Here is a 72089-nt window from a genome sequence, read left to right as displayed (position 1 = left end):
TCGAGTCTTTAGCCTTAGACTGCTCGTATCCACGCTACTAGGATAGCTGGTCTATAGGTTGACTTACAACCAAACACCATAAGGGTCGTTGGAACGATACATAGCGGTCGCTAGAATAGCGAACGTTGCATATCGGGCCAACTTCTCACACCCAAGAGATAAGAATCAACAATGGTTTAAGACAGGGATGTGTTTTGGCTTCATTATTATTTTCTATCTTTCTTGCTGACTTACCGAAATTATTATTAACTGAAAGAGGAGCAAGCCCAAAGGTAGAGGTAAAGCATCTGTCTTGCCTATTATATGCAGACGACTTAGTTATCTTAGACCAAACAGAATTAGAGTTGCAAAGAAAGCTAAATGTTTTTGAGACTTGTTGCCTATCCAAACACTTAATACTAAATATGGAAAAAACTAAAATATTGGGTTTTTGAAAGATAAAACATGAATATAGCTGGTTTGTGGGCCACACAAAATTGGGAGTTGTTAAAAAATACAAATATTTAGGTCTATGGTTTGATAGAGACTGGAATATGCACCTTCAGGCCCGAAAACAAAAGGTTTAGCTGGCATTTGTGGGTTGAAAAAATTCAATAGCATCTATGGAGACATATCTCATAGACCAGTGTCGAAAGCATTGAAGGCTATGATTCCCCCGCAAATGCAGTATGGGGCGGAAATCCTGTGCTTGGGGGGGAAATGTGCCTGGGAGAAGGAGGAAGGAAAATGTTTAAAATCTCTTCTCTCCTTGCCTAGCTCTTCAATGGTACAGGCTATTAGGCTAGAATAAGACTGGCCAGCATTGAACATACAAGTTCAGGTGAATCTGTGCAGATTTCGGAAAAGGTTGGGATCTTGAGAAGAGGAGAAAGTGTCATGTTTGTGTAGGAGGGATATACAACAGAGTGAATTGAAGTGGGCAATAGCTACCAGAAATAAACTGTACTCTATTTGTGAAACCCTAAAAGCAACAATTGACCCAGATTTATTGTGTATTCAAGAATGGAAGAGTGCCCTAAAAACCTTGGGAAATGAAAAATCCAGACAGATCGACATGGATTACTTGAAGCAAAAAAAGTCTGTGCAATTTATTATAAAAACCTGGAGTAACGATAATTCGTATCCATATTTAGATACTGTACCAAATCATAGGATGAGATTGGAATTATTAAAAGTGAGAATAGGTATCAATCCCGCCCGTGCAAATGAGAAAGTAAAAAACATACTAATGGATGACTATGGTAAATGTACATGTGGGCTAGATTTAAAATGTACTAGCGTTCATTTTGTAATGGATTGCCCAAAACTGATATCAGTACGGCGGATGATTTTAAGGCCACTCTTTTTAAAATATGGAATAAGCACAAGGTTGCAAGCAATTGAGCTACTTACGGACATGCAGTTCTTAGAGAGTCCAATCGCCTTGGCGAAGTTTAAACAAGTAGCCAAAAAATTTCTTATGGAACAATGAAATGGAATAGGGTGGTCTAAGGCGTGATAAATTGATGGAAATAGAAGGTCTGTATTTATTTTATGTATTGAAATTTTTAGGTATTTTGCCTTGACTTATAGTGTGTTATTACAAAAACATGTTTTTATGAGAACATAATGAAATTGGTTTTTAGGCTTTTTATGAATTTTAATAATTGTATTTTTATTCTGTGACATGATGGAATATGTAGTTTAAAGGCCAAATGATCATAATAAACGTATCTTTTGATTGATTGATTGACTCTGGCCTCTCCGCTACCTTTTGGGGTGGGGTCGCCTGGCTGTGGTTGTCCTGGTCCCCTTGTGAGATGCTTGTACTCTGTACTGGGGTTGCCTTGAAGGGGTGTTGTTTCCTGTTTGTCTTGGAGTGGGGCTCCTATCCTTGTTCTTTGTCTTTGGTCTCCTCCTGTTTTAGGTTGTCATAACATTTGGCATGTGTTTCTTGTCCCAAGGGGGTGCTGTCTACATTCTGGCAGGGTGGCGGTTCAGGGCTGCGCTCTGTCCCCTATTCCCTATTATTTATTCTTTATTCTTTCCCTGATTTGGATACTGCAGTGTCCAGCACTGCTTTGTATAGTGTTGTTCCTCACCATTCCTTCTTCCTAGTGTTCTGCTATTCGCACACTCTTCCCATGTTTCCACAGTTTGTCTTGTGGCTCCGCGTTGTGGCGTGGAAAAGTTCTCCGAAGAATACTGACGTAGGAGTGCTGGGGTGGGACTTATGTGACCTCGCTGACATCATGTGCGCAGACAACGTATGGGCGGAGTCGTGTGATGCCATCTCCTGGCGCGCAGGGATGTTGTGGCAAACGTTTTCTGGATCCAGTCTCACGCCTGGGGATAATTCTATGTTAAGGAATCTGCGGCTAGAATATTCTCTGCCAGATACATTGTTACCGAAGGTAAGTAACTCCTACGTCAGCTATTGAGAGGGAGGCCTTTGTTGTGGTCTGGGCCTTGTAGAAGTCGAGACCACACCTGTTTGATGCTAACCTCATTGTTCAGACAGACCATAAGCCCCTCTTATGGCTTATACACATAGACCTTGTCCCTCGCAAAACCGATCACAAAATGCATGTTACTCAACTTCAGATCAGCAATTAAACAGGCCACAGACATTGCCAAAACTATTCTACACCATGACTTGGACATTTTATTTCCTGACAGAAACCTGGCTAAATCAATGGTCTACACCCATGCTTGACTTACTCGATCCTCCAAACTATACCATCCAACACCTCGACCAACAGCATCAACCTGGAGGAGGGATTGTAATCATTCATGAGAACTCCCTTCTAGTCAAAACCTTCTCTGTAGACAATCTCACATCCTGTGAATACATGGGTGCAGAAATCTCCACAGCAGAGAAATCACTAGCCAAAGAACTCCTCTTTTATCACCTTCCAGGAGACTACCAGTAGTTCACTGAACATATAATGAAAACAATCACAATAACATTCCGTGCTACACCCCAATGCAATTTTTCTTCGTGACTTTGACCTTCACTGGAATGATGACGGCGATACACAGGTTTCTAATCTAAAACAATTCCTCGACTAACAAAACTTATCCCAATCTTGCACAAGCCCATCACACACAAAGGCTCAACACTCGACCTAATTGTAGGAAGGTGGATATCTGACTACATGGTTACCCCAACTTTTTGCCTACTGTTTAGCTGGTTTTCGACTTAGTTGGCATGGGATCCTGCTAATCAGGGCCCCAGGCTATCTGCTCCCACTGCATAATGGACTTTGGGAATTAGGTCACCTTTGTGAGCCCCTGTATAGTGTACCTTAGGTACCCAGGGCATAGGTGCATCCAAGGCCTACCAGGGGCTGCAGCATATATTATGCCACCCTTGGCTGGCCATCCAAACTGACACCACTGGCTGATCACTCAGCTGGGTAATCACCGTTTGCTTTAGATATAGTATATCTATATCTAACCTTATTTATAGACACATATACACCTATAAGTCACTCCTATGGCAGGCCTTAACAATCCTGAAGGCAGTGTGCTTGGTTTTATGTGAGATGGTGCTCTAGCATGAGCTGAGCCTGTCTGCAGCTTTCAGAACCGTGTCCTTATAGCTATTCTCTTAAGTGCATTATAATCCTCGCGGTTAATGTTAACTTTGGTTTGGCTTTATCGAAACATGTCGTGTAAGGTATCAAACACTTTGGAATACTACCCCCTCGCCAGTTCTGGTGACGGGGGTAGCATTTCACCCTTCTAGAGGGAGAAGACATGTAATAACTAGTAACCCCGTTAAAGTTGAACAGAGGCTCAGCATCACAAAATGGATGCTGCTGCCACAGACACAAGTCTGACCTCCTGCTTCTGGTAGTCCTTCCAGCGAGGGAGGCTTGGACAATAGGTTTCCTACCTTGGGAGGTGCTAGCACCACCCCAGACAGGCCATAGTGTATTGGGGCGGGGAGGGCTGAATGAAATGGGACACTGCCTGGGGCACACAAGGTGCTCCATGCGTAGCCCGGTTCAAACCAGTTGCTGGGGCACTCCAGCCCCAGCTCTGGCACAAAACTGGACAAAGGGAAAGGGGTGTAACCACCCCCTTCCCTGGTCCCACCCATAGGAGGGACCTAGCAGGTAATCCAGCCCCTTTAATTAGTATAAAGGTAGGAGATGAGTCTAGAGACTTTAGATTATCCTGAACTGAAACTTGAAACTTGAAACGAAACTCTGGACCTTCGACATTCTACTGCAACTAGAAGACTGAAGAATCTCCCTTGTGGTCAAGGAGTGACCACCCTATGCAAACAGGCACCACCAGTAATTTTCTTTGTCGACGCTTCCGCTGGAACCCGAGCACAGAGCTAGACAGGACCTGGACTTCCAGACTTCTCTGACCCCGAGCCACATCCACAGCAAAGCTGAGACCCATGGCGGTGACGAGAGACGTGGGACCGGACTCCCTGGAAAACCTGCTTATTGCTAAATGTGCAGCTTCTGAGGCACCCTCGAAGTTGTGCATTGGGGATTGAGAAGCCCCAGCCCCGAGCACCATTTTCACCGAGGTACAGCCCTCCACACTCACCGAGTGCCGCGTGGGGCCTGCTGTTGCTTTTGAGCTCGACGCGCCTTTCCGGTTACTAGCCTGTTGACTAGTTGCCCCTTTGAAGGTGAACCTTTGAATCTACACTGCTTGACTGGTTGCTCCAGGCTTACTCCTGCTTCCCTGAAAAGGAGAAGCTCCACAGACCTTGCTGGTCTGACCCGAGGCCAATCTTCGATTCCTGCGTGGGTTGCATTTGCCAAGGCTTGTTGGGTCCAATCCGGATCCCGACGCCGCAGACATCTAGATCCATCGCGGGACAGCTCGATTCCAGCGCCTGGTTATCATCGAGGCCTCCTGGACCTCGTGTCTGCAGAGACAAGCTTCACAACATCACCTGTTTGCTTCACGACATCGCCTGGTTCCTTCCTGGTTCCTTCCTGGTCACTGGCTAGTGACCCAGACTCTGTCCCCTCTGCTTTCACGTACTCTTCATCCTCGATCCACCCTTGGATCCAACCGGACATCTTCCTCCTGGTCGCCTGCAGCATCTTTTTGCAGGTGTCCATAGGATTCAGCGACGAAACCCGACACCAAAAGACACCTATGCACCCGGCTTCCCTGGGTGAGGTAACGTGGGTACTCCGGTGCTCCTGTGGGTAATAACTTTTCAAGTGTCCTAGTTTTAAGTGGCTTTCTCATAGTCCATCCGGAAGTGTCCTAAATCAACTAGTTTCTAACTTTTACGTTCCCATTGTATCCCTATGTTGACTCACGTGTGTGTTTAGACACTGCGCATGCTTCCTGTGGGCCTCCTGTTTCCTAACCTTTTGGTAGTTCACTGTAGCCCCAGCGATTTCATAGGCCCTAGGCCTACTCCCTGTTCATGACGTGGTTCTTATACCACTATTTTAGTATATGGTTTGCAACGCCCCTAGGGCTTGACTGTATTTTGTGCAACTTATTGTATGATAATTAAGTAACTTATCTGAAAGAGACACGTTAGTGATAGATTCCTTACCTTAGAATAACCCCAGGCGTCAGACTGGATCCGGAAAGTTTTGCGTAGCAGTACCCTTGCGCGTCGGTAGGCGTCGTCTGCGGCTCCGCGTCCGTCGTCGGTGTCGTGGGTGCCGTGATGACGTCGTCGGAGTACTTAGACGCCGTCTCCGCGTGCTGACGTCAGTTCTTCTTTTTTCCGCGCCAGCCAGCGCAGATCTGGAAAGAGCAGTTCCCTAGTCACTTTTTGACTAAACTTTTGTGATCTTTTTGATCCCTTTTCAAAGTCTTTACGACTCCGACGGTGCCGTTAGGGATGCCCGGCTTCAAGCATTGCGACGAGTGCGACCGTACCATGTCGGTCACGGATCCCCACCGCTTGTGCCTGATGTGTTTGGGCGTCGACCATGACGACGAGGCCTGCTCCGACTGTCGGGCCCTGTCGAGGAAGGCCAGGCGGGAGCGGTCACGCAGGCGACTCGAGATCCGCCAGTCGGCCCCGCGCCGTGTGAGGTCCCGGTCCCACGGGAGGTCGAGGGACAGGTCGCGGGGACGGAGCCGTCACAGCTCCGGGAGTCGGCGCCACTCCTCCGGGTCCAAATCATCAGGTAAGAAACACAAGAAGTCGAAGAGGCATCATCGCTCTTCTGACTCCCCCCGACGCTCGCGCGATGCGGCCGGGGGTTCGGGTGACACTGCCCACGCGGCTCCTCGGGAGTCGCGGGCGCCGCGTTCGGCCCCATACCCCCCGGTCCCTGGGCTGAACGCGACGCCGGAGGAGATTGAGCGTTTCCTCAAGGCCATGAGGTCCCTTTCTCCTCCGACGGGTTCCGCGGTGCCTTCGGGCCACGTGAACCCGTCTGGGGGCCCTAGTGTGTTGGGGGCTACGACCCCGACGCCGCCGGGTGCTTCGGCCTCAACGCCGCCGGTAGCCTTCGGGCCCAGCGCCGCAGGGCTCCAAGATCCCGACACCGCCGGTGCCCTCGGGCCCGGCGCCGCAGGGTACAGCGGCCCCGGCGTCGTCGGCGCCTTCGGGCCCGGCGCCGCTGGACCCTCCTCGGGCGATGGATCGTCACCGGTAGACCTTACGACCCCCCCGGCATCGGTCCGTGTGGTGTCCCCTCCGGCGTCGTCCTCGGACGGCGCCGTCCCCGATGCCTCCTCTCAATCGGTTCCGACGTCGGGACGACGCCGATCTCGACGCCGTTTGGAGATTTTTGTTTCTATGAACCGACCCCATTCACTTACGACCCTGAGTATCAGGAGATGGGGAAGGGGAGAATTGGGAGGGGTCTGAAGACCCTCTGACCAGGGAATGTCAGTCTAGCATGGACTGGACAGGAGACCTTGGGGAGGCCAGTGGCCTGGACACCTCTCCAGACACTGGATTTGTCTCTCCTCCTACCGTGGCTTCGGAGGAGGGTGCTACTTATGGTGTGGTGTTGATGAGGGCTGCTAAGGCCTTGGGCCTTGAGCTCCCCGTCGCGGCCGTGAGGACTAACCTCCTCACTGAGGTCCTTAAGCCGCAGTCATGCTCCATGGAGCCTCTGCTGCCGTTTAATGAGGCCTTGACGGACGTTCTTTTGGGCACTTGGTCCAGGCCCGCTACGGGTTTGCCTGTAGATAGGAACGTGGCCAGACGCCACCGCCCGGCCCCGGGCGACCCATGTTTCCTGTCCACCCACCCCACCCCAGAGAGTCTGGTTATCCAGGCCTCTAACTCCCAGACCGCATTCCCGACGGCTCCCCCCGATCGGGAATCCAAGAGGTACGAGGCCTATGGCAAGAAGGTATTCTCGTCCCTTAGCTTGGGACTGCGGTCTTCCAACACCGCATGCCTCTTGGGCCGTTACACCCACTCTCTGTGGGAAACGGTGGCGGAAGTGCTGCCAGAGTGTCCGTTGGAGGTACGGGCCAAACTCGGCCAAGCCCCAGTGGAGGGCCGGGACGCAGCAAAGTATTCAATCAGGTGCGGACTGGATACTACTGACTCGCTGGGCAGAGCGATGGCTACGACGGTGGCGATACGACGCCACGCCTGGCTGAGATCCGCCAACTTCTCGGCAGACGTCCAGAATACACTCATGGACATGCCATTCGATGGGCGTCGCCTCTTTGGCGACAAGGCAGACCACGCGCTTGAGCGCTTTAAGGACTCCAGGGCTACGGCCAAGTCCTTGGGCCTCTCGGCCCCGCGCCAGCAAATGGGTGCCTTTCGCTCCTTTCGTGGCCAAGGAAGGGGCGCCCCCACACGTGACACCAGCCACTCGCCGCAAACTGTCGTCCAGCGCGGCGGCGGCCGTGGAAACTGCCGTGGAGGCGGTCGGGGAAACAGGCGGAGCCAGTCCACACCTGCCCCCGCAGCATCCGCCTCTAAACCCTCCTAGTCCGTGCTTTTCGGCCCATGTGACGCCAGTGGGAGGCAGGGTTCGCCATCACCACTCTCACTGGCGCACAGTCACTTCGGACAGGTGGGTGCTGCAGATCGTCCAGAGGGGCTACTCCCTCCCCTTCGAGACGACCCCTCAAGCCATGCCACCGCAACACCACCGCATATCGGGGGATCACTTGCGGCTCCTGCAGGAGGAAGTTTCGGCCCTCTTGGCCAAGGGGACCATCGAGCGTGTTCCTGGGCCAGAAGTAGGTCGTGGTTGCTACTCCCACTACTTCCTGGTACCCAAGAAGGGCAAAGGGGGCCTACGCCCTATCTTGGATCTGAGGAACGTCAACGGCTTCCTCCGGAAGGAGAAGTTCAAAATGCTGACACTGGCTCAGGTCTTGGCTGCCCTAGACCCAGGAGACTGGATGGTAGCGTTGGACTTGCAGGATGCGTATTTCCACATCCCCGTCCTGCCGGCCCACCGGCGTTACCTGCGGTTCACGGTAGGCCTCGAGCACTTTCATTTTACCGTGCTCCCCTTCGGCCTTACCAGCGCCCCACGGGTGTTCACGAAGGTGATGGCGGTGGTTGCAGCTCACCTGCACAGGTTAGGGGTGTCAGTCTTCCCCTACCTAGACGACTGGTTGTTGAAGGCGGGCTCGCCCCAGACAGTCGTCAGCCACCTCCAGACTACGGCGGATCTCCTGCACCTGCTGGGATTTTCCATCAATGTGCCGAAGTCACACCTGTGCCCCTCTCAGAAGCTCCTTTTCATTGGAGCGGTTCTCGACTCGGCGCAGTTTCGGGTTTACCCGCCCGAACAGCGGGTCCGGGATATACAGGCTCTGATTCCGGTCTTCCGGCCGTTATCCCGGGTTTCGGTCAGGTTGACGCTGCGGCTTCTGGGGCTGATGGCCTCCTGCATCCTTCTGGTGCATCACGCACGGTGGCGGATGCGGGCTCTGCAGTGGGAGCTGAAGTTTCAGTGGGCCCAGCACCGGGGCAACCTGTCCAACCATGTCCTGATCTCGGAGGGCACTGCGAGACAGCTGCAGTGGTGGCTCACGGACCGCGATTGGGTCAACGGCAGATCCCTCTCCCTTCCCCAACCGGAGCACGTAGTTGTGACGGACGCGTCCCTCCAGGGCTGGGGAGGCCACTTGGGAGAGGCGGAGATCAGAGGTCTCTGGTCTCCGGCAGAGTCCCGGCTCCATATCAATCTGTTGGAGCTGCGGGCGATTCGTCTGGCACTGAAAGCATTCCTCCCGTCTGTCCGAGGGAGTGCAGTGCAGGTGTTCACGGACAACACCACCGCCATGTGGTACTGCAACAAACAGGGCGGAGTGGGGTCGTGGACCCTTTGCCAGGAGGCTCTGCGTCTCTGGCAATGGCTGGAACATCAGGGCGTGACTCTGGTGGTTCAACACCTGGCAGGTTCTCTGAACGCCAGGGCGGACGAACTCAGCCGTCGGTGCTCGATGGATCACGAATGGCGTCTGAACTCGGACGTGGCGCAAGGCCTCTTTCTGCGATGGGGAGAGCCTTGGTTAGATCTATTCGCCACCGAAGAGAACGCGCAATGTCATCAGTTCTGCGCGTTGAAATTTCCAAGGCGGCACTCGCTCGGAGACGCTTTTCGTCGCGAGTGGATCTGCGTTCTGTTGTACGCCTTTCCGCCTATTCCTCTTCTGCCCAGAGTGCTGAAGAAGATCAAGCGCGACCGGGCACAAGTCATCCTTGTGGCTCCGGACTGGGCACAAAGGTACTGGTATCCCGAGCTACTCAGTATGTCAGTCGATCCCCCGGTTCGTCTGCCTCTTCAGGAGGACCTTCTGTCGCAGCAGCAGGGGACGGTCCTCCACCCGAACCTGTCCAGTCTCCACCTCCATGCTTGGAGATTGAGCGGCGACAGTTGAGGCCATTTGACTTGCCTCCTGAGGTTTGCAACATCATTCTGGCAGCCAGGCGTCCCTCCACGAAAACGGTATACGCCTGCAGGTGGAACAGATTTGTGGCATGGTGCACAGCAAAGGCTGTGGATCCCCTCAATGCCCCTCTCTCTGAGGTTCTTCTCTTCCTTCTTTCTCTTGCCCAGCAGGGCTCTGCTCTGGGCACTATCAAGGGCTATCTTTCGGCTCTTTCAGCCTTTCTGAGGCTGCCTGACCAACCTTCTTTGTTCAAGTCCCCTATTGTAAACAGATTCCTGAAGGGCATCACTCATACCTTTCCTCCTGTTCCCTTTGTGATGCCTCGGTGGGACTTGAACCTGGTTCTAACTTTTCTGATGTGCGCTCCCTTTTAGCCACTTCATAACTGTCCACTTCGCCTTCTTTCTTTGAAGACTGCCTTCCTGATAGCCATCACCTCTGCCAGGAGAGTGAGTGAGCTCCAGGCTCTCTCTTGTAAGCCTCCTTTCCTTTCAGTCCATCCGGACAAGGTTGTTTTGAGGACTAGGCCCTCCTTCTTGCCTAAGGTGGTCACGGCCTTCCACATTGGGCAGTCCATCACTTTGCCCACCCTCGAGAGAGGAGGAGAGGCTCCACCGTCTGGACCCAAAACGTGCGCTCTCGTTCTATCTGGATCGCACATGCCAGTTCCGGGTGGATGATCAACTCTTTGTTGGGTACGCGGGCGCTAAGAAAGGTAAAGCGGTGCACAAGAGGACCATTTCTCGATGGATTATCATGTGCATCCAGGCGTGTTACTCCTTGGCTAAGAAGGAACCCCCTGTTGGGCTGAGGGCTCATTCCACTCGAGCCACGGCCACTACAACTGCCTTGGGTCGAGGTGTGCCCTTGCAGGACATTTGCCAGGCAGCTACGTGGGCCTCGTTGCACACGTTTGCTAGGCACTACTGCCTGGACAGTCAAGTCCGGAGGGACGGATACTTTGGCCGTTCCGTTCTCCAGGACTTTCTGGTGTAAATATTGGTTCGCAGACCCACCACCACGGGCATGGTATTGCTGGGGTATCTATTCTAAGGTAAGGAATCTATCACTAACGTGTCTCTTTCAGATGCACAAGTTACTACTTGTGTAACGATATATCTGTAAGAGACATTAGTTAGTGATAGATTCCTTACCGACCCACCCATCCTCCCCGTTCTGCGAACCGATATCAGGGCCCTAGTTTCTTGGCACCAGTGTCGGTTTTTGTCATGGCTCTGTGCTTCTGGCGCGGAAAAGCTGTGGCTAAGAACTGACGTCAGCACGCGGAGGCGGCGTCTAAGTACTCCGACGACGTCATCATGGCGCCCACGACGCCGACGACGGACGCGGAGCCGCAGACGACGCCTACTGACGCGCAAGGGTACTGCTACGCAAAACTTTCCGGATCCAGTCTGACGCCTGGGGTTATTCTAAGGTAAGGAATCTATCACTAACTAATGTCTCTTACAGATATATCGTTACACAAGTAGTAACTTGTGCGTTATGTGCTTTGGCCGCTGGCCTCATAAAGAGTTCAGAGGGGTTGTGTTAGTAATAAATACATATATATTTTATGTATAACCTGTGTGGTGTCCTTTCATTTGGTATTCAAGGGGTTACATATGGTAAAACAGCTTGCTTCACATGCCCTCTTAAGTTTTAGCCTAAGACTGCTTTGTCCATGCTCCCACTAGGATAGCTGGTCTATAAGGTTGACTTTACAACCATCACCATAAGGGTTTTTTGGACTGATACAGGGTGCCCGCTAGAATAGTGGACATCACATATCAGGCCAACTTCTCACACTAATCATATCCTCAGAAGGTATATTGACAATAGGAGTGAGTTCAAAACACTAACTGAGGAAGAGGTCCAGAAGATCTTACTATCTATGAAACCGACTTCACATTTCAACAACCCCATCTCCTCCGCTATTCTAAAGGAACTCAGTCACCTTTTCTCACCTATACTAAAGAAGATTGTAAACTCATTGCTGAAACAAGGCGGTATCCCAGATTGCATGAAGACTCGGCTAGTGATGCCCTACAATCCAGAACAACTTTTGTTTGGTGTCAAATATACCCTTTCTAGAAAAATTACAGGAAAATGTGTGCACAACCCACTTAACCGGCACATTGACCAATTCAACCTACTCAACAAATTTCTATCAGGATTTAGAACACAGTACTGAATCAGCCATTGTTCACATAATGAACGACACCCTTACTAGACAGCAATGACTCTTGCCTACTTATCCTCCTAGACCTCTCATCAGTGTTTGACACATACTATCACAACATCCTACTAAAAGTACTAGAAAACAGAATGGGGTTGTCTGGGAAAGTGCTCTCATGGTTTTCATCCTTCCTGCAGAATCACTGACAATGCATCAAACTAGGCAACTCATTATCTGACTCCTCTTCAGTGAGATGAGTCCCTCAAGGATCAACAATTTCCCCCACACTCTTTCACCTATATATGGACCCACTAACGGGAATCCTCAAACAGACCAGAGGTAAAGCTGCGACGACTGCGTTAGCACGAGAAGTTCCTGTCCTGGATATCTGCCAGACAGCAACGTGGGATTCCTTGCACACTTTCACAAAATATTACTGCCTGCACAGTCAGGTCCGTCAAGATGGGCACTTTGCCCGTTCGGTCCTGCAGGATATCCTCTTATGAAAGTGGTCCGCAGACGCATCTCCAGGGAGGTATTGCATGGGTATCTATTCAAATGGTAAGGAATCTTCAGCTAGAAGTCTCTAACAGATGAACAAGCTACTTACCTTTGGTATCGCCTTAACCGGTAGTGACTCTATCTAGCCACAGATTCCTTATCGACCCACCCATCCTCCCAGCTCTGCAAACAAATTTCTAGGGTCAGGGATGTTCTCTTGTCCGAACCCCTGGTGTGGAAAGTTGCAAAAAGAAACTGAAATCTGAAAGACACTGTAGTTATTAGATTCCTTACCTTAAAATTACCCACAGGCGTCAGACTGGATCCGGAAATCCCAGCGACCACGACGCCGACGACCGACGAGGAGTGGACCAATGCCACCTACCGATGCGCAGGGGTACTGTTACGAAAGAATTCTCCAGATCCAGTCTGGCGTCTGGGGATAATTCTAAAGTAATGAATCCATAACTACATATGTCTCTTACAGATACATTGTTACCGAAGGTAAGTAACTTGTTCATCAGCACACCGTGGTGGCACCTATGTAGGCACCTTGCAGGTCACTTCTGGGGCAGACGATACCAAAGACGCGACTCAGAGCCAAATGACACCACCTACTGGCACGCAGTGGTACTGCTTGAGAAAAATTTCCAGATCAAGTCTGACAGCTGTAGATAATTCAAAAGGTAAGGTATCTGCGGCTAGATAGTCTTTAACAGATAATGCATTACCAAAGGTAAGTAACTTGTTCTTTAAGTGTATAGGCTGGACATTTATAAACTCGTTATAGAAAAGATGAATTCATCCAGTTTTCCTTTTTTGTTTCAAGGATGAATACATTCCCACAATGCCAGATGATATCCTTTTTGAACTAACCAAATGGCAAAAAAAGTATTCCACTGAAAAAGTGTGGCGTAAGTATTTTTATTATTAACATTTCCTTTGTTTGCATCATATTTTAATGTTTTTCTTTTCGTTTTCAGAAAGCAGAAGTATACATTCTGTTTGTGCCTCTTGCTAACCCACTATACGCATATTCATTCTATTTATGAAGTGTTTAACCAGGATTAAATTGTTTTTTGGCCATTGAGACCAAAACAAATGTTTTCACAAACGTTCTGCGGGATGATCTAGCAACATCTAAGCCTTTACTTTCCTTTATTGGCACCCTCACAGGCACCCTGATGGCTTCTTGGTAAAAAACATGTTATTTCTTGTGTGTGAACCTGAAGATGGCCCGACGTCGTAGATCAGGATATGTAACCTATATTTTCTCACCAGGCACCCCACTACAGAGAACCTTATTTTACAATCGTTGACCAGTAAAGAGGATCCAAATTAATTTCCAACCAGATAGAGAATCCAAGAGGAATATTTTTGGCAAATGCAAGTTTTTTTGCACCAGTGTGGCACTGCAATATGTGAACACAGTCCGCTTACTGGGCTGCTAAACACAAGCCCTTTTGGAAATGCCAGTAAGATCTGCAGGTAGTCCCAGATGATCTTAGGCCCGATGATATATGATGGGCAGGACACAGCCGAGTAGGTTATCCCCGCAGGCCTGAATTCACAGATTGTCTGGGCAGGACGTTTGATACCTGTGTTGTCCTTGGTAAACATGCCTGATGATGTCAACTGGATTCTACTTGATTCTCGAGTGATGTACCAGGCCTCCCTAATGGACATGTCCTTTGATGGGTTCTGCTCGTTGGACTGCACTTTGGAATACATTAAAGATAGCAGAGGTATATCATGTTTTCTGTTGATCCTTTCCAAATGGTTTCCTCATTATTTATGGAAGTTCAGAGACTATCCAGAGGGCTTGTATATAGACAGAAAAAGCTTTCCCAGTCATTGTTGCAGCAGACAACTCAGTCCTTTCGAGATCATAGACGTGGGTCTTGAAAGCAACGTATGGGTCAGCAGGGGCATCCGTCTTCTGAACCATTCATTGAGGTAATCCTGAAAACTGTGAAGTTCACAGATTTTCATCCACTGCAATGAGTCCAGGACATTGCACCCTTGATGCTAATGTTCCAAGCTTCGGCCTGGACCATGATGAGAGTGATCTGCTATGCTAGGTGGCACATACATACTCTACAATGGAACTTTAAGTTGCAGTTGGCCCGGCATTAAGGCATCCTTTTTGACATCCAGAGGAGGCAGCTCAAGAAGGAGTGGTGGCTGATCATAAGCAATTGGTCCAGCAAAAGGTATTTCTCCCTTCCCCGCCTACAGCTGGTGGATTATCTAGGGGCGTGTCAGATCCATACTTGTCTCCTAAAGCTCGTGACAAGGTCCTCTAAAAAGTTCAAATACAACATGACACACACTTGTGTGCCATGTCCCCTAACACTGCATATGGTATTTACTGCCAGTACAAGTGATTAGGGAAGGCATTATAAAAACATGTCCTGGTGGCCAAAAACGAGTTCCCCAGCTATATGATTGTTTCACTGAAACTGGAGATGTTTAGTATCAAACATCTCGTATTAATAAACCCACACTGATTCCAGCTATGGATTTATTAATACATGCACCCAGAGGGCAACTTAGAGGTTCCCCTGATAACCTACCAACTACTAGTGTGCTGACTGACTGATCCTAGCCAGCCTGCCACAACAGATGTGTTTCTGACCCCCAGGGGTGAGGGCCTTTGCTCTCTGGAGGTCAGAAACAAAGCCTCCTCGGGCAGAGGATGTTTACACCCCATCCCACAGGTTGACCTGTGAATTAGCATTACAAGGCTTATTATTAGGCTTCAAAGAGTCCACTCCCTTTGGTATGCAAACCTGGATTCCCTCACCGGAGATTATGCCGATACCCCCCTGTCAAGGGCCCATTTGGCCCCTGGACAGAAGGGAAAATTAGTTGTCAGAGAGGCGTGGTAACCTTCAGGCTAGTTTCCACCATATGGTGGGCTTCCTGAAGTGAATGCAAAATTTTAGAGTCTGCCATATTTCTGATTGCAGCATTTGGAACTCTGGGACAGGGTTATGCCCACTTCCCACAGGAAGTGGGCATATATGGGGCGTAGCGACCCCAGGGGTCATCAGCCCATTGGCTACTACCCTACACTCCCCTAACACCCCTACATCTAGTATTTAGAGGAGCCTCTGGCACCATGAAATCAGATCCTACCAACCTAAAAGAAGAAGAAGGACTAAAGAGCCTTGTAAAGCTAGAGCTGTGGAAGCAGCAACAGACTAGGCACCAACCCTGCTGACCTGTCCGCTGTTCCCGACAATTGTGCCAAAGTCAACTCAACCTGTTAGCTGCTGTGCCTCCAAATGTCTGGGAGGACCGCCAGCACTTCTGCCAAGACTAAGGACCTCCCATGGAGCAGCAGAACTGCTTTCCTGCACCCTGCAGGTACCAAAGAAAGCCCAAGTAGAAGTGGGCCAATTGTGCCAGCGTGCTCCCCCAACCCTCCAGAGAATAAGTCGACTGTGGGTTTACCAGGAGGGGACTCCTTGACGCCTCCTGCAGCCTATTGGTGCAGCACTCCACCCGACCACAAGTGACTCGTCTATGAAAAACTCAACACCTCAAGACACTTCCGCACCCGTCTTCCCTGGGTTGAGTGGAAGTGGACTCCAAGGTGTCACCACGTCCCTGAACATTGTGAGACATGAGCCCCCTGTTGGGTTACCCTGCCTGGTTTCCCAGTCCAAGTCTGCAACCTGTTTTTGACTGAACCGATCCCCAAAGGATAACATTGGGCACCCGATGCTGAAAGCACCTCTGCACCCGGCTGCCCAGGTTCCGCCTGAGGTGACCTGTTGGTGTTGCCTTGGACCTTGCCTCTTACTTACCTTGATTGGTCCCATAAGTCGCTGTGAAGTGCCCAAATACAGTACATGTTTTTCCCCCCATAGGATAACATTGGGAATCCGATGCTGAAAACCACCCCTGCACCCTGCCGCCCCAGTGCCTCCCGAGTGACCTGTTGGTGTTGCCTTGGACCATGTTCCATACTTATCAAAGTCCAGGAGATTAGTCCCGTAATTCATTGTGAAGTACCTGTATGTAGTGTATGTCTTTCCTCCAAAGGATAACATTTCCTCTTCAGAAACTAAAACTGTAAAAATTCATAACTTGAAACGTACTTACCTGATTTTGTGATCTTGGGGCCTTAAGTTATAAAAAGATGCATATTATTTTTATACATTGGTTTGGATCTCCTTATTGAGTGTGATGCATCATTTATTGACTATATGTGTATTTTCTAACACTCCTCTTAAATAAGTCTATGGCTGCTCAACCACTGCTACCCCCTAGAAGATCACCTTGAGACTGCTAGGGCAAGCCCCTATCCACTTGTAAGAGATACCTTGATTATTTGCACACTATACCTCTTTTTGGTATATTATATAAAGAGCCAGCTTTCTACAACATAGTTCTTGAACATCTATCCTTCTCTCACTGAACATCGTCTCGCCAATGGCTCAATCCCCCCTCAATATCGCTGACAGCAAGTTGAAGGCTGTCAACACAACACGCAGACCCCTTTATGATTTCTAATTATTATCTTCCTGCTTTATTGGTCACGCTGATGTAGTTTACTTCTCCCATGACAATGGAATTCAGACATAAATAATATTAACTGAACTACTTAAAATGAGCAGCAGTGAAGCAGTCTTCTGCTTCTCTGTTAATTGTAAATTGAAAATCAATAAAAAGTGTTAAAAAAATAAAGAAGCACTCCTTATAACCTAAAAGGTCTATGAGAAAACAGGTGCGTACACCTTCTAACATGTTTTCCATTCACTCTTATTAGTACAACACATGCAATCAGGATGGGGAGTCAGACTTACTACATGAATTTATGCTTAACCTGTAGGTGTACGCTTCCTCCACAGGGATGCATGGAAAAAATCCTGTGCCCACTACCATGATCAGGTTCCATAACCCGTTAGGAGTATCAGTACTTGGTCATGCAGGTAGTAGCTATTTGCATTAAAAGAACTACCGCCTACCTCAAGAACCCAAGCGTTGGTGTAGAGCAGCATAGTATACTCATATAGAGTACTTGATATTAGGTCTGACTGAAAAAAATAGGAGTAGAGTCACAAAAAGACCCTGCAACAAGGACTTTCAAGTCTACACTTACAACCATTCTTCTTCAAATAGAGCCTTCCCTTATCAAGATAAAGAGACCTCCCTGTCAATATGGGAAAGCAGAGTAGACCATTCTAGTTAAAGTGGGAAGGATGCAAGTAGCAAGCAGGAATGATTGCTCCAACTACATGTGTATAGTTGATCACATAATAATATGTTGTTATGGTTTCTGTGATGCACTATTGTAAATTCTTGCTGTCTAATTACCTGCTTTATTTCTTCCAAATACAGAGTGCTGCTGCGGAGAGTACCATGTGCTGGAAAATGTAAGTTACTTGTTCCCTACCTATTGTAAGTCTTGCATTAGAATACAGTGGTTGCTCTTTCAATGTTAAAAGGCTACTGTTAAGTCACTCATATTGAGTTGTGTACAGTAGATTTACCTCATTTCTCTGTTAAATCCGAGACATGGGGAAGATTGTGATTTAGGTGAAGGTAGGATAGTGATTGAAAATGTGTGGTGTACATGAAAACTATATAACGCGTAGGAAGCACGTGGCTCATTAGTCGAGCCTATTAATCACAGTTTTCACCAATAAAAGTTGTATAGCTATGGTCTCAATTGTTAAACACAGTACTAAATCTCTGTTGTTCAAGCTGGCTTGGTTGAAAAATGTCGACGTCTCGACCCCAATATATCAGTAGGCTATTAAAATCTTACGACAGGCACTTCATCAGGACTGTGGTGTGGGGGTGGGTGAGGGGATCTAGGGAAGAGTATGAAAACGACTTTAGAGATGGTCATACAGATCAAAACTTGCATCTATAAGATTAGAGGAGCAGGTAATTACCATGGGTCGCCTCTGGAGAGAGGCTGTGGGTGTGTAGGGTCATGTGTGGCTCCTCATACAGGAGAGCGGAAAGACGGCACCTGGGAGGATAAGGTGCAGAGTCAGGGTACAGAGATCTAAGTATCTTTGCAACAGTATTTGTAATGCAATAAGTCACTTACTACAAGGGAGATAGTATCTGTGTCATGCCGGATTAGTCGGTAGTCAAATGACATATAGAACAATCTGGAGGAAGATAAAGGTAACGCTTAACAGGACCGTGCACTCGTTCCTTCGAGGTCAATACAAAAATATAGTAAACCACCTTAAATTACGCGCTTTGATAGAATACCTGACCGATGGTGTTATCTGGTGGTGATGTGCCTGAAAAAAACCCTTAGAGGTTAATGCTGGCAGGGTACATAAAGGACCATGTGTAGAGTTGTATACCCGCTCGCCAAGGAAATGTGGAAACAGTTGGATATAGTTGGTTAAAAAGGGCCACACCTAAATAATAATGTGCATGCCTGTAAATAGCGTTGTACCCCAATCTTAAAATAAACCATGTCAGTTACAAGTGAAAGAAAATGAATTAATTGTCTGGATTGGAGAGAAGTTTAAAGCTCGAGAATAAGGCGTCTTTAAGTAAATCTAGGGGTAAGAGTCGAGGGGAGGGCATCTACGACCTAGCTAATAACCCACAGTGGCAAAACGGTATAATGAATACACAAAATACCTGCGTTGTAGCAGAGCCTTCTGGAACTTTCAAGTTTCCTGCGTGTCTAAAAATAAAGATAAAACGAGTTAAAAAGTAGCTAAGTGCGCGTTCAGCACAAGTCACAGTCAAGTGATTCTAAGAGTCAAGTGCTAGCTAGAACTCACCACTACTCTGAAGGGAAGAATCCGTGTGGGCGGAACGACACGGAGGGCTGGGGTGGACTAGCTTAAATAGAGATATCTATCACACATGACAGCGCAAGTCGTGCAGGCACTGGATGCTCTCAGGCTGTGACACGTACGGTGGGGGCACTGAAAACAGACTAACTGGACATGGTGAGTACTTGGGTACACTCCAGATTGGCTACTGGTTGTACACTTGTAAGTCCCTAGTATATAGTACTGAGGTACCAAGGGCATAGGTACACCATGGCTGTGTCATGGGCTGAAGCATGTATTATGTCACCCATGGGAGACCACTCAAATTGTGACTCCAGGCCTGCCATTGCAGCTTGTGTAAGCTGGTGCTATTACCTCTTATGACAGAAATTAGTTTCCCTATATCTGAGGTTACTACACTTAAAACCTATAAGTCACCCTAAAACAGGTCTTTCAATCCTGAAGGCAGGGTGCTGGGTTCTGAGTGTAAGGGTGTCCCTGCATGAGCAGGGCTCCCCTTCAACCTTCGGGGTCCATTCTCCTGGGTTGTAAGTGCATCAGCCATTAAGACATATAGGGTGGCCATGCTTCATTACGGAATGACCATTTCTAAACTGGTTATAACAAACCCTGTCATTTTTGGTATAAAACCTGGTGGAATCATACTCCCACGCCATTAATGGTGTGGGAGTGTAAAGCTCCTTCGGGAGGCCCTCAGTGCTCCTGGTACTAGTCTTCCAGAACCAGACAGCAACCGTGGGCTGCCTACGACCAGAATCACGATTCTGCCCTCCTGCTGCTGAGTCAAGCTCGAGCAGGGTAGGGCAAAATAATAGGTATCCTGTCACGGGGAGGTGTGACCACCTCCAAGACAGGGGTTAGTGTATTCAATCAATCAATCAGGGAATTGTAAGCGTGCTACTCACCCATGGCGTCTCAAGGCACTGAGGGGGGAGGAAGGGTCCGCAGATCTGTTTAGCTGAAGAGCCAGGTCTTGAGGGTCTTCCTGAAGGTGTTCAGGGAGGGGACGCGTCTGGTGGTAGCTCTTTCCAGGTCTTGGCTGCAATGTGAGAGAAGGATCTTCCGCCTGCTCTGGCTCTGTGGATGCGCGAGATTTCAGCCAGTGCGAGGTTGGAAGATCGGAGGTTTTTTTTGGGTACTTGGAAGTTGATTTTGTCGTTGAGGTATTTGGGTCCGTTGTTGTGTAGGCATTTGTAGGCTTGAGTGAGGATTTTGAAAGTCACTCTTTTCCACATGGAGAGGCAGTGGAGACTTCGTAGGTGATGGCTGATGTGTTCGTGTCGGGGGATGCTGAGGACAAGTCTGGCGGCTGTGTTCTGTTTTGTCTGGAGTTTGCAGAGTAGGGACTTGTTGATGCCGGCATAGGGTGTGTTTCCAGTGTCCAGTCTGCTGTTGATAAGTGCGTGGGTGACTGTCTTCCTTGACTCAGGGGGGATCCACTCGAAGGTCTTGCGAAGGATGCGAGGGTGTTGAAGCAACTGGAGGTGACAGCATTGACCTGTCGTTCATGGTGAGTGATGAGTCGAGGCCGAGGTTCTTGGCGTGGTCTGAAGGGGTAGGTGGGCTTCCGAGGGCAGTCGGCTACCAGGTGCTGTCCAATGCAGAAGGGGTGGTACCAAGGACGAGGACTACTGTCTTCTTGACGTTGAGCTTCAGGCAGCTGTTGGTCATCCAGACTGCAATATCTTGCATTCCTTTCTGGAAGTTGAGTTTGGCAGTGGTGGGGGTCTTTGGTGAAGGAGAGGATGAGCTGGGTGTTGTCGGTGTAGGATACGATGTTGAGGCTGTGTTGTCGGACGATGGCTGCGAGGGGGGCCATGTAGATGTTGAAGAGGGTGGGGCTCAGTGATGAACCCTGTGGGACTCTGCAGGTGATTTTCGTAGGGTTGGAGAGAAAGGGTGGGAGTCTGATACTTTGGCTTCTTCCGGTGAGGAATGATCAGATCAAGTCCAGGGCTGTTCCTTGTATGCCTGTGTCGTGTAGTCTGGCGACTAGTGTGCGGCAGGAGACGGTGTCGAAGGCCGCTGATAGGTCGAGTAGGATGAGGGCTGTGGAGTGGCCTTGGTCCAGGAGGGTGCGGATGTCGTCTGTGGCAGCGAGTAGGGCGGTCTCTGTGCTGTGGTTGCTTTGGAATCCAGATTGGGACGGGTCGAGGACGTCATTCTCTTCAATGAATCATGTCAGTTTCTTGTTGGCTGTTTTCTCTGCTACTTTGGCTGCGAAAGTGAGGAGCGTGATGGGCCAATAGTTCTTAAGGTCGGTGGGGTCAGCTGTGGGCTTCTTGATCAGGGGTCTGACTTCTGCGCGCTTCCAGTCGTCTGGGAAGAGGCCTGTTTTGAGGGTGGTGTTGATGGTGCCTTGTAGTTCGGGTGTGATGGTGGCCGCGGTTCTGTGGTAGATGTGAGTGGGGCAGGGGTTGGTGGGGCCCCGAGAGGATGCTTTTCATGGTTGAGGCGGTGTTTTCGGCCATGATCATGTCCAGTTGGAGATGGTGGGCATGCTGGTGTTTCTGGGAGGCGGGGGCCATCTGTTTGGCCTGGTGGATGGTCGATGAAGTTGTCGTAGAGGCTTTTGATCTTGAGGTGGAAATAGGTTCCAAGCTTGTCGCAGAGGTCTTGGGATGGGGTGATGTCTGTGTCTTCGCTGCGTGGGTTGGTTGATTCTTGAATGACACTGAAAAGTTCCTTGGAGTTGGTGGAGTTGGCCAAGATTTTGTTGTGGAAGAAGTTCCTCTTGGTGGCTCTGATCTGGTTGTGGTAGTCCGTCATCGCGTCCCTGTAGTTTGTCTTGGTGTTTCTCCAGTTCTTCTCTAGGCGTCTGCAGGTGCGTCTGGCTTCTTGGAGAGAGGTGGTGAATCAGGCGGCTTTCCTGGGGCGTTGTCTGTCGGAGTTGCGTAGCGGGACGAGCTTGTCTGCTCAGTTGGAGATCCAGGTGTGGAGGTCTCTGGCTACGTCATTTGCGGCGGGTGCCCAAGTGTGGTTGTCTCGGGTGAGGGTGGAGTTAAGTTGCTCGTCGGTAACCTTGCTCCAGTACCTTTGTGGTGGGTGTGGGGCTGGTTTGGGTGTCTTGGGTTTGTTGATGGCGAAGTGTACGCAGTGGTGGTCAGTCCATGGCAGCTGCCTTGTGTGGCTGAATTGGACGCTGTTTCCTGCAGCGAAGAATGGGTTAAGGGTGTGTCCTGCTCTGTGGGTCGTGTGTTGACGAGTTGTTTAAGTCCGATGCTGGTGAGGTTGTCATGAAGGATTGTGGAGTTGGGGTCGCTGGGGTTGTCGAGGTGGAAGTTTAGGTCTCCAATGAGTATGTAGTTTGTTGAGGCAATGGTGCGGGGTGCGATGAAGTCGGTGATGGTAGTGGTGAAGGGTGTTCGGGGGCCAGGGTGTGTGTAGATGAGCGTTCCTCGGAGTGTGGCTTTGAGGGTGGTCTGGATCTAGAAGTGCAGGTGTTCAGCGGAGGGGAAGGTTTCGCTGGAGGTGGTGAGGCGGAGGTTGCTCTTGTGGGAGATGGCGAGGCCCCCTCCTCTGTGGTTGGGGCGGTCTTTTGTCTGGATCTTGTATCCGTCTGGGATGGTGGTGCTGATGTCGGGCGGAGGATGCATTGGTCTAGGTCTCTGTGAAGAAGGCGATGTCGGGCAAGAGAGCGTCGAGTAGGTTCCAGGTTTCCATGGCGTGTTTGTGTACGGAGCGTACATTGAGGAGGATGCATTTTAGGGTGTTGCCGGTGCTGGCGTCGACGGTGTTGGAGGACGGGGTAGCGGTGAGAGTCTGGCGGCAGTGGAGGCAGGAGAACTGGCCGTGGGTTGTGTTTGGCGAGGCCTGTTGGCATTCTCCTAGTCTTCCAGGATTGAGTGCGAGGAGGGTGGTGGTGTCGTAGCGCTGGCTGCCGTCTGGTCGCTGACGAGCGCAGAATGGCTTGCCATTAAGTAGGAGAGGTGGGAGGCAGGAGAGGCTGGGAGGTGGGAGCGGGGGAATTCCGGGGGGGGGGGGGGGAGGGCCTCAGGGGTAGGGGCAGGAGCGGCGAAAGGCGAAAGGAACAGGCAGGTACAAGAAAATAAAAACAGTGGTGGAATTAGAGCAAGACACAAATGGGCACAATAACAGTGGCCCACAAGGAATAAATTAAGAATAAAACGGCTGAGAAAGGTTACAGTGGTTGTAGGCAGTCTGGTCCCAGTTGGAGCGGGCAGCAGCCTCAAACCTCCAAAGGAGGAGGTTGGGGTCTGGAGGCAAGAGACGGCACAGGGGAGCTGCGGGGAGAGAGTGGACCTAGACCGAGGACCGAGGGCAGGTTGTGGGCGCTTGCCAGCGCCACTGAGACTGCTTGAAGGGCACACCCTTTCCTAAGGGTACTTAAGGGCTTACCTGTGGGTGGGTCCCTAGATTCGTTGTGGGACACGATTAAGATCCAACTCCACTTCATCTTCGACCGTCTGGACACTCTGAACTTCACATTGGGAACAGAGACTGCAACTGGGAAGACTTTTACTGCTCCTGGTCTCGTGCCCGTGCTCCATACATGTTCTTCACAGGACATGTGGACATCTACGACACCAGAAGGAATCTCCCTTGGAATGAAGGAGTCACTCTCCTGCATCTGCAGGCACCGCAAAACCACTGACCGGTCTGCTGATCCTGAGCTTCGACGGACCCCGAAAGGCTCAGCAACACAGTTGGTGGTTCTGCAACTCAATCAACGCCTGCTTCAGGACCGCTAGGACTACCATACTGAACTCTAAGGTTAGGAGCAGGAGGCCTAGGGGACTCGGGTGCAGAGTGTGAACTCTTACGCGGGATGCGGTACAAAGTCTATGGATGCTAGCAATTCTAAAGTTACTGTTTCCGGACGAATCTGACTAGGTAGACTAAAAACGAAAAAGGATCTGGACACTTGGATAGTGGACCTGCGTTGGAGCACCAAAATGCCTGGGTTACCTAGCCCAGGGGCTGCGGCTGCATAGGGTTCAAAAGACGTCGGGAATCCTCGTTGTAGTGTATGGAGCCTGAAAGAAGATGTTGCTGGCAGGCGACCAGTGAAGATGTTCGGTGTGATCCAAGGCTGGATCGGTGATGGAGACGACCTGAAAGCAGAGGGAACTCAGTTCTTAATCACTAGCCAGTGATTGTGTGGGCACCAGGATGGCACCGGATGAGGTCACCGCGATCAGGTGAGTGGGCGACGGTGGACTCTGCAGCCACACGGGCCAGGAGGCGTTGTCGGCGACCAGGCTGGAGGTGCGAGCTGTCCCGCGAGGGTGTCTGCCGTCGGCGATGCTGGATCCAAGATTGGAGCAACAAACCTTGGCAAAGGCAAGCCCACGCGGTGGAGTCAAGATGGCGTCTGGAGTGGACCAGGAGGGTCCGGGGTGCTCCTCTTTTGGAAGGGAGCAAGGGCCAGTCTGGAGTAACCAGACCAGCGGTGAAAACGTCGTGGTACGTCGTCAGGAGGGTCACTGGCCAACGGGCAAGTGACAGGACAACGTGGCAAGCAGCAAACGAGCAGAAGGGCCCCACGCAGATCTCGTGGATGCTGGGGGGCTGGATTTCGGTGCTGGAGCTGCTCTGGGTTGGGGTTTCTCAAACCCCAGTGCACTCACTCGAGGATCCCTCGGCGGTCGTTCGCTGGTTAAGCGTTGTGCAGGTTTTGAAGATGGCCGATCCCTCAGGTCTCGTCACACCCACGAATCTCAGCTGGGCTGATGATGCAGGTAGAGATCAGAGATGCCAGGGAATCCGGGTCTCGTCGAGCTGGTCAGTCTTGATCCGGAGGATGGACGTGCAGCAAACCGCAAATGCTTAGGTGGTGCCTGCGTGTGCAGGGTTATTTACAACAAGGGGTGGTGAGGGACAGTGTGTCCGAATTAAACAGAATACTCTCACCCAGTCAAGAGATCAGGGCTAGATCCAACACCGTTTTTTAGCTCACTGCACCATCCCAGTTTCCGAACCTGGCTGTATGCAAATTAGTCTGTTCCTGTCCCAGTGCATGATGGGAACAGGGCAAACCAAACTACAAAAGCCAATTCTTACACTGGGAAGGAAACAAGCTACCGGGGACCGGTTTCTGGCATTTCAGCCTCTTCGGCCCGGCTTGCTTGAATCCTGATGGTGCAATGAGCAAGGGACTCACATCTGAGTATACCCTTCCACGCTTAGGGTGGACAAAAATATTTACAACAAGGGGTGGTGAGGGACAGAGTGTCCGAATTAAACAGAATACTCTCACCCAGTCAAGAGATCAGGGCTAGATCCAACACCGTTTTTTAGCTCACTGCACCATCCCAGTTTCAGAACCTGGCTGTATGCAAATTAGTCTGTTCCTGTCCCAGTGCATGATGGGAACAGGGCAAACCAAACTACAAAAGCCAATTCTTACACTGGGAAGGAAACAAGCTACCGGGGACCGGTTTCTGGCATTTCAGCCTCTTCGGCCCGGCTTGCTTGAATCCTGATGGTGCAATGAGCAAGGGACTCACATCTGAGTATACCCTTCCACGCTTAGGGTGGACAAAAATATTTACAACAAGGGGTGGTGAGGGACAGAGTGTCCGAATTAAACAGAATACTCTCACCCAGTCAAGAGATCAGGGCTAGATCCAACACCGTTTTTTAGCTCACTGCACCATCCCAGTTTCAGAACCTGGCTGTATGCAAATTAGTCTGTTCCTGTCCCAGTGCATGATGGGAACAGGGCAAACCAAACTACAAAAGCCAATTCTTACACTAGGAAGGAAACAAGCTACCGGGGACCGGTTTCTGGCATTTCAGCCTCTTCGGCCCGGCTTGCTTGAATCCTGATGGTGCAATGAGCAAGGGACTCACATCTGAGTATACCCTTCCACGCTTAGGGTGGACAAAAATATTTACAACAAGGGGTGGTGAGGGACAGAGTGTCCGAATTAAACAGAATACTCTCACCCAGTCAAGAGATCAGGGCTAGATCCAACACCGTTTTTTAGCTCACTGCACCATCCCAGTTTCAGAACCTGGCTGTATGCAAATTAGTCTGTTCCTGTCCCAGTGCATGATGGGAACAGGGCAAACCAAACTACAAAAGCCAATTCTTACACTGGGAAGGAAACAAGCTACCGGGGACCGGTTTCTGGCATTTCAGCCTCTTCGGCCCGGCTTGCTTGAATCCTGATGGTGCAATGAGCAAGGGACTCACATCTGAGTATACCCTTCCACGCTTAGGGTGGACAAAAATATTTACAACAAGGGGTGGTGAGGGACAGAGTGTCCGAATTAAACAGAATACTCTCACCCAGTCAAGAGATCAGGGCTAGATCCAACACCGTTTTTTAGCTCACTGCACCATCCCAGTTTCAGAACCTGGCTGTATGCAAATTAGTCTGTTCCTGTCCCAGTGCATGATGGGAACAGGGCAAACCAAACTACAAAAGCCAATTCTTACACTGGGAAGGAAACAAGCTACCGGGGACCGGTTTCTGGCATTTCAGCCTCTTCGGCCCGGCTTGCTTGAATCCTGATGGTGCAATGAGCAAGGGACTCACATCTGAGTATACCCTTCCACGCTTAGGGTGGACAAAAATATTTACAACAAGGGGTGGTGAGGGACAGAGTGTCCGAATTAAACAGAATACTCTCACCCAGTCAAGAGATCAGGGCTAGATCCAACACCGTTTTTTAGCTCACTGCACCATCCCAGTTTCAGAACCTGGCTGTATGCAAATTAGTCTGTTCCTGTCCCAGTGCATGATGGGAACAGGGCAAACCAAACTACAAAAGCCAATTCTTACACTGGGAAGGAAACAAGCTACCGGGGACCGGTTTCTGGCATTTCAGCCTCTTCGGCCCGGCTTGCTTGAATCCTGATGGTGCAATGAGCAAGGGACTCACATCTGAGTATACCCTTCCACGCTTAGGGTGGACAAAAATATTTACAACAAGGGGTGGTGAGGGACAGAGTGTCCGAATTAAACAGAATACTCTCACCCAGTCAAGAGATCAGGGCTAGATCCAACACCGTTTTTTAGCTCACTGCACCATCCCAGTTTCAGAACCTGGCTGTATGCAAATTAGTCTGTTCCTGTCCCAGTGCATGATGGGAACAGGGCAAACCAAACTACAAAAGCCAATTCTTACACTGGGAAGGAAACAAGCTACCGGGGACCGGTTTCTGGCATTTCAGCCTCTTCGGCCCGGCTTGCTTGAATCCTGATGGTGCAATGAGCAAGGGACTCACATCTGAGTATACCCTTCCACGCTTAGGGTGGACAAAAATATTTACAACAAGGGGTGGTGAGGGACAGAGTGTCCGAATTAAACAGAATACTCTCACCCAGTCAAGAGATCAGGGCTAGATCCAACACCGTTTTTTAGCTCACTGCACCATCCCAGTTTCAGAACCTGGCTGTATGCAAATTAGTCTGTTCCTGTCCCAGTGCATGATGGGAACAGGGCAAACCAAACTACAAAAGCCAATTCTTACACTGGGAAGGAAACAAGCTACCGGGGACCGGTTTCTGGCATTTCAGCCTCTTCGGCCCGGCTTGCTTGAATCCTGATGGTGCAATGAGCAAGGGACTCACATCTGAGTATACCCTTCCACGCTTAGGGTGGACAAAAATATTTACAACAAGGGGTGGTGAGGGACAGAGTGTCCGAATTAAACAGAATACTCTCACCCAGTCAAGAGATCAGGGCTAGATCCAACACCGTTTTTTAGCTCACTGCACCATCCCAGTTTCAGAACCTGGCTGTATGCAAATTAGTCTGTTCCTGTCCCAGTGCATGATGGGAACAGGGCAAACCAAACTACAAAAGCCAATTCTTACACTAGGAAGGAAACAAGCTACCGGGGACCGGTTTCTGGCATTTCAGCCTCTTCGGCCCGGCTTGCTTGAATCCTGATGGTGCAATGAGCAAGGGACTCGCATCTGAGTATACCCTTCCACGCTTAGGGTGGACAAAAATATTTACAACAAGGGGTGGTGAGGGACAGAGTGTCCGAATTAAACAGAATACTCTCACCCAGTCAAGAGATCAGGGCTAGATCCAACACCGTTTTTTAGCTCACTGCACCATCCCAGTTTCAGAACCTGGCTGTATGCAAATGAGTCTGTTCCTGTCCCAGTGCATGATGGGAACAGGGCAAACCAAACTACAAAAGCCAATTCTTACACTGGGAAGGAAACAAGCTACCGGGGACCGGTTTCTGGCATTTCAGCCTCTTCGGCCCGGCTTGCTTGAATCCTGATGGTGCAATGAGCAAGGGACTCACATCTGAGTATACCCTTCCACGCTTAGGGTGGACAAAAATATTTACAACAAGGGGTGGTGAGGGACAGAGTGTCCGAATTAAACAGAATACTCTCACCCAGTCAAGAGATCAGGGCTAGATCCAACACCGTTTTTTAGCTCACTGCACCATCCCAGTTTCAGAACCTGGCTGTATGCAAATTAGTCTGTTCCTGTCCCAGTGCATGATGGGAACAGGGCAAACCAAACTACAAAAGCCAATTCTTACACTGGGAAGGAAACAAGCTACCGGGGACCGGTTTCTGGCATTTCAGCCTCTTCGGCCCGGCTTGCTTGAATCCTGATGGTGCAATGAGCAAGGGACTCACATCTGAGTATACCCTTCCACGCTTAGGGTGGACAAAAATATTTACAACAAGGGGTGGTGAGGGACAGAGTGTCCGAATTAAACAGAATACTCTCACCCAGTCAAGAGATCAGGGCTAGATCCAACACCGTTTTTTAGCTCACTGCACCATCCCAGTTTCAGAACCTGGCTGTATGCAAATTAGTCTGTTCCTGTCCCAGTGCATGATGGGAACAGGGCAAACCAAACTACAAAAGCCAATTCTTACACTGGGAAGGAAACAAGCTACCGGGGACCGGTTTCTGGCATTTCAGCCTCTTCGGCCCGGCTTGCTTGAATCCTGATGGTGCAATGAGCAAGGGACTCACATCTGAGTATACCCTTCCACGCTTAGGGTGGACAAAAATATTTACAACAAGGGGTGGTGAGGGACAGAGTGTCCGAATTAAACAGAATACTCTCACCCAGTCAAGAGATCAGGGCTAGATCCAACACCGTTTTTTAGCTCACTGCACCATCCCAGTTTCAGAACCTGGCTGTATGCAAATTAGTCTGTTCCTGTCCCAGTGCATGATGGGAACAGGGCAAACCAAACTACAAAAGCCAATTCTTACACTGGGAAGGAAACAAGCTACCGGGGACCGGTTTCTGGCATTTCAGCCTCTTCGGCCCGGCTTGCTTGAATCCTGATGGTGCAATGAGCAAGGGACTCACATCTGAGTATACCCTTCCACGCTTAGGGTGGACAAAAATATTTACAACAAGGGGTGGTGAGGGACAGAGTGTCCGAATTAAACAGAATACTCTCACCCAGTCAAGAGATCAGGGCTAGATCCAACACCGTTTTTTAGCTCACTGCACCATCCCAGTTTCAGAACCTGGCTGTATGCAAATTAGTCTGTTCCTGTCCCAGTGCATGATGGGAACAGGGCAAACCAAACTACAAAAGCCAATTCTTACACTGGGAAGGAAACAAGCTACCGGGGACCGGTTTCTGGCATTTCAGCCTCTTCGGCCCGGCTTGCTTGAATCCTGATGGTGCAATGAGCAAGGGACTCACATCTGAGTATACCCTTCCACGCTTAGGGTGGACAAAAATATTTACAACAAGGGGTGGTGAGGGACAGAGTGTCCGAATTAAACAGAATACTCTCACCCAGTCAAGAGATCAGGGCTAGATCCAACACCGTTTTTTAGCTCACTGCACCATCCCAGTTTCAGAACCTGGCTGTATGCAAATTAGTCTGTTCCTGTCCCAGTGCATGATGGGAACAGGGCAAACCAAACTACAAAAGCCAATTCTTACACTGGGAAGGAAACAAGCTACCGGGGACCGGTTTCTGGCATTTCAGCCTCTTCGGCCCGGCTTGCTTGAATCCTGATGGTGCAATGAGCAAGGGACTCACATCTGAGTATACCCTTCCACGCTTAGGGTGGACAAAAATATTTACAACAAGGGGTGGTGAGGGACAGAGTGTCCGAATTAAACAGAATACTCTCACCCAGTCAAGAGATCAGGGCTAGATCCAAGACCGTTTTTTAGCTCACTGCACCATCCCAGTTTCAGAACCTGGCTGTATGCAAATTAGTCTGTTCCTGTCCCAGTGCATGATGGGAACAGGGCAAACCAAACTACAAAAGCCAATTCTTACACTGGGAAGGAAACAAGCTACCGGGGACCGGTTTCTGGCATTTCAGCCTCTTCGGCCCGGCTTGCTTGAATCCTGATGGTGCAATGAGCAAGGGACTCACATCTGAGTATACCCTTCCACGCTTAGGGTGGACAAAAATATTTACAACAAGGGGTGGTGAGGGACAGAGTGTCCGAATTAAACAGAATACTCTCACCCAGTCAAGAGATCAGGGCTAGATCCAACACCGTTTTTTAGCTCACTGCACCATCCCAGTTTCAGAACCTGGCTGTATGCAAATTAGTCTGTTCCTGTCCCAGTGCATGATGGGAACAGGGCAAACCAAACTACAAAAGCCAATTCTTACACTGGGAAGGAAACAAGCTACCGGGGACCGGTTTCTGGCATTTCAGCCTCTTCGGCCCGGCTTGCTTGAATCCTGATGGTGCAATGAGCAAGGGACTCACATCTGAGTATACCCTTCCACGCTTAGGGTGGACAAAAATATTTACAACAAGGGGTGGTGAGGGACAGAGTGTCCGAATTAAACAGAATACTCTCACCCAGTCAAGAGATCAGGGCTAGATCCAACACCGTTTTTTAGCTCACTGCACCATCCCAGTTTCAGAACCTGGCTGTATGCAAATTAGTCTGTTCCTGTCCCAGTGCATGATGGGAACAGGGCAAACCAAACTACAAAAGCCAATTCTTACACTGGGAAGGAAACAAGCTACCGGGGACCGGTTTCTGGCATTTCAGCCTCTTCGGCCCGGCTTGCTTGAATCCTGATGGTGCAATGAGCAAGGGACTCACATCTGAGTATACCCTTCCACGCTTAGGGTGGACAAAAATATTTACAACAAGGGGTGGTGAGGGACAGAGTGTCCGAATTAAACAGAATACTCTCACCCAGTCAAGAGATCAGGGCTAGATCCAACACCGTTTTTTAGCTCACTGCACCATCCCAGTTTCAGAACCTGGCTGTATGCAAATTAGTCTGTTCCTGTCCCAGTGCATGATGGGAACAGGGCAAACCAAACTACAAAAGCAGGGTGGCTACTCCTTAGCCACAAGGGAGAGTCTTTAGAGAATGTCAAGAGTTCCTTTCGTGGAAAGTAGTTCAAGATTCAAGATTATCTAATTTGGGAAGGGGGCCCGCTCCTACCTTTATCCTAAGAAAAGGGGCTGGCACGCGACTAGGTCCTGCCCATGGGTGGGACCAGGAGGGGGGTGGTTACACCCCTCTCCTTTGTCCGGTCTCTCCACAGCTCAGGGGCTGGGGTGCCCCTGGAACCTGTTTGAGCCGGCATATGCACAGTGAGCACCGGGGTGCCACTTGCAGTCACCTTCCTCCCAGCCCTGCCTACCTGGGATACACAAAACCCTGTCTGGGATGGTGCTAGCACCGCCCCTGACAGGAAACCCTTTGTCCGAGCTCTCCTCGCTGGAAGGACTCCCAGCAGCAGGAGGTCAGACTTGTGTCTGTGGTGACAGCATCCATTTTGTGATGCTGAGGCTCGAGTTAACTTTAACCGGGGTTCACAGTTACATACATGTCGTGTCCTTCTAGGAGGGTGGAATGCTAACCCCGTCGCCAGAATTGGCGAGGGATTAGTATTCCAATTCGTATGACACCTTACTCGACATGTTTTGATAATGCGATACCAAAGTTAGCAAATAACCGCGAGGATTATAATGCACTTAAGAGTATATGGTATAGCGTTATCATGGAACAGCTATTAGGACTTGGTTCCGCAAGCTGCAAATGGGCTCAGCTCATGCCAGAGCACCATCTCACATAATTCCACGCACTCTGCCTTCAGGATTGATAAGGCCTGCCATAGGAGTGACTGATAGGAATATATGTGTCCATTTTAGAGTTAGATATAGGAATACTATATCTAAAGCAAAGGGTGATTACACCACCTTGCCCCAGCTGTCGTGCAGCCAGTTGTGTCAGATTTGGGTGGCCAGCCAGGGGTGGCATAATACATGCTGCAGCCCCTGGTAGGCCCTGGGTACACCTATGCCCTGGGTCCCTAAGGTACACTGTACAGGGACTGATAAGGTGACTCAGTATCCAATTAGATATGTACCTAAGGTACATGGAATCCATTTTACAGAGAGAGCAGTGGGCCTGGGGTCCTGAATAGCAGGGTCCCAGGTCAACTAAGTCGAAAAACCAGCAAAACACCAGGCAAAACGTTGGGGGCAACCATAGTCAGATATCCACCTTCCTACATAACCCCCCCCCCCCCAAACGAAAGGAGATAAGGCTATCCTTGGCCAGGTAAGCCTATATTGCCTGACTGGCCATATGAGGTGGTATATGCACTGGCATGGTTACCCCCTATATCGTGGTCCACTAAGCAATCCCTCACCCTAGGGGTATCTGAGGGTCTCCACCATAGCGAATCTCTACCTGTGGTGTGTTTTGGCAAAGTAAAAGGCTGGTGCTGGGATGGAGTACTGAAGTGAGACTCCACTAATGTTGGGCTCAACTTCCTCCAATCACTATCCACCATATATGCCTTTCTTTCCAGGACTGAGTTGCTTTGAGCTCTCAGGGTCAACCTCTGGCTAACTAAAGCTGGAGGCTGAGTCCCTCTGTTTGGCTTACTGGACGGACAGGTCAGGTTTGGGGATTTTAGGTCCCAGGTTTGGCTGTGCCCAACAGTCTCCATCTGTGGGAAGTCCCTAACTAAGTTTAAGGGGGATCCCTCATGAGTTTGTTTTATTTTCACTTGGCTAGCCTTGCTAGCTTCAGTGCCCTTAATCTGCTGATTGGGGAGTTCTTTTGGACAGGGGTCCCTTTGGGGTCCACCACTGGCCTTCATGACCTGTACAGCCCTGGCCTGACTGAGGCAGGGTAGAGAGGGGCAGGTTACCTGCTCCAGACTGGGTCCCAACTTGGAAGGGTCCACTGACATCAGAGGCTCTGCCAGGCTAGGCCTGACTACCTCTGGGGCAGTTCCTTCACAAGGGGTCAGATCAGTTCCCTGAGGAGGCTGATCCTTTCCTAAAGTCTGGTGGGAGGGAGATTTCTCTTCCTCCTCCATGCTCTCTGTTCGAGTGGAGTGATCCATCGTTTCAGGCTTCACAACACTATTGTCTGTCTGAGTTTGAGCTGTGGCCATCACAACTCCACCAACCTTTTCAGGAAGGGACTCAGTTTGGGTATGGGCTGTGACCATCACAGCCTTGCCAACCTGTTCAGGGAAGGAATCTGTCTTAGATTGGGCTGTGACTGGCACAGCCCTCCTGACCTGTTCAGGGAGGACATCTTGGACTTGGGCTGTGGCTATCACTGCCCCACTAACCTTACCATGGAGGTTTACCATTTTAAAATGGGTTTCTTGCTCTACCTCAGCCCAGGCTGAGATCTCTAAATCATTCCCCAGTAGGCCATCTACAGGCAAGTTTGATGACACTGCCACTCTCTTGGGGCCAGTGACACCTCCCCAGCTGAGATTTACCACTGCTATGGGATGATCTCTCTGCACTCCAACAATGTTGGTCACCTGGAATGTGGCTCCAGGTATAAGTTGCCTTGAGGGGACTAGGCTCTCAGTCACCATGGTGATGCTGGCCCCTGTATCTCTATAGGCCTCAACTTTTGAACCATTGATGAGGGGCTCCTGTCTGTACTTGTCCAAAGTGTTGGGACAAGCTGTGAAGTTGGAAAACCCCATGCCAGTCTCACAGACAAGAGTATCTAAGTCAGGGGACCTGGTTAGGCCAGAGTCCCCAGGAACTCCCAAAGTAAATGCACCGAAATTCCTGGGGGCACTCCCACCTCCTGGGGGCTTACTACTAGTAGTAACAGGAGACTGGGAAGTGTTACTTGGGGGTATATTTTCCTTATTGTTGTTGGCCCTTGGGCAACTGCTGTCAGTTTTCCAATTGCCTACCTGTTTGCAGGTATGGGGATAAGGTTTCTTTTGGGTATTGGAAGGATTCTGGGACCCACCCTTTTCAGAGGATTTTTGGGGCCCTGATGTGGTTTGATCAGAAGATTTATTCCCACCCTTCTCTTGAGGCTTGGTTGATTCTTTCTTTTGGTCACCACCCTGGTTCTTAGGCTTAATCCTGGTTCTGACCCATTTGTCTGCCCTCTTACCCAATTCTTGTGGAGAGGTCAGATCAGAGTCTACCAGGTGCTGGTGTAATAACTGGTTCTGACAATTATTTAAGACTTGCTCTCTCATAATAAGATTATACTGTGAAGTGGTGTGGCTCACTGGTTAGAGGCGGTTGACCCGGAAGCAGAGAACGGCCCGGGACCAGGGTTCAATTCCTGACACGGCAGGGTCGTGGACCAGGGTCAGCGGACTCGATAATTCTCGCCTCGGTGCCTACTCTAACCAGGGATCCCACTCGGCAACTCTGGGCATTAGCTTGCCTCATCTCTACAACGGCCCCCCACATTCGCCGGGGATGCCTGGTTTCACCTTGGAGATACCCAGTAGGGACCATCTCACAGGGATAGCCAGGACGGGTTCCCCAGCGGTCTACAGCGCCACGACGCCTCAGGGCAGCAGTGTGCTTCACAAGACCACATACATTACATTATACAATCCTGTGAAGTCAGTAACTTTACTACCCAATAGCCACCCTTCTAGAGCCTTAGTGGCACAATCAACAAAGTCAGCCCAATCCTGAGACTGAGTTTTCGGGGTGTCTCTGAACAGCAACCTGTACTGCTCAGTTGTTAAGCCAAACCCATCAACCAGTGTATTCTTCAGTACTTGGTAATTGTTAGCATCCTCAGCTCTAGTAGTGAGGAGCTTATCTCTACCTTTACCTTCAAAGGAGAGCCACAGTATAGCTGCCCACTGACTCTGGGGGATGCACTGGACAGTGCAGGCCCTCTCCAAAGCAGTCATCCATTTGTGGATGTCATCCCCTTGTTTAAAGGGGGGCACTATTTTACTCAGGTGTGTAGTATCAAAACTCCTGTCCTTATCTCAAGGGATAATGCTGCCACCAGTGGGGTCTGCCCCACTCAAGTTCTGCTCTCTGGCAAAGGCAAGTCTTTCCTTGGCAAGGGCAAGTTCTTCCCTCTCAATCCTCAGATTGACTTCCCTAATCTTAGCTTCATGCTCTCTTCTCTGAGGGGATGTCATCCCACTGTGAGAAGATGCCTGAGAGACATGGGTATGGATAGATCTGTTAGAGCCTCTGGAGCGAGACCTAACTCGTCTATCCCAAATGTTAAGCCTACCTGAGAGTGGGCCTGGGGGTCCCCCAGTTCCATTCTCATGCATGCTTAAGTTGGTCCTGGTGAGCCTACTGACTACTACTGGACCTTTTTCTGCCTCATCCCCTGACAACTCCAGTTCCTCTTCCTCCTCTTCACTTTCTGTTCCATTGAGGTTGAGGTCAGGGTCCCCAAGGGTTCCCTCTAAGGGGGGCATGCTCCCATCTGGATTAGAGGGGCCTGGGTTAGAAGCCCTTCTGGCATCATATGTCTCTAAGAGACCTATCAGAAAAGGAGTGGTAGGGTTAGAACCCTGTTTTAGTTTCCTGGAGGTACACAATTGTCTCATCTCCTGGAAGCTAAGAGCTGCATATCTTGACATGACCTGTGGAGGGTCAACTGACGCAAGGGGAGCCACTGAGTTCTCTCCTGTGTCAGACATGCTTTTCTAGTGAGGTGTAAGTGGTGCACTTACCTACACTATGGGTTTACCTACTGAACCATTGCTAAGAGTTGTAGTCCGGGTGTGCTAGGCCCTGTTACACTACAACAGCTGGTTCAGTAGAACTCAGAGTATTCTAAGCTAAGTTATATGTACCTAGGTACTTATGTGATCTTTCAAATGATATTCTTAGGATACGTGTGTGATAAAACAACAGCAAGCTCAAATCCCAACCAGTGCACACCAATGTGAGAAGTTGGCCTGATATATAGTGCTCACTATTCTAGTGATCACTGTGTATCATTCCAAACGACCCTTATTGATGATTGGTTGTAAGTCAACCTTATAGACCAGCTATCCTAGTAGCGTGGACAAAAGCAGTCTTCAGGCTAAACTCTAGAGGGCGTGTTAAGCCAGCTGTTTTACCATCACATATACCCCTTGAACACCAAGTGAAAGGATACCACACAAGTTGTTATAAAAATAAAGTATATTTATTAATAACAAGTCTACCCTGAACTCTTTATGAGTCAGGGAGCTAAGCACAATACAAAACTCTTACGAAAATACTACAAGTTGCACAATTTACACAAATGCCCGAGGGGCACGAAAAACCATATACTCTAAAAGTGGAATGCGAAATGCTAGCAGGTGAGTAACACGATCCAGAGGCTTCAGGACCGCTAGGACTACCCTACCGAACTCTAAGGTTAGGAGCAGGAGGCCTAGGGAACTCGGGTGCAGAGTGTGAACTCTTACGCGGGATGCGGGACAAAGTCTATGGATGCTAGCAATTCTAAAGTTACTGTTTCCGGACGAATCCGACTAGGTAGACTAAAAACGAAAAAGGATCTGGACACTTGGATAGTGAACCTGCGTTGGAGCACCGAAATGCTCGGGTTACCTAGCCCAGGGGCTGCGGCTGCATAGGGTTCAAAAGACGTCGGGAATCCTCGTTGTAGTCTATGGAGCCTGAAAGAAGATGTTGCTGGCAGGCGACCAGTGAAGATGTTCGGTGTGATCCAAGGCTGGATCGGTGATGGAGACGACCTGAAAGCATAGGGGACTCAGTTCTTAATCACTAGCCAGTGATTGTGTGGGCACCAGGATGGCACCGGATGAGGTCACCGCGATCAGGTGAGTGGGTGACGCTGGACTCTGCAGCCACACGGGCCAGGAGGCGTTGTCGGTGACCAGGCTGGAGGTGCGAGCTGTCCCACGAGGGTGTCTGCTGTCGGCGATGCTGGATCCAAGATTGGAGCAACAAATCTTGGCAAAGGCAAGCCCACGCGGTGGAGTCAAGATGGCGTCTGGAGTGGACCAGTAGGGTCCGGGGTGCTCCTCTTTTGGAAGGGAGCAAGGGCCAGTCTGGAGCAACCAGACCAGCGGTGAAAACGTCGTGGTACGTCGTCAGGAGGGTCACTGGCCAACGGGCAAGTGACCGGACAACGTGGCAAGCAGCAAACAAGCAGAAGGGCCCCACGCAGATCTCGTGGATGCTGGGGGGCTGGACTTCGGTGCTGGAGCAGCTCTGGGTTGGGGCTTCTCAAACCCCAGTGTACTCACTTGAGGATCCCTCGGCGGTCGTGCTGGTTAAGCGTCGTGCATGTTTTGAAGATGGCCGGTCCCTCAGGTCTCGTCACACCCACGAATCTCAGCTGGGCTGATGATGCAGGTAGAGGTCAGAGATGCCAGGGAATCCGGGTCTCGTCGAGCTAGTCAGTCTTGATCCGGAGGATGGACGTGCAGCAAACCGTAAATGCTTAGGTGGTGCCTGCGGGTGCAGGGTGGCAACTCCTTAGCCACAAGGGAGAGTCTTCAGAGAATGTCAAGAGTTCCTTTCGTGGAAAGTAGTTCAAGAATCAAGATTATCTAATTTGGGAAGGGGGCCCGCTCCTACCTTTATCCTAAGAAAAGAGGCTGGCCTGCCCATGGGTGGGACCAGGAGGGGGGTGGTTACACCCCTCTCCTTTGTCCGGTCTCTCCCCAGCTCAGGGGCTGGGGTGCCCCTGGAACCGGTTTGAGCCGGCATATGCACAGTGAGCACCGGGGTGCCACTTGCAGTCACCTTCCTCCCAGCCCTGCCTACCTGGGATACACAAAACCCTGTCTGGGATGGTGCTAGCACTGCCCCTGACAGGAAACCCTTTGTCTGAGCTCTCCTCGCTGGAAGGACTCCCAGCAGCAGGAGGTCAGACTTGTGTCTGTGGTGGCAGCATCCATTTTGTGATGCTGAGGCTCGAGTTAACTTTAACCGGGGAATTCGTATGACACCTTACTCGACATGTTTTGATAATGCGATACCAAAGTTAGCAAATAACCGCGAGGATTATAATGCACTTAGGAGTATATGGTATAGCGTTATCATGGAACAGCTATTAGGACTTGGTTCCGCAAGCTGCAAATGGGCTCAGCTCATGCCAGAGCACTATCTCACATAATTCCACGCACTCTGCCTTCAGGATTGATAAGGCCTGCCATAGGAGTGACTGATAGGAATATATGTGTCCATTTTAGGGTTAGATATAGGAATACTATATCTAAAGCAAAGGGTGATTACACCACCTTGCCCCAGCTGTCGTGCAGCCAGTTGTGTCAGATTTGGGTGGCCAGCCAGAGGTGGCATAATACATGCTGCAGCCCCTGGTAGGCCCTGGGTACACCTATGCCCTGGGTACAACCATAGTCAGATATCCACCTTCCTACACTCTCCGCCAGAGAACTTCGGGCTCCAAGAAGCTCCAACCTCAAGCATCTTCTCCTCGCCACTTCCTTTGCCCCGTAGGCCTTCATCAATGGTGAGCTGCTCGAGGTCCTCTTGCGACGTATGTTCCTCCGGCCTGTGGGTCCTCTCGAGGTTCTTCTTTGGTTACAGTGGGCTCCCCTGATTTCTAGGGGGCTCCTTTGACTTATTTAGTCATAGTGAGTCACTTGGATCTTGCTGGTCCTGACACTGCACCTTCTTTGATTTCTACACCTGTTGCCGTTAACAAGGCTTGTTGGTGCCTCTGCCGGACACTGACCCCCTGGCTCTCGATATCCGACATGGGACAGCTCGTGAAGGGTTCCTGGTCTTCCACAGCATCGCCTGGTCCACACAGCTGCAACTTCAAGGACACCGTCAGCCATCCTGCAGTTATTGACACCAGTGGGCATTTGTTTCCCGTGCCTCCTGGTCACTCCTGAGCAGGATAGACTCTGTCCCCTCTGCTTGCATGTTCTTCTCATCTTGAATCCACCTTTGGGTTCCAGCGAACTCCTTCCTCTTCTTCTCCAGTGGCTTTTTTCCTGAAGTCCTTCATTGTGGTCAATAGCAGTTTCTGATGTCACTTTGCACCTATGCTCCCGGCTTCCCTTGTGTAGGTATCCTGGTTCCTGGGGTATCCTCGGGTGGGGTGACTCTCCAACCTTCCATCTTTAATGGGGTTTCTTTAGGGTCTACTGGGAAGTGCATCCTAAACATCTTAAAAACTGCAACTGCGACGTACCCATTGACTTGTGTTGATCACACAGTCGTGTTCACACTCTGCATACGACCTCTGTGGGGTTCATGGGTACTTACCTTGGGTGGGTCCTTGGGTCCCCATCACTACTACGTTTTCTGGGTCTAGTCTCCACTTGAGTTGTGGTTCGCATACCACTATTTTAGTATATGGTTTGTTCTCCCCAGAGACCACTGTATATTTGTGCTATTTACCGTTCTATTTCCAATGATTTGTGTGTATTGGGTATATCAATCAATCAATCCGGGGGGTTTAAACCGCTCTACTCACCCCTGAGGGTCTCAAGGTGCTGGGGGAGGCGGGGGAAGCAACTCTGTTCAGTCGAAGAGTCACGTCTTAAGGGTCTTCCTGAAGATGTGCAGAGTGGAGGCGCGTCTGATGTTGACCGGGAGCCCGAGGATGAGGACCTCGGTCTTCTCCGAGTTGAGCTCCAGGCAACTGCTGCTCATCCAGGATGCAAAAAACACAAATGTCCTGCATTCTGTCCATCAATGGTTCTTTTTGCATTTGTCACCCCGAGTGGGACGGGTATGCTCAGACGTGAGTCTTGTGCTCTCCATGCCAATGGAGTCAAGCTATCCTGGCTGATGAGAGCTGAAAGCCCGAAACCGGTCCTAGGATGCTTGTTTCCAGTCCAGGGACGACCTGGCCTGGCAGTTCGGGCTGGACTGTTCCCATTGGGTGCAGGGTCAAGACTGATTTGCATATGGCTGGGTCCAAACTGTAATGGCATGGTGAGCAAAAAAACGATGGATTTAGGCCCAGATTGCTGTACTGGGGTGAATGTATGACATTGTTCTTCATTCTGTCCATCAATTGTTCTTTTTGCTCATCCAGGATGCGGCATCCTTCATCCCTTCGTGGAAGCGTCCGGTGGTGGTAAGGTCCTTGGTGAGGGAGAGGATGAGCTGGGTGTCATTGCCGTAGGATACTATGCTGAGTCCGTGCTGTCAGCCAATGGCGGTGAGGGGGGCCATGTAGATGTTGAAGAGCGTAGGGCTGAGCGACGTTCCTTGGGGTTGTAAGATGTGTAAGATGTGTAAGATGTAAGTCCAGCCACTCACCTGAAATCCAGAGTCACCTGCAGGGGCGATGACAGTTCCTCAACCTGCCCCGAACAACTCTCAGCGGTACTGAGAGTAACAGGAACCCTGGCAGGTGTCCAAAGAGGGAAGGGGATTGGGACGAGAAACAAAGAGAAGAAAAGAGACTGCTACTTTCTGCCACCTGGGCCAGCTAGGATCCGAGGTCTGGTGATGCAGGCGCAGCACTCGTCTACCTAGAGACAAAATGGTAATTACTAACTAAACAGACCGAAGGATCCCTATCCAATGTCCCATATACCTTTTGTTAATGTTTCTAAATTACCTCTCTTTGTGCAGTGGTGAATTCAGGTAAAAGGGGTGATTTTCAAAAGACTTGTATGGGAACAGAACAACCGATTCTTTTAAACACAATGTATACATAACATATTAGACTATTATGCTCATAACATGATTTGAACTTAGTGTGCTCTCAATGATTGTAACTCTCACCAACCTATGTTTTTTTCAAAACATAAAAAGACCCTGGAGTCTGTTTTATAAGTTATTCATAGCAAATTAGACATCAAATGCCTGCAATGGGTTAATGCTTAATCAAAGTCACCAACAGTATCCCTAAACTCATGCAGAAAAATTATTGCCAAAAGTCAAGAATTATTATCAAGCAACAAAGGGTTAAAGCATTTTGAACACCAGACGCTATATCCTGAACACGCAGTGCAGTCTGAGTGGGAATCACAGAAATTAACACTTAGCTGTGATGTCCGTAGTCCGTTTGTGTTCCTTTTCTTTCGTTTGAGCCGGCTCGAAGAACGAAGAAGGGAGTCCCTTGAAGACGACGATGTCGCGATGCAGGATGCGGAGTCAGAAAAGGAGTTCCCACGTAGCAGCATGAAGAAAGCCAAGCAGCACGTGTGAGTTGGGCTTGGCTTTTTGTAGCCAATACCTGGGCATTGTCTGGTATGTTGTAGCAATGTGCTCGGCCACTTTGCTTCTCACATGCTCAGCCAGCCGAGGGTCCGCTCTCAGCGTTGCCCTGGAATCATGAAAACAATGCCGGTGTGCGTTTTCTTAGCATGAATCAGTTTATCTTTTTGAAATAGCAAGTGTCACCAAAAAGCGGCATAAACGACAGTTAAAAATTAGGAACAAGGTTTCCTGATACTGCCAATTTTCCAATAAGCAGTGGCAAAACTTTTCAAGAATTCTAAGCACCAAAGTATGATTTATACAGTGAATATTAATAGCACAAGTCTGTCCTTACATATTGCTACATCACTAACATGAACCCCATGCAGATGTTGGCAAACAATACAAGTTACTCTGTTTCCTGTAAGACAGGAATTCCTGACGGGGTACTCCGCAGTTGACCTCTGTGTGTTTGTAGAGGAAGGCTGGAAGTCTGATTCTTTGGGTCCTGCCGTGAGGAAGGAGCGGAGCCAGTCGAGGGCGGTTCCCTGTATGCCGGAGTCGTGGAGTCTGGCTGAGAGTGTGCGGTGTGAAACTGTGGCGAAGGTTGCGGAGAGATCGAGTAGGATAAGGGCCTCAGTGTGTCTTTGGTCTAGGAGGATGCAGATGTTGTCTGTAGCGGTGAGTAGGGCAGTCTCAGTGCTGTGGTTGCTGTGGAATCCTGAGTGGGAGGGGTAGAGATTGGAGTTCATTATTTGGACCTTGATGGTCCTCTCAGTGACTTTGGCCATGAAGGGGAGGATGGAGATGGGTCAGTAGGACCTGCTCAGGGCTTCTTGAGCAGGGTCTTGACTTCTGGGCGTTTCCAGTCATCAGGGATGTGCCGGTTTTGAATGTGGCGTTGATGGTGGATTGTAGTTACAGTGCGATGGCAGCGGCTGGAGATGGTGGGCTGTCCGGCGTTGCTGTATGAGGGAGTGGTTTCGGAGGCAGGTGTCTGTTTGTTGAAGTTGTCGTACAGGGACTTCATTTTCAGATGGAAGTAGGAGCTGAGCTTGTTGCAGATGTCCTTGGAGGGGGTGATGTCTGTGGTTTCGCTGGGGGGTTTGGTGAATTCCTGCATGATGCTGAATAGTCCCTTTGAGTTGCTGGAGTTGGCGAGGATTTTTCTTTAGATGAAGGTTCTGATGAGTAGGTGGTATTCTGTCATGGCGTTCTTGAAGGCCGTGTGGTCTTCTGGGGATTTGCTGTTTCTCCAGTTCTTTTTGAGACGTCTGCAGGTGTGTCTGTATTCTTTGAGGTCGTGGTGAACTAGGTGGCCTTTCTGGGGTGCGGTCTGTTGGGGTTACATGGGGATGCCAGGTCGTCTGCGCAGTTGGTGACCCATCCGTGAAGTTCTTTGGCTGCGAGGTTGGCGTCGGTCGAGGTGAAAGGGGTGTCACAGTTGAGGGTGGAGTCGAGCTGCTCCTCGGTGACCTTGCTCTAGTTCCTTCGCGGAGGGCAGGTGCTGGTTTGGGGGCGGTGGTTGTGTCAACGTGGAAGTGGGGGCGGTGGTTGTGTCAACGTGGAAGTGTACGCAGTGGTGGTCTGTCCAGGGGGGTTGTGTGGATGTGGCTAAAGTGGATAACTTATAGAGACTACTAGCCGCAGATTCCTTGACGTAGAATTAACCCCAGGCGTGAGACTGGATCCGGAATTATTTTTGGCCAGCATCCCTGCACGCCGCGGGGACGGCATCACGCGGCTCCGCCTAGGCGTCGTTTGTGACATCAGCGAGGTCACATAAGTTCCACCCCGGCACGCCTACGTCAGATTTGTCCTTTTCCGCATGCCATGTGGATCCGGTTCTTGCTCTGAGCACGTTTAGGCCTTTTCCTTTGATCTTTCGTGTGTTGTGGGAACAGTGCGCGGATGTCTTCGGGCTTCAAGATGTGTTCATCTTGTGGGCGCTTAATGTCGGCGACGGGCCCTCACCTCATTTGCATGTGGTGCTTGGGGGAGGATCACGGCTCCACGGACTGCGAGGCGTGTCAGCGGTTGAAGCGAAAGTCGCGGCGGGAACGCCGCATGAAACTTCTCTCGGCTCGCATGCCCCGATCGGCTTCGTCTTCTCGCTCAGCTTCTGTGGAGAGTTTTCGGAGCGGCCATCATCGTCGTCCTCATCCATCTCCTGTGCCGCAAGAGTGTCGCGCCCCTGTAGATAAGTGTCGCAGTTTGTCCCCGAGGGCTGGTTACCGGCCTGTTAGGCGCGTGGGCTCTCCGCGGGTAATGCGGCCCTGCGTATTGTCCCCATATCCACCGTTCCCCGGTTAGGGGGCGTCGAGAGCCCAGATGGAGACATATGCGGTGGCTTTGCAGGCCTCGCTGGCTTCTCCTCCTTCGCCTCCTGGGACGTCAGCGGATCCCTTGCACTATGCCGGGCCCTCCGCGGCGTCGCCAGCTGCTTTGGTGCCGACTGGTTCAGCTCCAGGTTTGGAGGATGTGGTGCCGTTGGGGTGCGGCCCTTTGGGGGGTCCCTCCTTTGGACCATGGCGCCTCTGCCTCACCGCAAACTCCTGCGGGAGACCCTGTGGTGTCGCGGGAGGTCGCCGGGCTCGGGTCGCATCCCCGAGCCCCACTCGGCCCTTTCAACAGGTGGCTATTCTGTCTGAGGCCGAGGTGACACCGCTACTGCGCCGGCAGCTGCTGGCCTGGGCGTCGCCACAGGGGTCGGCAGACCCCTCTTGTCCCGTCATGGGTCAAGGCTGGAAGGGGCCCCTCATCCCTCCCCAGGCCCTTCTCATCCCTCCACGCAGGCTGCAGCCTTGTCGGAGGTCGAGTCGGCTTTGGCGGTGCCACAGGGGTCGGCGAGCCCCTCTTGTCCCCTCTAGGTCGAGGCTTGCCGGGGGCTCCTTGTCAGTCCCCGGGTCCCTCTCGTCCCTCCGTGCAGGTGACTGCCTCGCCAGAGGGTGAGTCGGCCTCGGCGCCGCCGTGGGGGTCAGCGGACCTCTCTCGTCCCCCATGGGTCGGGGCTGGCAGGGGACTCCTTGTCGCTCTCCAGGTGCTTCTCGTCCCTCCACGCAGGCGGCTGCCTCGTCGGAGGTCAAGTCGGCGCTGTTCCGACACCGACCCTTGACCACCTCGGCTCCAGCCCAGCCCCGGTCCCCAGCACCGTGTGACAGGGCGGAGACCTGTCCGGGGTCTCCTGTGGTGTTGGATGACGATGACACCCTGTTCCAGGTTGCGGACTCTACCGCAACGGACAGGCGGCAGGTAGTGGATTCGTCCTCAGATGTCCCCTCTTCCCCAGAGGTTGGATGTCTGCTGGTGTTGTCCTCGCCGGAGGCGGGCCACCGCGTCGTGGCTTTCTCCCTGAAGTCATCGAAGGACGGCTCCTTGCCATCGCTGCAGCCACGGTTTTCGCTCAGAAGAACCAAAGGTCCCCCACTCTTCGGCGCCTCTTTCTCCTTTTCGGGCCTGGCCCTTTCCCACTCCACTTGGTCTGGGGGACGGCCGTCTTAGGTTGCAGCCGTCCCCCACGGAGGAGTTGCTTTTTCCTCCTCAGGGCCCTACGGAGGTGGATGCGGCCTTCGCTTGTGCTGTTTCCACAGCTGTTGGAATTTTGCATATGGGAGATCAGGCTGCCCATTTCCCTGCGGACCATCTTTTGGAGGTTCTTCACCAGGGCTCTGGTGGGAGAGAGCTGCTGCTCCCCTTTGAAGGTTCGCTCCATTCTTCGCTGACGAGGACTTGGGGGCGCCCCGCCACGGGGGTTCCGGTGCCCCAACACCTTCTGCACCGGCACCTTCCAGCGCCGTGTGACCCAGCGTGTCTTTCCCTTCACCCCTCTGCCAGTGGCCCCCTCTCCGCTCTGGATATCTCAGAGGTGCTGGGTTGTGCCATGGCTTCTTCAGTTGCCCTTCACCGCCATGCTTGGCTTCGGGACAGTGTGTTCCTGGAGAATGTGCTGGAGCGGCTGGTGGATCTTCCTTTTGATAGCACCCTCTTGTTCCACCCCCCGGCGGACTCGGCCATCCGGAGGTTCTTGCCAGGGCTCTACCCTCCTCCTCCTCTTCCTCCTCCTCCTTCTTCTCCCCATCAGTGACCTGTGGTCTGGATTTTGTGATCCGTTCTTTGGTTGGGGCGAGTTGCCCCCGTTGTGTGATCTGTGTGCTTCATATGCCTGAGAGTCCTCTTTGTTGGGACTGTGGCTTTGTTGGCTGCTGGCCGGCCCTTCTTATGTGAGTGTTTTGTTGAAGGTTGTTCACACCAGGATGGCACAGAGAATAGGCCTCCTGTTCTTCTCTTGGCTGCTTGTCAAGCCTTCTACAGGTTTTTTTTCCCCATAGCTCTTTCAGTTGTCCTCTGCTGTAGAAGTTTCTTCCAAAGAGTGTTCCCATGTTTGGGACTAACATACTCTGTGTGGGGTACTGGTAGCTGTTATATAGCTCGTTGTGTGCTGGGGAGTCGTGGTCGCCTTCGGGTCTCTACCCTCCGCGGTGCTTCTGTACTTGCGGGTGCATTTTCCTTGTGTTGAATGAGAATGCCTGGGTGGCACCCCGAAGTGTCCTTCTCCGGGGTTGCTGCACTGTTTCTCAGGTCTGACCACCTGTCTGCGGCCTGATTTTGTGACTCTGTTTCTGCTCCTTTTGGGTCGTGTGCGTACCCCTCTCTGTGGTGTGTCCAGGCCTTCTTCGCCCTCATGTTTGTTGGCCTGGGGGTTGGGAAGGCTCTTGTGTTCCTCCATCTTTTGGGGCGCAGCCTGCCGGTCTTCCTGGATGCCTGGGGCTGCTCGTCCTTCTTTCTCCGTGTCTCCTTGGAGCCTCTGGGTTGCTCTTCTTTTTCCTCTTCCTTGCCTTGGCCTTGGATGGCGGTTCTGTGGCCCTGTAAGGACGTGGGGTGCTTCAACCTCTCCTTGCCTTGCCTTGTTTCCTCTGTTGAGTGGAATGGGCTACCTCTTTTCTCCTTTTCTTCTTCCCCCATCCCCAGTGGGATCGGTGGTGTGCTACTATGGGAGTTCCCCTTGTCTACTGAGGCGAGGCTCCTCGCCTTGTCCGTTGGCCTCGTCCCCTGTGGGGCCCTCTGTTGTGTCCATGCCGGTGTGGCCCTTTCGCAGACCGTCCCTCCCCATGGGTATGGCTAGGGTATCTATTCTACGTTAAGGAATCTGCGGCTAGAGTCTCTATCAGATGTACGAGTTACTTACCTTCGGTAATGATGTATCTGGTAGAGCCGATTCTAGCCGCAGATTCCTTCACGGCCCGCCCTTCCTCCCTGTTCTGTGAGGGCCTTTGGCTTGGTCTTCTGCACTCACCTCCCGGTGGTGGCTGTTTCTTCTGTGAGTGCATTTTTCGCTCTTTTAACTGGATGATTTGTTCTGTTCTTGTTCCTTCCTCCTCTTGGCTTTTTGGAGGATGAAGTTCTATGTTCTCCTGGTCCAGGTTAGGAGCTTATCTTCCCTTATTCCCTTCCCTCCCCCTCCCTTGGTTCCTAAGGGCTCTGGTCCCTCTGCTACCTTCTGGGTTGGGGTCATCAATTTGTGCCCTTGCCCTTGTTCTTTGGGGGGATTGTAGCACTCTGTGCTGGGGTTCCCCTGGGGATTTGTCATTCCTGTTTGTCTTGAGACCAGTTTCCCCTTTGTTTTTCCTGGTTGGGGTTGTAGTCCTGCTGTATGTTGTTGTGACGATTTTGCAAGTGTTCCTTGTCTCCAGAGGCTCTCTACATCCTGACAGGGTGGCTGTTCAGGGCTGCACTCTGTTCTCTTTCTTTCCCTGCCTTTGGCTGCTGCAGTATTGACACCGCTTCTTATGGTGGTGTTGTCACCATTCTTTTTCCATTTTTCTGCTCTTTTGCACACTGTTCCCATAATCCCACAGTTTTGTCTGCTGGCTCCGCGTTGTGGTGCGGAAAAGCTGAGGACAGAGGCAAAAGGGCACAGGTACAAAAATGCCAAATACAATACAAAACACAATATAAAAATAATCAGAATACAGTTACAGGCACATTAAAGAAAAAGACAAATACGGGCACAATAAAAGGACAGGCAACTCGAATACACCTACCAGGAGAGGTGTAGGGGAAGCGGCAGGCAGCACAACAGCGGAGCTGCTGGGGGAGAGAGCAGGTCTCCTGGTCGGAGACATTGCAATAGGTTAGTGACTGTTTGTAATAAAATACATATTTTTATAACTAAACTGTATGATTCTGTTTCATTTAACCTACACCATAAGATTTAGTACTGGTAAAACAAACTGCTTTACACTCCTTATGGACTAAGCCTTAAGGCTGCTCTCCACAGCTACCACTTAGAGAGCTTTCTAAGTTAGTCTAAGATCACTAAACTCACCATAAGGGTTGTCTGGATTAGTGCAAGGTGCTTAACTTGAACAAGTGTGCACCATATACTCCATATACTAAGCCAGCCTCTCTCAGATATGATTCCAACATGTTTGATACCAACCATGCCAGGGTTTGTTTCAGCCAGTTTAGAGTTAGCCATCGCGTAATGACACATGGTCACTCTATGCACGGTTGTGAGGCTCTGCCGGCTGGGCTCATGATCCCTAAAAAAATCTGCAGATCCAGCGAAGATTGCGCCCCGCAAATGTCAGGGCATTGCAGCTGACCTCCTCAGGAACCGCCCAGTATGCTGCAGTGCTGGGTTCTGTAATCAACCAGCCAGAAACACAAACTCGTGTTTCCTCCCCTCATCCTCGAGGGTGCATAAAATGGCAGCCGGGCCGAGCCGCAATCACACCCTGGAGCAAAGGAAGACTGAGCGCGCTTCACGATTGAAGCGACCCAAACAGCGGAAACGTTGACAGAGGTTAGCGTATGAGCAGGCCCCCTGAGATCCCTGTAGGGCGCCAGATTTTGGAGCTCTGCTGTAATGGGCGGCGGCTGAAGTTTAACACGGAGGACGGAGGAGCCCACGCCGGACTACATTGAGGAGCGATCTCCGGCCACCGCGATAAGGAAGGTGCGCGTCCTGCAGTGCTTAGTGCGTGCGGATGCTGTAACTGATCAGCGTTCCTGGCTCCCGGATGCAGTGAGTACGACGCGCCCCATCCTCCTTCACAAACGGCCCAGGTTAACAGATGGCAGTGGGCGTGTTTCCTAATTTAATGGGATGCTATTCTCACTGGCAGTGGTGTTGCTGATCTTCTCGCTGTGGGACTTAGGGCCATATGTATCAAGATACCAATTAGTGATTCTGTAATAGCGATTTTTAAGAAATCGCTATTTCAGAATTGGTATGTATCAAGAAAATCGCAATATTTTAGCGATTTCTTGATATTCCTTAATTGCGAATTCGCAAATTGCGAATTCGCAATTAAGGAATACTTTCCCATTCATTTCTATGGGCCTCCTGGCCCATAGGAAGGAATGGGAAGTTATTCTCAATTTGCGATTCGCAATTTGCTAATCGCAAATTGTGAATAATTTCAGGGGTGCAACAGGGTGTCCTCCCTGTTGCACCCCTGAAATAAGTATGGGTGCGTCACATGGCACTTTGAAAAATGCTGAAATGTGCATTTTTCAAGGAAATTGCAACTCACCAGCAACTAGAAGTTGGTTGTAATTTGCGATTCCTTAAGGGCATTTTGGATTTTTTTTGCTTAATACATTGCATTTAAGGAATCGCAAAATTTGCTATTCCTTAAATGCAATCGCAAAATAAGGAATCACAAATTTTGCGATTCGTTATTTTGAATTCATTCATACGTACCATTTTGCGAAAATGAGTTCGCAAACGCCGAAATTCTGCGAATTTCGGCGTTTGCGAACCCATTTGGCCTTGATACATATGGCCCTTAGTCCTTTTGTTTAAAATCGCTGGAGCATTGCAGAGCATTACGGACCTTGTACGCAAGCGTAACCATGGCTTCATTTAGTGCCTGAGTCTAGGTTGCCACAGTGCAAAAGACTGTAATGTAAAGGTTGTAAAGTCCTGCTACAGTCCCACAGCCAAGGGCGTGCATATTCTTCCGGCATCTTCCGGTAAGGTATTTATACCGGTATGACCACGTTTTCACACTTTGTGGGGCTCTTATCGTGACGAAGTCTGTTCTTGAAATGGGGGCTTCAATTCAATGCCAGGACTGGCCTTTCCGATTACAGTGATGTTGAGAAGAAGTAATTGTGTATCTGTGCAATCGTTGTTGGCGCAGCACAAGTGATTCATAAAAAGCACCTCTTGGAGAGTCTGACTCCAGCTGCCTGACGAATTTACTTTGAATGGTGCCTGACCCCAAGATGGCAGTCTTGTGAAGACGAGGAAGTATTTCTACCGCTGGTGACACTGAATGCTGCAAGTCTGGCGAGTGCGCATTTGTATTGTGACAACGCCGTCTTATATGCTGGAAAGCAACAAAGTATGTTAAAAAAAATGTTTATGCAGGCTTCAACTCATGGGCAAATGTTGGTGTTATTGTAAGCTGTTTCTATGATGGCGCCTAAGCATTGGATGCAGCAAGACAGGCCTCTAAGTCGATCGGCCTCAGCTCCCACCGCACATCTCACACTCCAACCCAGCAGTCAGGAACGCCAGATGCTTTCAATGGATCTATGATGACGCCCCCTGGGTGGATCCCAAAACTGTATTTACCTACCGCGGAGCCCGAGCAACCTTGACCGATGCCCGGTGGAGCTGTCCTATGCAGCTATAGAGGAGTCTGGCCCCTTGGCTGTCACCTACCCTGCCGGTCATCTGACATTGTTTTCCTCGTCTCCCCGTTTGTGTCTCCTTCTCTCCCCCTTCGATGGAACGAGGATTTCACCCCCTGGGCAGATACCAAAACAGTTTGTACCCACTGCGGAGACCGAGCAACCTTGGCCGATGCCTGGTGGAGCTGCCCTTGGCCGGCCCTTCTTTTGTTGAAGGTTGTTTACGCCAGGATGGCACTGAGACTAGGCCTTCTGTTCTTCTCTTGGCTGCTTGTCAAGCCTTCTATGCTTTTTTTCCCCCTGTAGCTCTTTCAGTTGTCTTCAGTTATAGAGGAGTCTGGCCCCTTGGCCGTCACCTACCCAGCAGGTCATCTGACATTGTTTTCCTCGTGTCCCCATTTGTGTCTCCTTCCCTCCCCCTCCTCCTCCTCCCACTGTGATTCTTTGATTCAAACTGATGTAACTATGTAACCTGTAACTCGCTGATTCAACTGATATAACTATATATCCTGTAACTCGCCGATCCTCATGTAAAGCGCTCTGATACCTCCGGGTCTAGCCAGCGCTATATAAAACTTTGCAAATTAATAAAATAAAAATTAAAACCAGAGAGAATGGACTCCATGGATTGTAGGCGTGTCCTGCTCATGCAGGGGAACCCTCACACTTATCACCGAGCACCCAGCCATCAGGATTGAAAGGCATGCTTTAGGGGTGACTTATAGGTTTTAGGTGCTGTGGCGTCAGATATAAGGAAACGTATCTTTCGTAAGCGGTGCTAGCAGAAGCTTAAACAGGCTGCAACGGCGGGCCTCTAGTCTCAATTTGAGTGGTCTCCAATGGGTGCGATAATACATTATTCAGCCCATGGGGTACCCCTCATGTACCTATGCCCTGGGTCCCTTAGTGCCATATACTATGGACTTACTAGGGTACATCAGTAGCCAATCTGGGGGGTACCTAGGTACTCACCATCTCCAATTTAGGGAAGAAGCACAGAGACTTGGGTCCTGATTTGCAGGATCACAGTCAGACTATTCAGTAAAACATAATGATGCCAGCAAAAAGTGGTCCTACTTTCCTTCGGGGTTCCAGGGCCAGAAATAGGCTGTGGTTGTTATTCCTGCTATTTGACCTCAGAGCTCTCAACTTCTTCCTCAAAAATGAGAAGTTCTAGATGCTCACCCTAGCTCGGGTCCTGTCTGCCCTGGACCAGGAAGACTGGATGGTAGCACTGGACTTGCAGGATGCCTTTTTTTAACTCCCCCTGCCTGCCGATTGTCGCTACCTGCGGTTTCACTAGCACGTTTAGTTTGCCATGCTCCCCTTTGGCCTTACCAGTGTCCCTCACATGTTCACAAAAGCGATTGTGGTGGTTGCTGGCCAACGGCTAAGATCATGGGTTCTAGTCTTCCCCTAGCTCGATAACTGGTTGTTGAAGGTGGGCTCATCCCATGCAGTCGTCTCCCACCTCCAGTCTATGTCGAACCTCCTGCATTCGCTAGGGTTCACTCTCAACGTGACAAAGTCACACCTGACTCCCTCTCAGACACTCCTTTTTATTGTAATGGTTCTGGACACGGTGCAGTTTCGGACCTATCCTCCTGAACAACTAGTCCAGGATATTCGGGTCATGATACCGTCTCCACTGCCTTGACTCAAAAAGACCGTTTTCATTCTACCTTGATCGCACTAAAGAGTTCCTGATGGATGACCAACTCTTTATAGGGTACGTGGGAGCAAAGAAGGGGAGTGCTGACCAAAGAAGGGCCATATCACACTGGGTTATCCTCTGTATCAAAATATGTTACGTCTTAGAAAAGAAACAGCCTTCGGAATGCCTTAGGGCCTATAGGAAAGTAGATTCTGCTTTCATGGTTACCCCCACTTTTTGCTGCTGTTATTCTATTTTCTGACTAGTCTGACTGGGATCCTGCTAATCCTCCTTAAATTTGACTATGTTAAGTACTTTGGTACCTTCCCCATTGGCTACTGGTGTACCCATGTAAGTCACAAGTATTGGGTACTAAGGTACCTGTAGGAGAGTAGGGTCTGCAATCCTATGATCACCCAGATTTTTTGCTTTTGTTTCACTGGTTTACGACTTTCTCTGGCTGTGGGCCTGCCAATCAGACCCACAGCCTGGCTGTTCTCTCTCTAAATTAAGATATGTGCCCTAGGTGCATTTACCAATTGGTACTGGGCCACCTTATCAGACCCTGTAACCCAGGGCATAGGTGTACCCAGGGCCGCCAGGGGCTGCAGCATGTATTATGCCACCCCTGGCTGGCCTCCTAAATCTGACACAACTGGCTGCATGACAGCTGGGGCAAAGTCGTGTAATCACCCTTTGCTTTAGATATAGTAGCCCTATATCTAACCCTCCAATGGACACCCGAGTTCCTATTAGTCACTCCTATGGCAGGCCTTGACAATCCTGAAGGCAGAGTGCATGGGCTCGTGTGAACTAAGCTCTGGCCCGAGCCGAGCCCGGTTGCAGCTTGCGGAATCAAGACCCAATGGCTGTTCCATGATAACGCGTACCATATCGGTAACTTCGGTGTCGCGTTATCAAGACATGTCGAGTAAGGTGTCATACGAATCGGGATGCTGCCCTCTCACCAACTCTGGCGACGAGGTTAGCATTCCGCCCTTCTAGAGGGACACGACATGTACGTAACTGTGAACCCCGGTTAAAGTTAACGAAAGCCTCAGCTCCACAAAATGGATGCTGCCACCACAGACACGAGTCTGACCTCCTGCTGCTGGGAGTCCTTCCAGCGAGGAGCACTTGGACAAAGGGTTTCCTGTCAAGGGCGGTGTTCGCACCGTCCCAGACAGGGTTTGTGTATTCTGGGTAGGTAGGGCTTTTGCGAGAAGGTGACTGCGGAGTGGCACCCCGGTGCTCACTACGCATCTGCCGGTTAGAACCAGTTCCAGGGGCGACAGCCCTGGCCTGGGGAAAGCCCGGCAGGGGAGAGGGGTGTAACTACCCCCCTTCCTGGTCCCACCCTTAGGGCAGGACCTAGTCATGTACCCACCCCTTTCTTTAGGATAAAGGCCGGAGCGGGGACCCTTCCAAATTAGATCATCTTTGAATCAAGAACTACTTTCTACGAAAGGACCTTCAAGACTCTTCTCAAGATTTCTCCCTTGTGGCTAAGGAGTAGTCACCCTGCATCAGCGGGCACCATCTAAGAACTCTGCGGTTTGCTGTAAGTCCTTCCTCAAGGAATCCGACGGCCCAGCTCGACGAGAACCGGCTTCCCTGGCACCTCTGACCTCTACCCACGTCATCAGCTCAGCTGTGATCTGTGGGTGCGACGAGACCTCGAGGGACCGGCCATCATCAGAACCTGCACGCTCTTAAAAACCAGCACGACCATCGAGGTAACTCTCTGGTGAGTGCTCTGGGGTCCGAGAAGCCCCGACCCTGAGCCGCTCCAGCACCGAAGTGCAGTCTCCCAGCATCTCCACGATCTGCGTGGGGCCCTTCTGCTCGCTGCTCAGCACGTTGTCTGGTCACTAGCCGCTGGCTCGTGTCCTTCTGTGACGACATCCGAAAATCAACACTGCCGGTCTGGTTGCTCCAGACTAGCCCTTGCTTCCATCTTTTTGAGAAGCACCCCGGACCCTCCTGGTCCACTCAAGACGCCGACAGCGACATCCGTCGTGGGACAGCTCGCACCTCCACCGTGGTCGCCGACAACGCCTCCTGGTCCGTGAGACTGCAGCGCCTAGCGTCGCCCACTCACCTGGTCGAGGTGACGGCCAACTGGTGCCTTCCTGGTACCCTCTGACTACTGGCTAGTAGTACGAACTTGGTCCCCTCTGCTTTCAGGTTTCATCAATCTCCGATCCAGGCTTGGATCTCTACGAACTATTCATCACTGGTCGCCGGCCAGCAACTCCTTTTCTTCCGGCTCCTGGCTCGTCAGCGAAGACCCCGACGCCTGTAAGACTTGCAGCCGCAGCCCTCGTGGCTAGGTAACTCGGCATTTCAGTGCCTGCATAGCCTCCTTACTCTAGGGTCCCGAGTCCCTCGCTTCCGACTTGCCTTAACCTTTCCGTGTCCCCGGACACTTGTTTTAAACTGTGCACTTAAAGTATTTACTAAAAAGATTTGGGTTGTGCTTAGTACCCTGTCCTCATAAAGAGTACAGGGCTGTTGTGATTCTTAATAAATATACTGTTTATTTTCATAACACTTGTGTGGTGTCCTTTCACTGGGTGTTCAAGGGGTACATGTGTGGTAAACAGCTGGCTTAACGCGCCCTCTCGAGTCTTTAGCCTTAGACTGCTCGTATCCACGCTACTAGGATAGCTGGTCTATAGGTTGACTTACAACCAAACACCATAAGGGTCGTTGGAACGATACATAGCGGTCGCTAGAATAGCGAACGTTGCATATCGGGCCAACTTCTCACATTGGTGAGCAGCGGTTGGGATTTGAGCTTGCTGTTGTTTTACCACACGTATCCTAAGAATATCTTGTTGAAAGATCGCACAAGTACTGTTAGTACATATAACTAAAGCTTAGAATACTCTGAGTTCTACTGAACCAGCTGTTGTAGCTCCTCAAGGCTTAGCACACCTTGGCTACAACTCTTAGCAAGGGATCAGTAGGAAAACACATAGTGTAGGTAGGTGCATCACTTACACCACACTAGAAACAGTATGTCGGACAAAGGAGGAAACTCTGAGTCTCCCCTTGTGTCAGTTGACCCTCCACAGGTCATCCCGTCAAGATATACTGCGCTTAACTTCCACGAGTTACGACAAGTATGTACCTCTAGGAAGATTAAGCAAGGGGCTAACCCCACCACCTCCTTTCTGATTGGTCTCCTAGAGACTTATGATGCCAGAAAGGCTGAGAAGCTTCTTAGCCCTTCTAATCCAGAAGGAGGCATGCCTCCCCTCGAGGGAACCCGGGACGATCCTGACCTCATTCACCTCGCAACCGAGAACGAGGATGTGGAGGAGGATGAGGATGAGGATCTCTCAGGGGACGAGGCAGATAAGGGACAGGTAGAAGTCGTCAGACTAACACGGTCCAACTTAAGCAGACACGATAGTGGTACTGGGGGAACCCCGGCGCTACTGTCGGTTCCGCTTAACATGGGGAATGGACGAGCCAGATCTCTATCAAGAGGCTCTGGCAGATCCCTTCATACCAACGGCTCTCACAACTCTTCTCAAAGAGGGATGACGTCCCCTCAGAGGAGAGTGTACGAAGCGAAGGAAAGGGCAGCTAATCTGCGGATCGAAAGGGAAGAACTTGCCCTGGCCAAGGAAAAGCTTGCTTTTGCTAGAGAGCAACAGTTAAGTGGGGCAGTCCCCACTGGTGGCAGCAATGTACCTAGTAATAGGGAAAAGAGTTTCGATACGAAACACCTTGGGAAGATAGTGCCCCCCTTTAAACAAGGGGACGACATCCACAAATGGATTACTGCTTTGGAGAGGGCCTGCACTGTGCAAGGCGTTCCCCAGAGTCAGTGGGCGGCTATCTTGTGGCTCTCCTTTGAAGGTAAAGGAAGAGACAAGCTCCTCACCACAAGGGTAGAGGACGCTAACAATTACCAAGTCTTGAAGAATACACTCGTTGAAGGGTTCGGCCTAACCACTGAGCAGTACAGGGTGCTGTTCAGGGATACCCAGAAAACGCAGTCTCAAGATTGGTCTGATTTTGTCGATTGTGCCACTAAGGCTTTTGAGGGCTGGTTGCTGGGCAGTAAGGTTACTGATTACAAAGGATTGTATAATTTGATGATGAGAGAACAAATTTTAAACAATTGTCAGAACCAGTTGTTGCATCAGCATCTTGTCGACTCGGATCTGACCTCTCCTCAAGAATTGGGGCAGAAGGCAGACAAATGGGTTCGTACGAGAGTTAAACAGAACCAGGGCCAGAATCAAGGTGGTCAGAAGAAAGCAGACCAGAAGGGTAAAGATTCAAAGGGGGAACAAAATGACCAGAAGTCTTCGACAGGTCCCCAACAACCCAAAGAGGGTGGGGGTCAGGCTCCCCAAAAGAAGAAAGAAGGCCAATCCAAACGATGGTGCCAGTACTGTAAAAGTAAATCTCACTGGTTTAGTGAGTGCACCAAGAAAGGAGGAGGGCAGACTCCTGCCACTGCAGCCCCTAAGGCACCTGTGCCCCCTAGTACAGTCAGCAGTGGTAGTGCGCCTCCCAAGGGTTTAGTAGGGTTAACCCTGGGTTCTGAGGGGCGTGACAACTTAGTTGGCACGCTCACTCAGGCTGTCCTTGTCAGTACAGGGGACGTGGACGTGTCCCCTGACGTAAGCCCCAATACTTTGGGCAAATACAGACAGACGCCTTTCATAAATGGAAAGATGGCTCAGGCCTATAGGGACACTTGTGCCAGCGTCACCATGGTGACGCCTAACTTTGTGGACCCTGGACAGATCATGCCAGGTACAGAATTCCTGGTGACCAATGCAAGCAATGTCACTACCAATCACAGTATGGCAATTGTAGCTTTCTCCTGGGGAGGGGTAACTGGCCAAAAGAAGGTTGTAGTTAGTCCAGACCTCCCAGTGGATTGTTTGTTGGGCAATGATTTGGAGTCGTCACAATGGTCAGAAGTGGAGCACCGGACTCACATGGAAATGTTAGGTCTGCCAGCACATGTGTTCGCTGTGACTAGGTCACAGGTCAGGAGATGCCCCACTGAACAGGTGCTGGATCCTGGAACAACGGACCAGACACCTCCCAAGAAAAAGAGCAGTAGGGTTAAGGCTGCGCCTTCCCCCTTGCCCCAGGTCGAGGATCAAGTCTCAGAGGAGGCTGACCTACAGGAATTGAGGGAAACTGAGCCGAGAGAGTTCGAACTTGATCAAGTTGAATTCTTGGGCTCAGGGGGACCCTCAAGGGAAGATCTGGGGAAGGACCAGTTAGACTGCCCTTCTCTTGAACCCCTCAGACAGCAGGCTGCTGCTGAGGCTGCTGGGAACGCCACAGGTACCCACAAGGTATACTGGGAAGATGGACTCCTGTACACTGAGTCAAGAGACCCCAAGCCTGGCATGACCAGGAGGCTGGTCGTCCCCTTGTCTCAGCGTGGTTTCCTACTTACCTTGGCCCACGAGATTCCCTTAGCAGGTCACTTAGGCCAGACGAAAACGTGGGACAGGCTTGTCTCGCACTTTCACTGGCCTCACATGAACGAAGATACCAAGGAGTTTTGCCGCTCCTGTGTCACTTGCCAAGCCAGTGGTAAGTCAGGTGGCACGACAAAGGCCCCCCTTATACCAATGCCTGTGGTGGGGGTGCCCTTTGAACGGGTGGGGATCGACATCGTCGGTCCCATGGAACCACCGGCAGCATCAGGGCACAAGTTTATACTGGTGGTAGTGGATCATGCCACCAGGTATCCTGAAGCTATTCCCCTTAGGACCACTACAGCACCTGTTGTGGCAAGAGCCCTAGTTGGAGTGTTCTCCAGAGTGGGCTTCCCTAAGGAGGTCGTCTCCGACAGAGGTGCAAACTTTATGTCGAGCTACTTAACTGCTATGTGGAAGGAATGTGGTGTCAACTACAAGTTCACTACACCCTATCATCCACAATGCAATGGGCTTGTTGAGAGATTCAACAGGACCCTAAAAGGGATGATTCATGGACTACCGGAAAAGCTTCGGCGTAGATGGGACGTCCTGATCCCCTGCCTCTTGTTCGCCTACAGAGAAGTCCCACAGAAGGGGGTTGGCTACAGCCCTTTTGAACTTTTGTACGGGCATCCTGTAAGAGGACCCCTGTGTTTGGTGAAGGAAGGATGGGAGAGACCTCTCAAAAAGCCTGCAGCCAACATAGTGGACTATGTGCTCGGCCTCCGCTCGCGGATGGCTGAATACATGGAGAAGGCATCCGAAAACCTTAAGGCCAGCCAAGAACTCCAAAAAGCTTGGCATGACCAAAAGGCTGTCTTGACTGTTTACCAGCCCGGACAGAAGGTGTGGGTGTTGGAGCCAGTGGCCCCAGCAGCACTCAAGGACAAATGGTCCGGGCCCCACACCATCCTGGAGAAAAAGGGAGAGGTCACCTACCTGGTCGACCTGGGAACTCCCCGGAGCCCCCACAGGGTGCTTCATGTCAACAGGCTAAAAGCATATGTCGACAGGAAGGACATGAGTTTGCTCATGGCCCTAGATGAGGGACAGGAAGAGGAGAGTGACCCTCTCCCCGACCTGCTCTCTCAGAATCCTGACGATGGCTCGGTAGATGGTGTTGTCTTTTGTGGCAGCCTCTCCGAACATCAACAGAGCGACTGTAAACAGGTTCTTCAGTCGTTCCGACATCTGTTCTCTCTGACACCCAGTCAGACCGATTGGTGCACCCATGAGGTCGACACTGGTGACAGCTTGCCCGTAAAGAGTAAAATCTACAGGCAGCCTGATCACGTTAGAGACTGCATCAAAAGTGAAGTGCAGAAAATGTTGGAGCTGGGAGTCATTGAACCCTCGGATAGCCCTTGGGCTAGTCCCGTAGTTCTAGTGCCGAAACCTCACACCCAGGATGGTAAGAGAGAGATGAGGTTCTGCGTAGACTACAGGGGTCTCAATGCAGTCACTAAGACTGACGCCCACCCAATACCAAGGGCCGACGAGCTTATTGATAGGCTGGCCTCGGCCAACTACTTAAGTACGTTTGACCTGACAGCTGGGTATTGGCAAATCAGGTTAGCTGAGGACGCCAAGCCTAAAACCGCATTTTCAACCCCTGGTGGGCATTATCAGTTCGTGGTGATGCCCTTTGGTCTGAAAAATGCACCTGCCACCTTCCAACGGTTGGTGAATCACGTCCTTACTGGGCTGGATGACTTCTGTGCGGCGTATCTTGACGATATTGCTGTCTTTAGCTCCACCTGGGAGGATCACCTGGTCCACCTGCGGAAGACGTTAGAGGCACTGCAAGCAGCAGGTCTCACTATCAAGGCCACCAAGTGCCAGATAGGGCAGACACAGGTTGTATACCTGGGCCACCTTGTAGGTGGAGGTCAGGTTCAGCCACTGGAGAGCAAGATACAGTCAATCAGGGACTGGGCTCCTCCAACCACCCAGACTCAGGTTCGAGCTTTCTTGGGCCTGACTGGTTACTACAGGAAGTTTGTCAGGAACTATGGTTCCATCGTGACACCATTAAATGAACTGACAAGTAAGAAAATGCCAAAAAAGGTTCAGTGGACAGCGAGCTGTCAAAAAGCATTCGATGACCTAAAGCAGGCCATGTGCACGGCGCCTATCCTCAAGAGTCCGGACTACTCCAAAACATTCATTGTCCAAACAGATGCTTCTGAGTTGGGTGTGGGAGCCGTTCTTTCTCAACTGAATTTTGATGGTCAAGACCAGCCCATTGCTTTTATAAGCAGACGGCTGACCCCTAGAGAGAAAAATTGGTCAGCTATTGAGAGGGAGGCCTTTGCCGTGGTTTGGGCCCTGAAGAAGCTGAGGCCATACTTGTTTGGCACTCACTTCAAGATTCAGACCGACCATAAGCCCCTCTTGTGGCTAAATCAGATGAAGGGTGAAAACCCCAAACTGCTTAGGTGGTCCATTTCCCTACAGGGGATGGACTTCACAGTGGAACATAGACCTGGTACTGATCATGGCAATGCCGATGGGCTCTCCAGATATTTCCACTTAGAACAAGAAGACTCACCTGGTCAAGGTTAGTTAGTTGTTCCGACGTTTGGGGGGGGGTCATGTAGGAGAGTAGGGTCTGCAATCCTATGATCACCCAGATTTTTTGCTTTTGTTTCACTGGTTTACGACTTTCTCTGGCTGTGGGCCTGCCAATCAGACCCACAGCCTGGCTGTTCTCTCTCTAAATTAAGATATGTGCCCTAGGTGCATTTACCAATTGGTACTGGGCCACCTTATCAGACCCTGTAACCCAGGGCATAGGTGTACCCAGGGCCGCCAGGGGCTGCAGCATGTATTATGCCACCCCTGGCTGGCCTCCTAAATCTGACACAACTGGCTGCATGACAGCTGGGGCAAAGTCGTGTAATCACCCTTTGCTTTAGATATAGTAGCCCTATATCTAACCCTCCAATGGACACCCGAGTTCCTATTAGTCACTCCTATGGCAGGCCTTGACAATCCTGAAGGCAGAGTGCATGGGCTCGTGTGAACTAAGCTCTGGCCCGAGCCGAGCCCGGTTGCAGCTTGCGGAATCAAGACCCAATGGCTGTTCCATGATAACGCGTACCATATCGGTAACTTCGGTGTCTCGTTATCAAGACATGTCGAGTAAGGTGTCATACGAATCGGGATGCTGCCCTCTCACCAACTCTGGCGACGAGGTTAGCATTCCGCCCTTCTAGAGGGACACGACATGTACGTAACTGTGAACCCCGGTTAAAGTTAACGAAAGCCTCAGCTCCACAAAATGGATGCTGCCACCACAGACACGAGTCTGACCTCCTGCTGCTGGGAGTCCTTCCAGCGAGGAGCACTTGGACAAAGGGTTTCCTGTCAAGGGCGGTGTTCGCACCGTCCCAGACAGGGTTTGTGTATTCTGGGTAGGTAGGGCTTTTGCGAGAAGGTGACTGCGGAGTGGCACCCCGGTGCTCACTACGCATCTGCCGGTTAGAACCAGTTCCAGGGGCGACAGCCCTGGCCTGGGGAAAGCCCGGCAGGGGAGAGGGGTGTAACTACCCCCCTTCCTGGTCCCACCCTTAGGGCAGGACCTAGTCATGTACCCACCCCTTTCTTTAGGATAAAGGCCGGAGCGGGGACCCTTCCAAATTAGATCATCTTTGAATCAAGAACTACTTTCTACGAAAGGACCTTCAAGACTCTTCTCAAGATTTCTCCCTTGTGGCTAAGGAGTAGTCACCCTGCATCAGCGGGCACCATCTAAGAACTCTGCGGTTTGCTGTAAGTCCTTCCTCAAGGAATCCGACGGCCCAGCTCGACGAGAACCGGCTTCCCTGGCACCTCTGACCTCTACCCACGTCATCAGCTCAGCTGTGATCTGTGGGTGCGACGAGACCTCGAGGGACCGGCCATCATCAGAACCTGCACGCTCTTAAAAACCAGCACGACCATCGAGGTAACTCTCTGGTGAGTGCTCTGGGGTCCGAGAAGCCCCGACCCTGAGCCGCTCCAGCACCGAAGTGCAGTCTCCCAGCATCTCCACGATCTGCGTGGGGCCCTTCTGCTCGCTGCTCAGCACGTTGTCTGGTCACTAGCCGCTGGCTCGTGTCCTTCTGTGACGACATCCGAAAATCAACACTGCCGGTCTGGTTGCTCCAGACTAGCCCTTGCTTCCATCTTTTTGAGAAGCACCCCGGACCCTCCTGGTCCACTCAAGACGCCGACAGCGACATCCGTCGTGGGACAGCTCGCACCTCCACCGTGGTCGCCGACAACGCCTCCTGGTCCGTGAGACTGCAGCGCCTAGCGTCGCCCACTCACCTGGTCGAGGTGACGGCCAACTGGTGCCTTCCTGGTACCCTCTGACTACTGGCTAGTAGTACGAACTTGGTCCCCTCTGCTTTCAGGTTTCATCAATCTCCGATCCAGGCTTGGATCTCTACGAACTATTCATCACTGGTCGCCGGCCAGCAACTCCTTTTCTTCCGGCTCCTGGCTCGTCAGCGAAGACCCCGACGCCTGTAAGACTTGCAGCCGCAGCCCTCGTGGCTAGGTAACTCGGCATTTCAGTGCCTGCATAGCCTCCTTACTCTAGGGTCCCGAGTCCCTCGCTTCCGACTTGCCTTAACCTTTCCGTGTCCCCGGACACTTGTTTTAAACTGTGCACTTAAAGTATTTACTAAAAAGATTTGGGTTGTGCTTAGTACCCTGTCCTCATAAAGAGTACAGGGCTGTTGTGATTCTTAATAAATATACTGTTTATTTTCATAACACTTGTGTGGTGTCCTTTCACTGGGTGTTCAAGGGGTACATGTGTGGTAAACAGCTGGCTTAACTCGCCCTCTCGAGTCTTTAGCCTTAGACTGCTCGTATCCACGCTACTAGGATAGCTGGTCTATAGGTTGACTTACAACCAAACACCATAAGGGTCGTTGGAACGATACATAGCGGTCGCTAGAATAGCGAACGTTGCATATCGGGCCAACTTCTCACAGTACCCATGGTGTAGGTACATCAGGGGTCTCCCATGGGCTGCAGCATGTATTATGCTGCCCATGAGAGACCACTCAAACTGTGACTACAGGCCTGCCATTCCAGCCTGTGTAAGCTGGTGCTAGCACCACTTACAACAGATATAATTTTCCTTATATCTGAGTTCACTGCACTTAAAACCTATAAGTCACCCCTAATGCTGGCCTTTCAATCCTGAAGGCAGGGTGCTGGGTTCTAAGTGTGAGGGTACTAAGTCCAGAGTTGATTCTCCAGGCTTTGTAAGTGTGGTCAGCCATTTTGATACATATAGTTGCCATGCTTCATTACGCGATGGCTAACTATATATTGGTTGTGCCGAATCTGGACATGTTTGGTATCATACATGTTGGAATCATACCCCAACACCTTTACCTGTATTTGTTAGGTATGATTCCATGTAACAGCCTTCCAGGGCCTGCCAGCAAGCTAGTGCTGTTGCCGACCCCAGATACAATTCTACCCCCCTGTTGCTGAGCTGAGCTCGAGCAGAGGAAGGTAGAACAATAGGTATCCTGTCACAGGGCGGTGTGACCATCTCCCAGACAGGACTTAGAGTATTGGGCTAGGGTGGGGGTGCTTGCCAGGCACCTTTGGTACCCTCCTTGCAGACTCCAGTGTGTGCCAGTTCAGGGAGCCCTTGGCTCCAGCTCTGGCACGGAACTGGACAAAAGACCTGGAAGTATCCTCCTCTCTGCCCAGCCCCTCCTCTAGGATGGACCATTGATTCGTCCCAACCCTTTCTCTATGGTACTTAAGGGCTTACTTTTGGTTGGCTCTTCAGAGTCGTCAACGGACAAGTTTCAAACTCGAAACCACTTAGATTTCAACCATTTGGGCACCTTGGACTTCGCTTGACTTTGCATGGAACCGTGTCTGCACCAAGGAATACTCCTGCTGCTCCTGGTCTCATTGTTCTGCAAGTCTTCTTCGTCCTCTGTGCCTGTGCTTCATCCAGGTTCTTTTCCAGGCCTGTGAGCATCAAAGACAAATGAAGGACTCTCCATTGGAGTGAAGGAGTCACTCCCTTGCATCTGCAGACACCGCAAAGATGCTGACCAGTCTGCTTCTCATGACGTCTTACCAACTCCGAAAGGCTCTGCAACACAGGTGATGGTTCTGCAAATCCCTCAAGGCCTGACCTGTCCTCTCAGCAAGCTTGAGGTCAGTGTCCATCGTCTGAGCCACTGGAACAGTATCCCTGTGCACTGCGTCAACTTTCCGTTGCCAAAGCTTGTTGACTCTGTCCTCCAGAGATCTTCGGGATACAAGAAGCTGCATACTCCAGCATATCTTCCTGCCAAGATCTTTGTCCTCACCGCATCCTCTGCACCGTGGGCCTGTATCTTTGGTGAGCTGCTCATGGTCCTCTTGTGACTCCTGTGCCTTCGGCCTGTGGGTCCTCTTGAGGGTCTTCTTTGGCTTCAGTGTACTCCCCTGCTTGCTCTCGGCCTGCTCTGACTCTCCTGCAATTGGTCCGTCCTTTGGACATTGCTTGTCCCAACACTGCATCGTTTGCCATGTCTGTTGCTGCTGCCAAGGTTTGTTGGTGCTTCCACCAAACACTGACCCCCTGGTTCTTGACTTCTGATGTGGGACAGCCCATGAATGGCTCCTGGTCTTCCACGTCACCTGATCCTCACAGCTGCAGCGACAAGGTCACTGTCATTGCTCCTGCATCTTCCGTCATCGGTGGTCATTGGTCTTCCGATTCTTCCTGGTTACTTCCCAGAGGCATAGACTCTGTCTCCTCTGCCTGCAAGTTCACCTCTTCAAGAATCCATCCTTGGATTCCACCGGACTGTGGCATCGTTTCTGAAGTCCTCCATTGTGGTCTACGGTGGTTTCCGGCGTCACTTCGCACCTATGCACATAGCTTCCCTGGTGTAGGTATCCTGGTTCATTGGGTATCCAAGAGTGGAGTGACTCTCCAACCTTCAGGTCTTCCACTGGGTTTCCGCAAGTTCCACTGGGGAGGGTCCATCCTCTTAAAAACTGCAACTCCGACTTTCCCATTGACTTGAATTGAGTACGCAGCTGTGTTTCCGCTCTGCAGACAGCCTCCGTGGGGTTCCTTTAGTATACGGTTTGGTCTCCCCGTGGAGTCCACTTTGCATTTGTGCCTACTTTCCTGTTTACATTTGAAATATTATGTGTAATGCGTTGCTATGTCCGGGAAGGAGATATACCAATGTGCTAGTGTGTGTGTGTAATAAAAATACTTATTTTTATAACTACACTGTGGGGTTCTTTTTTCGTTTAACCTACACTATATGATCAGTTCTGGTAAAACAAGCTGCTTAACACACCTTCTAGACTAAGACTGAAGGCTGCTCTCCTCAACTACCACTTAGAGTGCTTTCTATGGTTATCTAAGATCACTAAAATCACCATAAGGGTTGCCTGGATTAGTGCAAGGTGCTTCAATTAAGTGTGCACCATATACTAAGCCATCCTCCTACAGGGACCATGCCACCATAGCGAAGGCAGCCACCACGCCCGCCAGCTTGTTGGTCTAATTGACGATATCTGCCAAGTGGCCACATGGGCATCTCTGCTCACATTCTCCAGACACTATTGCCTTGATTCTCAGGTTCACAGGAAGGGCCTGTTTTGCCGCTCTGTCTTGCAGGATTTCCTGGTTTAATGCGTTTCCACAGTCCCACCTCCAGGAAAGGTACTGCATGGTTATCTTTTCAAAGTTATGGAATCTATGACTATATGTCTCTATCAGATGGACAAGTTACTAACCTTCGGTATCGCCTTATCTGGTAGAGACATGATTCAGCCGCAGATTCCTCACTGATCCACCCATCCTCCCTCACTGCAGAATTGTGTCAGGCCATTCCCCTTTGGGGCCGTAACTTATTTTTAAAGACACCATGATCAGTCACTTCATGGCTCTGTGCTTCTGGCGTGGAAAGTCGTGAAAAGGACTGATGTCAGCGCGCCGAGTTGGCAATTATATTGAAGACTCTGAAGTCACGACGACGCTGATCAAGACACCGAAAACATCAACTGGAGTCGACCAATGCTACCTACTGGCGCGCAAGGGTACTGCTAAGAAAAATATTCTGTATCCCGCCTGACACCTGGAAGTTCAAAGGTAAGGAATATGCAGCTAGATCATGTGTCTACTAAATAAGGCACTACCGACGGTAAGGAGCTTGTCCTTCCAGTAAACCCCTATTCCACTTCATTAGTCCCCAGATTGGCTGAGAGAGGACCACCTTGCACTCTTGCATCTTGCACTCCTGGCAGCTCATCAGACGGAAAGCAGGTATCTGGAACTGTTATTGCTAGCTCCTTTCCTTTCCTTGTGTAGCACGTTGTGCAAATAGGAGGTGCCTGGCTCCTACCACATGGGAGACATTTTGGAAAGGCTCACGTTCCATGGTTTTAATTATTTTATTCTTTTAAAATTGCTCACTGTTTATTTTCCTAAACATTTCCTTTACCAGTATGATTCTGGGAGTAGGAGAGCCTGCTTCCTGAGTCTGGGTTTCTGGACCCTGGTTAAAGTCCGCTTTGCTTTGCCCACCATTTTTTCGGCGTGCTGCTAATGCGGCCTGACACGCCCATCTGGCCCGAGTGGGCCTGTATGGGGGCGTATTTAAAGCCGGGTAAAGCCCATCCGCGCAGCTCATCAGACAGAAAGCCGGCATCTGGACCTGTTATTGCTAGCTCCTTTCCTTTCCTTGTATAGCACGTTGTGCCAAAAGGAGGTGCCTGGCTCCTACTCCGTGGAAGACATTTTGGAAAGTCTCACTTTCCATGGTTTTAATTATTTAATGCATTTAAAATTGCTCACCGTTTATTTTATTAACATTTCCTTTACCAGTATGATTCTAGAAGTAGGGGGCCCTGCTTCCTGAGTCGTGGTTGCTGGAACCCAGTTAAATGTCCGCTTTGCTTTGCCCATCCATTTTTTGGCATGCTGCTAATGCGCCCTGACGCCCTTCTTGCCTGAGTGGGCCTGTATAGGGGGCGTATTTAAAGCCTTGTAAAGGTTCAAAGGCAAACCCGTCTGCGCCTGTCCACGCACGGTCCATGCTTAGCACCTGCCCCCTTGCTTCCGGTAAGTGTGAATCTTAGCGGCTAAAGTTTTACACTGGGTCCAAGCTTCGGGTCTTGAAATCAGGAGGTAATGACCCTAGCTGCATATGCTTAACTTTCTTCACAGCACCAAAAGTAATGCAGGCTACTTGCGATAACTGTGGAAATATCCTACCTAAGTTAGATTTATCTGAATCTAGCTTTCGAACTCCCGCTATTTCAGTTAGAGGGATTCAATTAAGAAACAAATCCCTATGATGCACCCTCTTTAATGCTAAATCTCCTGTAAAACACAGTATTGAATGTGCAGACCTGGTTGATGGCCACAAAAATAAAGTAGCTTTTGTGACTGAATCCTGGACAGATGATGACTCGGGCCGGATCTGGTTAAAGCTACACCCCCAGGTTTTTCATGCCATACCTTAAACAGGTCCGACAGAAGGGGTGATGGACTAGTGGTCATTTACCATAATTCTTTGACGGCTATTTTCAAACCAATTAAGATCGACTCTTGTGATGCCTTCTCTTTCTGTTTCTTACTTTCTCATCATCACTCCTTCAGGGAAGTTCTACTGTATAGACCTCCGGGTCCTAAGGAGCAGTTTGTAACAGATATAGGCTTCTAAGTAAAAGATGGGATTTGCTCCAATAATTTTACCATATGGGGGATTTCAATTTTCACCTGAATCACTCTGGGACTCAGACTCACTAGCGCCAAACGATGCTTTGGACAGTACAGGGTTAATCCAGCTAGTTTCTGATCCTACCCATGGGGCAGGACACACCTTTGATGACCTATTTTCCAATCATCCGCATCTGCTGTATTTAGGAGTACTGCCCCTCAGTTGGTCAGACTATTCCGCTGTCTTGTTCGAACTGATCCTTCCAGGAAGGCCACATGACAACAATACCCCACATAATGCATTAGCCTCACAGGCTTGGAACAAAATCGACGGAGCGCTCCTTGGAGACCTCCTTGCTTCCAATATTACTCCCCAGCCCACTGGCGTAGAGGCGGCCACGTCTTGGTATACAGACTGGGTAGACTCCACCTGCAGACTCATGGCTCCTGAAATAACCTTCTAACCAAAACGTCTACAGTCGACAGCCCCCTGGTATTCTGAGGAACTTCGCAAACAAAAACGTCATTGCAAACGCCAAGAATGGATATGACGAAAGACATACAGCTGTTCGGAAAAAGCAGAATATAACAAAATCTTAATTGTATACTCCTAAAGAAGTAAGCAGTCAAGCCCTCTGTGAGGAAATTGCATCCTTCTTTTCACAAAAAGTAGAACAGATTTTCTCCTCATTTAACCCCCCTCCACAGTCAGAAACAGAGACCCTAGGGACCTTAGTTTCCAGGGGGCAGCGGCCCATACACCATCCATGAGGTAACAAAAGCCTCAACAGTTTTTACAGAATTTAACCCTCTTTCTTATAATCAGACTTTGGGTTTACTTTTGACAGTCAAATCCGGCTCTCCAAACAATCCCTGTCCAGTTTCAGTTATTAAATTGGCCTGTAGCAGAGATTCTCACCTCAAGTGTCTGCCACTATCCTAAAGTTTGGTAGACGGCCTCTATTTTGCCTTTACTTAAGAAACCCATTCTGGACCCTAATCATTTTCCGCCGATCTTTAGACTACCCTTTCCAGCAAAGTTGGTGGAGAGGGTTATGAATGCCCAACTCACCAGTTTTATTCAAGAAAATGATATTTTAGACCCCACCCAATATGAATTCAGGGGAGCCCACAGCACAGAGTCAGCACTCATTAAATCCATGGAAGAAGTCAGGGAGGCAACGTGGCTCTGATATTGTAAGTTCTCTTTGCAGCCTTCGACATTGCCCATCATGATCTTCTGATGGACAAGCTGTCGGCATTCCAGCATTCAGGGGCTGGCCTGGAAGTTACTGTGCTCCTTCCTGACTGATAGAAAGCAAACTGTGACCCTAGATAGATTCACTTCCTAATTTTTCTATCTTCCTTGTGGGGTACCGCAGGGATCCTACCTCAGCCCAACCCTTTTCAATCTTCGTCTCCTCCCTGGCCATCCTGATTAGAACTGTTGGCTTTCATCTTATTTCATACACTTCATACACAGATGACACTCAAATAGTTGGTGTCTCTGCTACCTAGCCAGGAGGCAGAAATAGGTCAGAGATTCCATGACTGCAGTAGGGCAGTAAATATTAGAATGATGAAAAACTGCCTAAAACTGAATTCCAGTAAGACCGAGGTGATCCTCTTTGGTAACAAATGCAAACTTCTGGTCACCGAGATGGTGGCCGGGCGAACTATGGACGCTTCCAACTCCGGTTAGGAAAGCAAAAAACCTGAGCATCGTAGTGGATAACAAGCTCACCTTTGGAGAGGCTACATATACTACCCTTCATACACTTAGAATGATGAGAAAAATTCGTCATCTCCTGATAGCCGACAAACGGTGATTACCTCCCTGATTTTATATAAATTAGACTATTGTAACAGCCTGTACCTGAGCAGGTAGCAGCAGCAGCATTTGAATAAACTTGAACTACTTCAAAATGTGGCAGCTAGGCTGCTAACTGGAATTCCCAAGTATACATCAGTTAAGAGTGAAATAAGTAAGCTCCACTGGCTGCCAATAAGGCAACAGGCCAGATTCAAGGCACTTTGCTTTGCCTACAAAGCTCTCCATGGTATAGGTCTTGACCACCTTTGACAACGTTTTAGCTGATATACCACGGCCAGAACTTTGCGCTCCCTCGGAGCAAAAATGATTATTGTGCCCAAATTTTAAAAAGCCAACTGGGGGAGGGGAGACGGCAGGAGCTTTGTCATCTGTACTGCTAGGGTATGGAATACTCTTCCTTTCCATATCCGTGCCTCCCAAGATCTGCTTTCTTTTAGGAAGTCAGTAAAGACCTGTCTTTTCAGGTATCAGTAGTTTTGGGCCTCTGTTTTTTCCTGTCTTTCCGTAGGTCTGAGCTAAGCGACAGGACACCTTATGGTAATCGTGCGCTCTAGAAGTATAATTAACATAACATAACAGGAAGTACTGGGCTTTCGGGCCGAAGGAGCTATCAAGAGAGTGCCAATTTCAGAAGTAGGTCATCGTTGCAATTCCCACTACTTTCTGGTGTCGAAAAAGTATGGGGGGCCCCATCATATATTAGATCTGCACCCTCTCAATCACTTCCTGAAAAAGGAAAAATTCAAGATGCTCACCTTGGCTCAGATCTTATCTTTCCTGGAGACTGGATGGTAGTGTTGGGCGCCTGTTTCCACATTCTCATCCTGCTGGCCACAGACTCTACTTGATGTTCACAGTGAGCTCGGAGCTCCCTTTTTGCCTTACCATTGCCCTTCGTGTGTTTATCAAGGTGATGGTGGCAGTTGCAGCACATCTGTGGAGTTTCAATTTTTCACCTATTTAGACAATGGGTTGTTTAATTTGGGCTCGCCCCAGGCAGACGTCACTCACCAGATCTCCTGCATTCACTGGGGTTCACTATCAACATGCCAAAGTCACACCTGACCCCCTCTCAGGCGCTCCCATTCATAAGAGCTGTTGTAAACATAGCACAGTTTTGGGCTTATCCCCAAGAACAGCGAGTCCAGGATATTCAGGTCACGATTCCGATGTTTCAGCCTCTATCCTGGATTTTGGTGAGTCTTCCTACAGTCTCATTGCCTCCTGCATTTTGTTAGTAAAACATGCCTGTTGGTGTATGCAGTCTCTACAATGAGACTGTAGGAAGGTAGGATCCTTCTAGCATGGTAACCCCCACTTTTTGCATAGTGCATGCATGTGTTTTTGACCTAGCCTGCTGGGATCCTGTTAATTAGGGCCCAGCAACTGTGCTCCCTCTCCTAAAATGGTTCTGTAAGTACTTTAATACCCCCACAAATTGGCTACTGGTGTACCCTTGTAAATCCCTAGTTTGTGGTACTAAGGTACCCAGGGCATATGTGCACCAGACTCCCATGGGTTGTGGCATGTATTATGCCACACATGGGAGTTTACATAAACTGTGACTACAGGTGGTTGCACCTCTCACGACAAATATAAGCTTTCTATTATTTGAAGTCACTGCACTTAAAACCTATAAGTCACCCCTAGGGTAGGCCCTTCAGTCCTGCATGCATGGTGCTTGCTTAAAAGCGTGAGGGAGCCTCTGCATGAGCTAGGACACTCCTACAAACCCCGTAGTTGATTCGCCAGGCGTTGTAAGTGCAGTCAGCCATTTTAAGGTATATAGTGGACATCAGTCATTACGACTTGTCCAACTATACAATGTTTGCATCTAACCCAGTCATGTTTGGACTTCGTTGGACTTTGACTGGAACTGAGACTGCAACTGAGAAGACTCCTGCTGCTCCTGGCCGCGCTGTTCTTCAAGTCTTGTGCCTCGTCTATGTCTGTGCTTCATCCAGGTTTTCCAGAAGATCTAAAGGCATCAAGGACATCCAAAGTAATCTCCTTTGGAGTAAAGAAGTCACTCCCCAGCATTTGCAGGCATAGCAACGAGGTTGACCAGTCTGCTGCTCCTATCGTCCTATGGACTTCCCGAGACTCAGCAACACAGGTGGTGGTTCTGTGGTTCTCCCGAGGCATGACGTGTCTTCCCTGCAATTTGGAGAACAGTATCCCCTATTGGAGCTGCTAGCACCGAACCCCTGTGCACCACGTCGACTTGCCATTGCCAAGACCTGTTGGCTCTGCACTTCAAAGATTTTCGGGCAAAAAGAAGCTCGAGCCTCCAGCACATCATCCCTCTAGCATCACGACCTTGTAACATGGGCCTTCATCTTGGGTGAGGTGCCCGAGGTCCTCTCGCGACTCCTGTCCCTTAAGCCTATGGGTCCTCTTGAGGGTCTTCAGTGGGCTCCTCTGCTTGCTTGGGACCTGCTCTGGCGCTCCTGCCTGAGGTGAGTGCCATGGACCTTGCTGGTCCCAATGTTTGCACCTTTTAGGTTTCCACGGCAGTCGCGGCTACCACGGCTTGTTGGTGATCCTGCCAGACACCGACCACCTAGACACCGACTTCCAACATGGGACAGCTCGTGCACAGTTACTGGTCTTCTTTAGCGTCACATGGTCCTGACAGCTGCAGCGATAAGGTCACCGTCAATGCTCCTGTATTTTCCGATATCAGTGTATTGCGTCTCCGTACTTCCTAGTCACAAATCCGAGTGGCATAGACTCTTTCCCCTCTGCTTGCAGGTTCTTCTCTTCACAAATCCACCCTTGGATTCCACCAGACTTCTTCAGAGGCTCCTTCTTCCCAAGTCTTCCATTGTCCATTGACATTCCTACTTCACTTCACCCCTATGCACCTGGCTTCCCTGGTGCAGGCAACCTGGTTCCTGGGGCATTCACGTGTGGGGTGGCTCTCCAACTTCCCTTCCTCCAAATGGATTCTTCAGGGTCCTCTGGGAAGGGTCTGTCTTCTTTAAAACTGCAACCGGGACTTCTCCATGACTTCTATTCAGCATGGGCTGTGGTTCCTTGTTCTCTCAGCTCCTCTGAGTCTTCTGGTCCAATTCCCATTTTTCCTTGCAGTTCACATTCCACTTTCTTAATATATGGTTTGATCTCCCACCTGGAGACCAGTGTATATTTGTACTACTTACCTGATTTCTTGAACGCATTTTCATGTGTATTGTTGATATCTCCGAGTAG

Source organism: Lissotriton vulgaris, chromosome 8 (assembly GCF_964263255.1).
Source record: "Lissotriton vulgaris chromosome 8, aLisVul1.2, whole genome shotgun sequence".
NCBI lineage: Eukaryota > Metazoa > Chordata > Amphibia > Caudata > Salamandridae > Lissotriton > Lissotriton vulgaris.
Note: the sequence above shows the minus strand (reverse complement) of the source record.